Source organism: Rattus rattus, chromosome 6, assembly GCF_011064425.1.
Source record: "Rattus rattus isolate New Zealand chromosome 6, Rrattus_CSIRO_v1, whole genome shotgun sequence".
NCBI classification, from domain to species: domain Eukaryota; kingdom Metazoa; phylum Chordata; class Mammalia; order Rodentia; family Muridae; genus Rattus; species Rattus rattus.
The window spans coordinates 156,612,142-156,683,269 of record NC_046159.1 but is presented as its reverse complement, the minus strand read 5'-3'; the positions used below and the strand labels follow the sequence as shown (position 1 = coordinate 156,683,269).

Here is a 71,128-nt window from a genome sequence, read left to right as displayed (position 1 = left end):
AATCCAGGGCTGCAGTCTAGTGGGGAGAGAGTATTTGTAATGTGAGAGGGACACCGTAAAGAGGTGGGTGACAGAGAGTGACAAAAAATGACATGGTCTGGTTTCACTGTGTAACCCTGGCTGGCCTGGAACTTGTTATGTAGACCACAGTGGCCTCAAACACATCAAGTCTACTAGCTGTGGTTACAGGTGTATGCCATCAAGTCTGATAGAAGAGGATTCTTTTAGTAAAGGATTCTATGGTGTAAGGTTTCTTTGGCTCTAACTGAAGGGTGTGCTCTGTTGAAATCTGAATAGACAGGAACAATTGAGCCTCAATTTAAGTTTTACAGATGCCATGTTTCTAAACAAACAGGAAGCCACCTTTTTGGCTGCATCTGATTGCTCTCCTAAAATCCCCCCTCCCCGCCCCCATCCTAGGCAGGACATTCATACTAAAACAATAAATGTAAGATATGGTAATATTCCCTCTTGTCGTGAGATTTCCAATTATTGAAAATGAAGTAAATCCCTCCAGAGGCAAAATCATTAAATATATAGTAAATAATGAGGTTAATTAATTTAACCCTTCTAATTAGGAAACTAATTAAATCAGAAAATTAAAATTGACACCAGACAGGAAGTTTTTTTAGTTTAGTCCTGGCAATTTTCTCTCTCATCTCAACCAATTTTAAGAAAGGAGTCTCTGTCAGCTGCAATGGCACGATTGACTTCTCGAAGCCTAGAGAGGTTTATCTATCATAAAGATATTTTCCAAGCATTTGTTTTACTTCTACTTTTATGGAAATTAAAACCCTTTTTCCTTCTTAGGTTTCTCAAAAGAAAATGTTTGAATAATTCCAAGAAGAAAGGTTTAACTCAAACTCCTGGTTGCTGTGGCTATGGGCACATCACTTAAAATTCTCTGGGCCCCCCTCTAATCATTTGTCTATGATAGTGGACAAGATAAGAGATTTATTCCCTTGCCTAGGTGTAGTGAGTTGATTTGCCTCAAAGTACCAGTCCAGAGGCTGCAGTCGAAGGTGGGAACCAAAGTCCTGTGAAGAATCAAGCCTCTGCCTCAGCTCCTGCCAGGCAGAGCAACCAGTTAGAAGACCGGTGGTTGTGGAGTTGGAATGTGCAAAGCCAGAGTCAGATGTCCTGGGCCAGCTGTTCCTCTGTATTACCCTCCTCCATACCTGACCTAGGACAAACTGTAGAATGTGCAGACTCCTCACTCCCACCCAGCAAAGCTGAGAATGCCTCAGATAGCATGAGGCCAATGGCAGCATCCCCAGCTTCCTGTGACTGTCTACCTCAGTTGTCTACCAGGGCATTTAAAAGGTGGCTCATTTAAGTCTTTGTTCTGTTACTGTAGAAATTTCCTCAAACGGAGACCACATTAGAGCATGGAATACATGTTCCCATTCCCTAATGGTCTCAGTCTGTGTTCCCAGCTGTGCTCACTCGTATTTGACTCCTGCACCCACAGGGAAGTTGGGAATAGACTTAGCAACTAAGTCCATGCCTCTGTGTGATCCATCCTGCCCTGTATTGTACTAGCCTCTGAGGGAGTCTGAGAGCCACAACCCAGCTACAAGGTTGTCCTCTGTGTTGCCATTGAAACTGGTATTTCTAGGCTTGAATACGTCTAAGCAGCCATCCCCTTAGAAATTCTAGAGTTCTGTAGGCCTATTTATTTTATTTTAGCAGGGTCTTATCCCAGGCTGGCCTCAATATATAGGTGAGGATGACCCTGAACTCCTTATCCTGCCTCTGCTTCTTCCCAAGGGCTAGGATCCTATATCACCACCTCAGTTTCATGCAGTGTTGGGGCTTGACCCAGGACTGCCTACATGCTAGCCCAACGCTCTTCCAACTGACTGTACTTTAAGTCCTCTGTGCCTTGTAGATTAGTCTCATACTACATGAGACTTACATAGTATGGAGATGTACAAACACAGTTCTCTGAAGTCATCACCTGACCAGGTCTCCCTAGGGTCTGGAATCATCCACAGGACAGTGAGAAGCTCTTCCCAAGCACAGGGCTCTCTTGATTCAGCAGGTACTTCCTGTACCTGAAACTCATAAGCACTAGCATAAATTTTGTTGGGCTGAAGATACAGCAAACCTGGGCTATGTGAGACCTTGTCTCAAAACAGAAATTAAGTGTGGCCAATCTGCTAAGACTTACAAAGTTTGTGTGCCCAAATTTGAATGTTTAACTTAACCCTTTCTATTGTTGTTGTTGTTGTTATTTGTTGATTTTTCGAGACAGGGTTTCTTTGTATAGCTTTCCTTGGCTATTCTGGACCTAGCTCTGTAGACCAGGCTGGCCTTGAACTCACAGAGATCTGCCCATCTCTGCCTCTCAAATGCTGGGATTAAAGGTGTGCACCACCCCGCATGGGTCCATTCCAGTTATTTTAAACAAATGCTATCACTTGGCACACTAATTTTACCAGATGCTTTTGAGTACAGAAAAATGCAGTTCAGAGGAACAGTTTTATTCTCATTCACCTTCAAAGCTGCAAGTCTGCCCCCACCTCATCGAGTTTATTGGACGTTGCTGTAATATCAGAAGTTAGGATAATGAAGTCAGGAGCTAAGAATGCAGCTCAGCTGGGAGAATGCTTGCCTATCACAGAACTCCTTGGTTCAATTATCAGCAAACTGCCTAAACTAGGCATCATGGAACATGCCCATAATCTCAGCCCTGGAGAGGTAAAGGCAGGAGTATCATAAAATCAAGATTATTCTCAGCTAAATGGGAAGTTTGAGGCCAGTGTGGGCTACATGGAATTCTATACAAACAAACAAAATCTGTGTGCTTGTTTTATAAATCTTTAAAAACAAAAAGATAATGGAGACAACCATTCTAGAAAAGCAATGCCTTTGACAATGCCAAAGCCTGTGTAGTTTTTAAAGCGTGCTTTGAGTGTGTTCCCTTCAACCTAGGCTGTGTGTCAATCCTCTGAGTGACATCAGACTGCCTTCAGTTCTAATTCACCAGCATCCCTTTCCACTTCATGTTGCATTAAAAAGTTCTAGTTTTAGTGCTTATCTTCAGGTCAGGCATAATCTTCTCTAAGTTTTTCTGCTTATGTGGTTTGCTCTCTAATTATAACATCATCCAGATCACTACAAAATGAGGATCCTCCCAACTTCAAGATTGGACCTGAAAAGGAAACTTCTAATTCTTTGGAAAGTTGGTTATGTCAAATTATGGTTTGCTGGGGCACACAGGTGAAAGGATGTTTTGCTAAAGCAAACACATGAAACACTGTTTTCCTGAAGCAGACACAAGTAAAAGGATGTTTGGATATAGCCAACACGTGAAAGGATGCTTGATGAAGGAGTGTAAGTATGACCCCCACAGATAGTGGGAGATGAGCACTGAGCCTTGGTTTGAAAGAGCCAGAGTTGGGGTTAATCTAAGGCCAGTGGGAAAATTCCACCACAAACCTAGCAACACAAAGACCCCTCCCTTCATGGAAGGGTAGGACTAGTTTAGTTCCTGGGACAACTACAAGCCAAATTGCCAAACAAAGCCATCTGTGACTCCCAACCCACCCCTTGAAAAGTCCCAGACAGTCCACTGGCCATGAGTCAGTTTGAAGGTTGCTTCGCCCGACCAGTAGTGCCCTGCCTAGTTACTATTGTTTGGATTCTGCCCTTATTGTTTAAAATCTGCCTTTATCAAAGATATATACTCCCTGTTAGAGTCTGCTCACAGTTGTCTCCCTCTTGAAGTCGGGTGGCCCCAATGCACTGAAACAATAAAATTCCTCTTGCTTTTGCATTGATCACTGCCTCTGTGAGTCTCATTCAAAGGGTTCCAGTAGCTGTCCAATTTGAACCTCACATTTGGTGCATTGGCTGGGAAACTCACCCACTGTGGGAGACCCACAGGAGGTCAGTGAATAGAGGAAACAGCTTGAGCAGGTATGGTGGTTGTCTGTGTCTCCTCTGTATTGTCTTTGTGTTTGTGTGCTGGTTTTGCTTTTGGTTTGTGCTTGCAAGCATCAGGAAGGCTCAGAAAGCTGACTCTGGGTCTAGCTCGAGTTGGCCAAGTCACCAGGTTCTGCAGACTCTGGATCCAGTGTGAGATGACTGAATCACCAGGTAATCTGTCTGTTCTGTCCATGGAAGGAGCAAGTGGTCTGTCTCTGTGTTAATTGTTGTTCTTTGTGTTCTTGGATTTGGACTGATAAAATTTTTAGATGTGGGACAGAAACTTCTACCACCCCTCTGGACCTGGGACTGGAGCATTGGGATGAGGTCCAGAGACGCTCACACAACTTGTCAGTAGACATAACGAAAAAAAAACTCCAGACCCTGTGTATGTCTGAATGGTCAGCTTTTTGGGTTGATCGGCCCCAGGAAGAGACATTTGACTTCCCTATACCACAGCAGTCAAGCATAAGATCCCAGGGCTTGGGTCTGGATCTGCCAGTCACCTGGATCAGGTCCCCTATATAAATGTCTAGGAAAAGCTTATAACTAACGCCCCTGTGTGGGTCAGTCCTTTTCTCCCTAGTGGGATTCTGACTTTTAAGATTCAGCCTGAGCCACTGTATGGCTTGGGGAAGAAGACAGAAGTTCTCCAGGAATTGGGAAGTATAGATTTCCTCCTACTTGATCCCCCATCCCCTGTATCCACTCACTCTTGCCCTGAGTGTGCCTCAGGGGCCCCAAGCAGAAGCTGAGACTCTACAGATCCCAGCCCCTGTGCCCCATAGAGAAGGATGCAGGTCCTGTAATGGGGACATGGAGCTGTAGAGCTGACACCATTGTGGCCCTCCCCCTGAAGGCCTTTAGGCCTGCAGATGCAACAGGGAATCAGGCCATGCAATACTGGCCCTTTTCCACTTCTGACCTCTATAACTGGAAAGCTCAGCATCCACCCTTCTCAGGTAACCCCAAGGGCCTCACTAACCTAATACGGTCCATTCTTTTCAGATACCAGCCTACTTGGGATGACTGTCAGCAGCTTTTGAAGGTACTATTTACCACCAAGAAGAAGGAGCAGATACTCCTAGAGGTCAGGAAAAACATTCCAGTAAATAATGGGGCTCCCAATCCTGACCCCTGCTGACATAGACAAAGGATTCCCAATCAGGAGGAACTACAAAGAGGCAGTGGGTAAGGAGCGCTTGAAAGTCTATTGCCAGGCTCTTTTGGCAGTTCGCAAGCAAAACAACCCATTCATTTGACTAAAGTATGAGAGGTATGGCAGGACCCGGATGAGATGCCTCCTGCCTTCCTAGAACGACTTATGGAGGCTTCCCACCAATATACACCCTATGATCCTAGAGCTGAGGAACATAGATAACACTGACTATGGCATTTGTAGATTGGGTTGCGAAGGACATAAAGAGGAAGCTCCAGAAGCTAGACAGCTTACAAGATAAGTCTTTGAGGGAACTAGTACAGGTAGCTGAGAAAATTTACCACAATAGGGAAACAGAAGAAGAAAAGGAAGAGAGGAAACAGAAAGAGGCAGAGGAAAGGGAACTACAAGAGAAGAGTACTGAGATAGAAAATTAGAAAAGATTCTGACAGCGGTGGTTTGAGAAAACAGGAGAGTGCCACAAATGAGGAGACAGAGAGCTCCACTTAAGAAAGAGCAGTGCACCTATTGCAAAGAACATGGCTACTGAGCTAGAGATTGTCCCAACAAGAAAAAGCGGGGGGGTGGGGTCAGAAGGCAGGAAAATAGCTCACAGACCCAAAGAGTCTTAACTTTGGGAGAAGAGAATGACTAGGGGAGATGGGGTTCAGAGCCCCTCCCTGAACCCAGGGTAACTCTGAAAGTGGAGGGGAAACCCACCCAGTTTCTGGTGGACACGGGCACAATACTCTGTCATCCTCCAATCAGAGGGGCCCCTCTCCAAGAAAAATTCTTGGGTCTAAGGAGCCACAGGGACTAAACAATACTCATGGGCTACCCAAAGATCTGTTGATTTAGGTTTGGGTCAGGTATCCCACTTTTTTCATGGTCATACCTGAATGTCCTTACCCACTCCTTGGTTGAGACTTACTAAAATGGGTGCTCAGATCACTTCTTCCTGAAAAGCCCTACCATCACTGGCCCCAAGGGGGAACCTATACAGGTTCTGACCATAAGATTGGAAGATGAATACAAACTGTTTGAGATATCAAGGAGATACCCCAAAACATGGACTGGTGGCTCCAAAAGTATCCCCAGGCCACGACTGAAACAGCAGGCATGGGAAGGCTACCAACCAGCCCCCTACTCATGTAGAGATAAAGGCCATGGCTATCCCAATATCCGGGCACCAGTACCCCATGTCACAGGAGGCTTGGGAGGGGACCTGACCTCACATTAACAGGCTCCTAGACTTGGGGATCCTGAGGAGATGTCAGTCAGCATGGAATATGTCTCTCCTGCCCATCAAGAAAACTGGCACTCAATACTATTACCCTGTGCAGGACCTGTGTGAGGTAAACTGATGAACAGCCAACATACACCACACAGTACCTAATCCTTACATCCTGCTGAGCTCATTAATACCTACCAGGACCTGGTACACAGCTTTGGATCTCAAAAATGCCTTTTCTGTCGAACCTTGACTCCTCAAAGCCAAGAGTACTTAGCTTTTGAATGGAAAGATCCCAAGAAGGGGATCACAGGACAGCTCACCTGGACCAGGCTGCCCCATGGATTCAAGAACTCACCAACCCTCTGTGATGAGGCCCTACATTGTAAGCTTGCCATCTACCATGAGTCCAACCCATAGGTGACCCTTCTGCAATATGTGGATGACCTTTTAATTGCAGCAGAGACTGAGGAAGACTGTCTCAGGGGCACTAAAGTAGCTGCTGAAAGAGCTGAGCAAGTTGGGTTATTGAACCTTGGCCAAGAAAGCTCAAATCTGTCAGCAAAAGGTCCTGGCAGAGGACCAGAGGTGGCAGAAAGATCTCTCAGATCTCAGCCCAATGCTGAAGTTTCACTGATAGCAGCAGCTATCTCCTAGATGGGCAGCCTAGGGGCAGAGCAGCTGTGATAGATGGGCAACATGTGCTCTGGGCAGAACCATTGTCCCCCGGAATGTCAGCCCAGAAAGTAGAACTAATTGCAATAACCAAGGCCTTAGATCTAGGAGCTGGCAAAAAGATCAACATCTACACCCTTGGCAGATACCTTTTCTGGATGGGTGGAGGCCTGCCCCACCAAACAGAAGACCATCACAATGGTAGCAAAGAAGATACTAGAGAAGATTTTTCCCAGGTTTGGAGCACCTAAGGTACTAGGATCAGATAGATAATGGACCAGCCTTCATATCTCAGGTAAGTCAGGGGCTTGCTAAGGTCTTGAGGACTAATTGGAAACTCCATTGTGCATATCATCCCCAGAGTTCAGGACAGGTAGAAAAGATGAACTCTAAAAGAGACCTAGACGAAATTGACATTCTAGACTGCTGGTGACTGGGTAGTGCTCCTTCCCTTGACCCTGTTCCAAGCCGGGAACACCCCTTACCAGCTGAACTTGACCCCCTTTGAGATTCTCTATGGGGGCCTGCCATAGTTTGGGTTTTAATACTGTGAACAGACACCATGATCAATGTAAGTTTTATAAAGGACAACATTTAATTGGGGCTGCCTTACAGGTTCAGAGGTTCAGTCCATTGTCGTCAGGTAGGAGCAGGGCAGCATCCAGGCAGACATGGTGCAGGAGGAGCTGAGTTCTACATCTTCAGCCAAAGAAGCCAGGAACAGACTGAGCATCCCCAGGCAGCTAGGAGGAGGGTCTCCAAGCCCACCCCACAGTGACACACTTCCTTCAAACAAGGTCACACCTTCTAATAGTGCCACTCCCTGGGTCAAGCATATGCAAACCATCACAGGATCCTTCCCCATTGGTAGCTTCTGGACCTGTCCTTGAAATTACCAACTGAGGTGACCATGAACTCATAAAGAGGTTGGTAGCTCTTCAGACAATTGAGAGGGAGATCTGGTCTAATTTGTCTGCTCTTATGCCCCAGGGACTATGGAAGTACCCCATCAATTTCAAACCTGAGACGCTGTGTATGTCTGCCAGCACCAGTCCCAGTCTTCAGAACCTCCAGTGGAAGGGCCCCTACATAGTCCTCCTAACTATGCCAATGGCTGTAAAGATGGACGGAGTTGCAGCCTGGATATACACCTCTCATGTAAGGCCAGTTACCTGCCTGTTCCCAGTTGACCATCCATCCTGGAAAAGAGATTGGAACATTTTCTGCACAGAAAACCTTCTAAAGATCAAGCTCACTTGATGGCTTATGAAAAATGGAACTCCTTCTCCTGCCAAGAATCATCCTGATCCTAATCCTTCTCCCAGGTGAGGGCCTGATGGACAAGCCCCCATCAGCCAGCCAAGCTGACCTGGAGCATGACTTTGACTCTCATGGGAGATGAGGTGATCATAGTAATCAAGAATCACCCCCGCTTAACAGAATCCAAGAGCACATCAAAACAATCATCCACCATGATCAAGTAGGCTTCATCCACGGATGCAGGGATGGTTTAACATCTTTTTTTTTAACATCTTTTTTTTTTTATATTTATTTATTATGTATACAACATACAGCTTTCTGCCTGCATGTATGCCTGCAGGCCAGAAGAGGGCATCAGATCTCAATACGGATGGTTGTGAGCCACCATGTGGTTGCTGGGAATTGAACTCAGGACCTCTGGAAGAGCAGTCAATGCTCTTAACCATTGAGCCAACTCTCCAGCCCGCAGGGATGGTTTAATATACGGAAAACCATCAACGTAATCCACTATATAAACAAACTGAAAAATAAAAACCACATGATCATTTCATTAGATGCTGAGAAAGCATTTGACAAAATTCAACACCCCTTCATGATAAAAGTCCTGGAAAGAATAGGAATTCAAGGCCCATACCTAAACATAGTAAAAGCCATATACAGCAAACCAGTTGCTAACATTAAACTAAATGGAGAGAAACTTGAAGCAATCCCACTAAAATCAGGGACTAGACAAAGCTGCCCACTCTCTCCCTACTTATTCAATATAGTTCTTGAAGTTCTAGCCAGAGCAATCAGACAACAAAAGAAGATCAAAGGGATACAGATTGGAAAGGAAGAAGTCAAAATATCACTATTTGCAGATGATATGAGAGTATATTTAAGTGATCCCAAAAGTTCCACCAGAGAACTATTAAAGCTGATAAACACCTTCAGCAAAGTGGCTGGGTATAAAATTAACTCAAATAAATCAGTAGCCTTCCTCTACACAAAAGAGAAACAAGCTGAGAAAGAAATTAGGGAAACGACACCCTTCATAATAATCCCAAATAATATAAAATACCTCTGTGTGACTTTAACCAAGCAAGTGAAAGATGTGCATGAGAAGAACTTCAAGCCTCTGAAGAAAGAAATTGAAGATCTCAGAAGAGGGAAAGATCTCCCATGCTCATGGATTGACAGGATTAATATAGTAAAAATGGCCATTTTACCAAAAGCGATCTACAGATTCAATGCAATCCCCATCAAAATACCAATCCAATTCTTCAGGGAGTTAGACAAAAAAATTTGCAAATTCATCTGGAATAACAAAAAACCCAGGATAGCTAAAACTATCCTCAACAATAAAAGGACTTCAGGGGGAATCACCATCCCTGAACTCAAGAAATATTACAGAGCAATAGTGATAAAAACTGTGTGGTATGGGTACAGGGACAGACAGATAGACCAGTGGAATGGAGTCGAAGACCCAGAAATGAACCCACACACCTATGGTCACTTGATTTTTGACAAAGGAGTCAAAACCAACCAATGGAAAAAAGATAGCATTTTCAGCAAATGGTGCTGGAGGTCAGCATGTAGAAGAATGCAGATCAATCCATTCTTACAAAGCTTAAGTCCAAATGGATCAAGGACCTCCACATCAAACCAGAGACACTCAAACTAATAGAAGGAAAAGTGGGGAAGAGTCTCAAACACATGGGCACTGGAGAAAATTTCCTGAACAAAACACCAATGGCTTATGCTCTAAGATCAAGAATCAACAAATGGGATCTCATAAAACTACAAAGCTTCTGTAAGGCAAAGGACACTGTTGTTAGGACAAAATGGCAACCGGCAACCAACAGATTGGGAAAAGATCTTTACCAATCCTACAACTGATAGTGGGCTCATATCCAAAATATACAAAGAACTCATGAAGTTAGACAGCAGGGAGACAAATAACCCTATTAAAAAATGGGGTTCAGAGCTAAACAAAGAATTCACAGCTGAGGAATGCCGAATGGCCGAGAAACACCTAAAGAAATGTTCAACATCTTTAGTCATAAGGGAAATGCAAATCAAAACAACCCTGAGATTTCACCTCACACCAGTCAGAATGGCTAAGATCAAAAACTTCGGTGACAGTAAATGCAGGTGAGGATGTGGAGAAAGAGGAACACTCCTCCATTGTTGGTGGGATTGCAGACTGGTACAACCATTCTGGAAATCAGTCTGGAGGTTCCTCAGAAAATTGGACATTGCACTACCTGAGGACCCAGCTATACCTCTCTTGGGCATATATCCAAAAGATGCTCCAACATATATCAAAGACACATGCTCCACTATGTTCATAGCAGCCTTATTTATAATAGCCAGAAGCTGGAAAGAACCCAGATGCCCTTCAATAGAGGAATGGATACAGAAAATGTGGTACATCTACACAATGGAATACTACTCCACTATCAAAAACAATGACTTTATGAAATTCATAGGCAAATGGATGGAATTGGAAAACATCATCCTGAGTGAGGTAACCCAATCACAGAAAGACATACATGGTATGCACTCATTGATAAGTGGGTATTAGCCCAAAAGCTCGAATTACCCTAGATGCACAGAACACATGAAACTCAAGAAGGATGACCAAAATGGGAATGCTTCACTCCTTCTTTAAAAGGGGAACAAGACTACCCTTGGGAAGGAATAGGGAGGCCAAGTTTAGAACTGAGGCTGAAGGAACACCCATTCAGAGCCTGCCCCACATGTGGCCCATACATATACAGCCACCAAACTAGATAAGATGGATGAAGCAAAGAAGTACAGGTTGACAGGAACCAGATGTAGATCTCTCCTGAGAGACATACCCAGAATACAGCAAATACATAGGCGAATGTCAGCAGCAAACCACTGAACTGAGAATGGGACCCCCGTTGAAGGAATCAGAGAAAGAACTGGAAGAGCTTGAAGGGGCTTGAGACCTCACATGAACAACAATGCCAACCAACCAGAGCTTCCAGGGATTAAGCCATTACCCAAAGACTATACATGGACTGACCCTGGACTCTGACCTCATAGGTTGCAATGAACAGCCTAGTAAGAGCACCAGTGGAAGGGGAAGCCCTTGATCCTGCCAAGACTGAACACCCAGTGAATGTGATTGTCGCGGGGAGGATGGTAATGGGGGAAGGATAGGGAGGGGAACACCCGTACAGAAGGGGAGGTGGAGGGGTTAGGGGGATGTTGGCCCGGAAACCGGGAAGGGGAATAACAATCGAGATGTAAATAAGAAATACCCAATTTAATAAAGTTGGAGAAAAAAACAGGTACAAATGCAAATATTTATATTTAAGTTTCTGAATGAGTTTTTTACTTTGAGTCAGAATGGGTATAAGTCTCTATAAATGTTCTCCAACATTCATTAAACAACAACCTTCTACTTTGTGACAAATTATATGTGTGTAGTATGCCTATTTGTGTGTGTGTGTGTGTGTGTGTGTGTGTGTGTGTGTGTGTGTGTGTGTGTTATACACTCCTTCTACTGCAGGAATTGGGGATTCGAGACTGCTGGAGATACTTACTGGGCCCTATCCTCCTCCTGGGACCTGATTACACTCAGGAGGAACGTAACCAAAGCCACAACTGCAACTCAGGTTTAACAACCTCTCCCTGCCAATTTGGGGCCTGCAACCAAGCTCAGTAGACTACTTGCAGACTTCACCAAACCAGGTAAGCGGGCTAATAGGAGCTGGTTCAAGGGAAAAATCTGGGGGCTTAGACTCTATAAAGCTGGTATGATGACAGGCTCCTTTTAATTGTCCAGCTCAGGATAGAAGTTCCCACTGCTCCAATGGGACCCAACAACGAAATATCCATCATGCCACCAAAACCATTGGAGTGTCTTCCCTTCTGAAGATCCAGTCAGCTAATACAGTTACACCTCCCAATACTTTAGAGAATCCAACTCTATATCCACCTAACACAGGCCCCCTGACTGATCTCATCAGGAAAACCTTTCATGTGTTAAATGAATCTAACCTGGGGGCCACTAATTCTTCTGTAAGATATAGCACCCCCTTTCATGAGGGCATTGCTTTTACCTCCTCAAATATCACACTGTCCAATGCATCATCTTCCTGCAGGTGGGCTCAAAAATTGAGAATAGGTCTTACCTTACAGGCAGTGTAGGGGCCTGGACTCTGCCTGGGGCAGGTCCCACTGTCCTACTGGTCTTTGTGCAACTCTACCTATTCCCCAGGTTACTGAGCTTCATACATTATACCACCCCAGAATGGATGGTGGGCTTGTTCCACGGGTTTTGTGCCCTGTGTTCACACAAAAGTACTGAACTGGACAAAAGATTTCTGTGTCCTGGTACTGCTAGTCCCAACACAAGTAAACTACCCTTTTAAAGAAATGCTAGATAGATGGGATGGAGACCACCAAGTCAAAAGAGAGCTTGTAGCTATAACCATGTCTTTACTGCTAGGGCTGTGTCTTGGCCAGCAGGTGTGGCCATTGGGACCACCTCCTTACTCCAGGGACAGAGGTATCAAGAACTCAGGATAGCTATAGACAAAGATACTGAAAGAATTGAGACGTCCATTTCCCATTTACAAGAGTCATTGACCTCTGTCTTTGAGGTGGTCTTGGAGAACCAACATGGTCTAAACCTCTTGTTCTTCCAGCAAGGAGGTCTCTGTGCAGCCCTCCACGAAGAATGTTGTTTTTACATAGATCACTCAGTAGTTAAAGATTCCATGGCCAAAATTAGAGAAGGAATTGCTAAGAGAAAAAGAAAAAGAGAACAGGTCCAAAGATGGTTTGAGTCCTAGTTTAATAGCTCCCCCTGGTTTACCATCTTGATTTCCACCTCGCTTGGACCCTTGATAATCTTACTTTTACTTCTGACTTTTGGCCCCTGCATTTTAAACCGCTTAGCAGCTTTTGTAAGAGAATGAATAAATACAGTTCAGTTAATGATCTTGAGGCAACAATATATGCAGCTGGAAGCAGAGAATCAAGAGGTCAAGCTAGAGGACTGTAAGCTTCAGGATTGAAGCTATGCTAAAAGGGGGGAATGGAAGAGCCAGAGTTGGGGTCAATTGAAGGCCAGTGGGAAAATTCCACCACACACCTAGGAGCACAAAGACCCCTCCTTCATGGAAGGGTAGGACTAGTTTAGTTCCTGGGACAACTACAAGCCAAATTGCCAAACAAAGCCATCTTTGACTCCCAACCCACCCCTTTGGAAAGTCCCAGACAGCCCACTGGCCATGAGTCAGTTTGAAGGTTGCTTTGCCCTACCAATAGCATCCTGCCTGGTTATTATTGCTTGAATTCTGTCCTTACTGTTTGAAATCTGCCTTTATCAAAGGTATATAACTCCCTGTTAGAGTCTGCTCAGGGTCTTCTCCCTCTTGAAGCGGGGCAGCCCCAACACGTTGGAACAATAAAACTCCTCTTGTTTTTGCATTGATCACTGCCTCTGTGAGTCTCATTCAAGAGTATGGGTCCTGGTAGAGGTCCAACTCAGACCTCACAGGTTTGCTCTTCCTCACTATTGTTCACTAATAACATGTATGTTTGGTTCTCCTTACATAGCATTGTTGAGCTCGACTTGTGGTAATACTGCCATTGAGAGAAATTTGCACAAGAATTGCTTGTGAGGTTCCTGCAGCAGTTTGTTCCTTCTACAACTTTGTTTCAGGCCAGTTGGTGACCCTGTCGGTTTCCTCAGGATTGAACTACAGTTGCCTGGTGTCTGCCTACCTAGAGGACTGGTCTGCAGCTGCTTAGTATTTGATGTTTGTTACAGGACTGAAGTGCTGCCAAAGATCAAGCTCCCCCCAACCCCCAATTCCCCAATGAACCATGGCTGAACAGGTCCACTTCCCTCATATCCTAATAACTTTTCTCTTCCACTACCTCTGCTGGGTGGTGGGCTAGAGGAGAGGTTGAATCCTTATTAAAAGTAGGCTGCAAAAAATTTATGCCTACATGGACCTTTCCTATCTGAATTCGATCAGGCAGGTGGAGACTTTTAGTTTGAATAGGTAGACCCTATGTTCCTATTCAACAGAAGGAACCCCCAGGAAATAGAACTTCAGTCATTGATAATAACCCTTAAGACTGAGTGGTCAAAGTCTTAGAGGGGGAACCTGAGGCAGGATAGGAAGACAGAGGAAAGTAAGAAATGGCAAGCAAAGGGGTTCTCTTATCCCTGATGGCTAAGAACCAAGAGTTCTCACAAAAAGAGCCAGGCAGATGGCTCAGAGGATAAAGATGCTCACTGTACAACCCTGATCTTTGAGTTTGATCCATGGAGCTTACATATAAAGGTGGAAGGAGAGAACAACACAGAGTCATCTCTGACCTCTACACACATACTGTGCTATGTGTGCTCTGGCATGGCCCCCATGATGCTGTTTAGGGAGGTTATGGAACCTTCAGGAGCAAGAGTGTCACTCTGGCAGGCTTTAAGACTTCATACCCTGATTGCATTGAGCTCCATAGAGAGAGAGCCCGGGTGAGAGCCGGACAGGCACTGGGCAACTCTGTGCCTCACCAAGGAAAACCAATTAAACATGGGCAAAGGAGATCCTCAGAACCCAAAAGGCAAAGTGTCCTCATATACATTCTTTGTGCAAACCTGGGAGGAGCACAAGAAACAGCATCTGGATGCTTCTGTCAACTTCTCAGAGTTCTCCAAGAAGTGCTCAGAGAGGTGGAAGACCATGTGTGCTAAAGAAAATGGAAAATATGAAGACATGGCAAAGGCTGACAAGGCTCGTCATGAAAGAGAAATGAAAACCTACATCCTCCCCAAAGGGGAGACCAAAAAGAGGTTCAAGGACCCCAATGCACTCAAGAGGCCTCCTTCGGCCTTCTTCTTGTTCTGTTCTGACCACTGCCCAAAAATCAAAGGTGAGCATCCTGGCTTATCCATTGGTGATGTTGCAAAGAATCTAGGAGAGATGTAGAACAACACTGTCATGGATGACAAACAGCCCTCTGAGAAGAAGGCGACCAAGCTGAAGGAGAAATATGAGAAGGATATTGCTGCCTACAGAGCTAAAGGAAAACCTGATGCAGTGAAAAAGGGGGTGGTCAAGGCTGAAAAAAGTGAGAAAAAGGAAGAGGAAGATAAGGAAGAAGAAGATGATGATTGATGATAAGTGCAGTTTTTTTTCTTATTTATAAAGCATTTAACGCCCCTGTACACAACTCACTCCTTTCAAAGAAAAAAATGAAATGTAAAAAAAAATTTAAAAAGAGTTTATAGTCCTATTTCCCTTCTTCTTTACTCTCTCTGCTTTGGCTTGTGCTTAGAGATGTGAGCAAGGCTGTGCCTCTCCGCCATTTTGGATTCTCTCTAAAACCATAAGCCCAAAGAGATTCTCCCTCCTATAGATTCTTTTCGGTTATGGCATTTTATCACAGCAAAAGAAAGGGGCCCCAATCCCTCACACAGCAAACATGCACGTACACTTTATAAATAAATAAAATTAAAATTTAAAAAGGAAACCTCACAAAGATTAGGAGTCCCTGTCCCAACTTGTCCCCCAACACTGAGCATCTTCCTCACAATTTACATCCCAGACCCCCATAACAAGAGGGGCTTAGGGAGTCATCCCTACTCTCTTGAATACCATCAATAAAGTTCAGGTCAGACAAAAAAAAAACAATGTCAGGAGTGGTGGGGGCCTGGAGGGGTGGCTCAATACTTTGCATAGCTTCCTGCTCTTGCAGACGACCTCAGTATGGTTTCTAGCAGCTACATATATACCACTTATAACTCCACCAGATTTTATATATTTATAAAATTACACACTGTATGTGTGTATAGATATATATATATACATATATATATATATATATTTTTTTTTTTAAAGCTGACAGTAGGCAACATGACACAGCTCAGGGCTCCCAATTATTGTTTGGGTCTTCCTGAGTACAAGAGGAGGCGTTTGGTTGTTGGTATTGACAGGCATGGATTACTTAGGAAAATAAGTGTTTCCTGAAATTAAGCCACTGTGTTTGTGTACAAGCAGAGAATTCTGTATGTAAGTACACACATTGGAATTCACAGGGGACAGCATGAATCTGAGCTGAGGTGTTCTGACAGCATTTGCTGGCCCTGCATCACAGGATCACTGAATATACAGTGCAGAGTGAGCGTGTTGTATGTTCAGAACTGAAGCTGCAGTGACAGCTCATGGTACAACACCCGGCATAGCCAGAAACACCCTGGATTTACCACACATTTTAAAAATAGCCTTTGACCCTTGCATGTTTGGAAACCTTCTACTGCTGCCAATTCTTTTCCTATCCCCTAATGGAGTCATGATATAAAGTATAAGAAGTGAGGCTACAGCCTATAAATTAAATTGAACTTAATAATACCTAACTTTATGGGGTATGTAGTCAGCTAAACAGAACAACAAAATGAAAACACTGTACACAATATCAAAATGTAATTTTAGTCTGTTAAAGATTTTTACTTTATGTGAGTCACCTGCGTGCCTGGTGATCTTGGTTGCCAGAAGAGGGCCTCAGAACTCCTGGAAGTGGAGGTACAGACAGTTGGAAGCTCTCATGCATTCATGGACATACATCATTCATATATAGAGCACACATGCGTACACACACTACTGACTTCCAAAGAGCCATTGGAAAATACTGTCTCAATACTCTGCTTTCTCATGGTAGAAGGGATTGAATGTTTCCAGTACTACCTTTATTTTGTTTCTAGTTTCATGTTCACTTTTTGCCTGTATGTCTGTGCACCCAGTGCTTGTAGTATTCTCAGAGACCAGAGGGATATTGGAGCTCCTGGAACTGATGTTACATGTGGCTGTGAGTCCGCCGGGATTCAAATCTGGGTCCTCTGCTAGAGCAACAAGTGATCCTAACTGCCAAGCCATTTTTTTTTTTTTAAACTGAACTCAAATTTATCAAACTTTTTGAGAGAGAAAAATCACTATTTACTCAAATAGTATGAGCTTAAGCAAGGTGCTTATTTTCTGATGGCTGTAAAACAAAGTGGCTCTGCTCTGGGTTCGTTTGAGATTATAAGAACATCAACACTCAATCTGCATGAAGGTCACAGAAAACACAAAGCCTGATTAAAGAGCAGTGTCAAGAGTGCAGGACTTGTCATTCTGCGAGGGCACCACAGCAGTTTCAGCTGTCATTGTCATTCCTGTAACTTTATACATCCATACTTAATTACAGTTATCTGTGAAGACAATTTCTTATGAATTTTGCTGTTTACCTTTAAGAACTATGTTGACGGAGGCTTGGAGCGCTCAGGAGTTCAGAACACTTAGTTCTCTTGCAGCATCTCCAAAAGTTTGGTGCCCAACACCCACGTGCTGTGTCACTTCAGTTCCAGAGGATCCTGAAGCCATCTTCTGACCGCTGTGGGCACCAGATACTCACCGGGTACAGATACATACATGTAGGGAAAATCCAATACACGTAAAGATTCTACATTTATTTAGAGTGTGTGTGTAAGTGTGTACGTGTGTGAGCGGAGAGGTCAGAAAACAACTTGCTGGAGCCGGTTTATGCTTGTCACCACGTGTGTTCTAGGGATCGAACTCAGATTGGTGGTAGGTGTCTTTGCCTGCTAAGCCAAGTCGCCGGCTCCTACTTTGCTCTTAAGCTGCATCACCGAAGATCAGTTCCCCGCCGACTGCCGCAGTAGGTGTGAAAGGGGCGGATGAAGGAAACTGACCATTAGCCAGGGTCTGCCTGACTCTAGGCTGGACCGTGGACAGCACAACAGCCGTAGCAGCGACAGCTGAATTCAGAACGCTCGATTGTGCGGATCGCCTTCCGCACCGAGGCTCCGCCCCTTCGCGCATGCGCAGCCAGGTGGCCGCGCGGGGTGACGGGAGTCCCGCCCAGGCCCCGCCCTCTGGCTGGTCCACCGCAGCTGTGCGGGGGATTTAGTGTCTCTGTGACTTCGGTTCTCGGTCGCGGAAACTCGGCGGGGGCAAGGCTGCCAGATGCGGTGTGAACTGTTTTAGAAAATCATCTCTGATGCCAGACGCGATGGTGTAAGGAGCGCTGTGCGGCGCTCAAGGTGGAATAGTCCCACATGCTCCCCTGCCGGTCCGGTCCGGTGGTACGTGCCTCAGGGCGCGCGCGGCTCCCGCGCTCCGGGCCTCGGACGGGCGGGGGCGCGGGTCGGAGTGCGGCTGCGGCTGCGGGCCGGGCTGTGCGGCCGGGCAGTTGGCATAGCTGCGACGCTGGGCGCGGCGGGCCGGGTGACGCGGGGCCGGGCGCCGCCGCGCCGCCGCGATCATGTCGGAGCCGGCGCCCGAAGTTCCGGAGGAGCTGTTCCGCGAGGTCAAGTACTACGCGGTGGGCGACATCGACCCGCAGGTACCGCCCGCGCGGGGCCCCTCCGCCGGGCCGTCCCCCTCCCCGCTTCGTCGCGCGCGCGCCCTGCAGGACCCCAGGCCCGAGCCGCGGGGCACGCCGGGCCGCGCAGGGCCGCGCAGGGCCGCGGGAAGGGTCTCGCGAGCACCGACCCGGCGCGTTCGCCGGCCGAGCATCTTGCGGGGCCCTGCTGAGCGTGTCCCTTGCCTAGGGGCCTGCCCTCCCGGTCCCTGATTTTTCCCTAAGGGTGGACTGTACGGTAGGTATGGAAGGTACCCTGCTTACACGGTCACAGTAATAAGTGCGTGTGACCGTGAATCTGGATCCATCCACAGGACAGTGGATATCTTCAGGACTGTGGTATCTTCAGGACAGTATCCCAAACATTTCTTTTCCTAAACTATGCTTGCAGTTGTGTCGCCTTCGGTGTCTCATAATGTAAGCTAAACGGGTCCTAAGGAAGGAATTGTCCAAGAGTCACTGAGCATGGCCTTCCAGAGACTCATACTTGTATCCTAGTAACCGAGGTCCGTTGGGTCTTCCGTCGCGTGCTTATAGCAGACTTTTTCTAGTACTGATCACCCCATTACCACCACCACCTTTCTTCTTCTTACCCTTTCTTGTACTTCATTTTAGGATTTGGGCTCTTAGAAGGGTCCTGGACTAAGTGTCACTTGAAACCAAGTACACACTGAACTGAGCTGTTTGCCCAATTATGTGTGAAATCTGAGTGCTTTAAAGAGAATCCCCCTTGTAAAGCTTTCTATTCTGAAATAGTGTGTATTTCAGAAAGGTTTAGAGCCAGGGCACCTATTCTTTGAGTTTTGTAATACAAATTGAGGAAGCTCACAGGTGGTGAGCACCCCAGTACAGACTGGGCATCGGGCCTGGTACACGGAGTGCTGCAGAAGAGTGCACTTGAATGCTGAGTCCTACAAATAGAACAGGTGTAGGTGCTGGAGGTGTTGAGTCTTAAATAAGCGGATATTGAGTACAAGAAGTTGTATGGACTGTGTGTTCTAGGCGTTAAAGGCATATGTATACTTGGCATGTGTCCTGATGGTCACTGCGCATAGTTACAAGGTGGCTCCCGTGAGGTGGAATTAGTAATGTCCAGTTTGGGAAGGTTTGGGTGTCCTTGCTGTGTGAGACCTGAGTTTTCACAGTTTGATGGCCACTCCAGGGAGCTGGAGCGTGAATGTGGATAGAAGGTGTTGAGCACAGTGAGACTTGTTTCTGGAAATTTGTCATGAAAAGAAAGCTCTGGGACCCGAGAAGGGGAGGCTGGGGAGAGCTTGCTGTGTACGTGTTGCTGAGTAGTGTGAGGCTGAAGCAAGTGGATGGCGTCTGTGGGTGAAGGGAAAGATACTTGGTGCAGGGAAGCTGGCTTGTGCTGGCGACTGTTGGCTTTCCGTGCATCAGGTACAGGCTTCCCGGGCTGCTCCAGTTCTTAGTGATGCTTAGCAGACCATCCTAGACTGCATTGCTTTTGGCTCTGCTTTGACTCCGGCCCGCATACCACTGTCCAGTCGTTCTCCTCTGGTGCTACTCCGTGTGTTCCTGACAAGACCTCAGCATTTGACATCCTAGTGGCTGCCATGTTGACTCTCAGAACTTTGACTGCCACCTCTAATAGGTTATCTCTGGAGAGCCAGAGTCCTCTCTCCATGTGACTGATAGTCTCTCACCCGCTCACACAGGACCAAAGAGTAGTATACCCACACTGAAACCCAGCAATGCCCCTTCCTCTCTGCTTCCAGTCAGTCCCTCTGGGAGATGCCAGCATTTCCTGCTCGGCTTTTCTGCCGTGCCTACACCCTGTCTAGTTACTGTGTGGGTAAGTGTTCTGTTTGCTGCTGATGTTTCTTAGTGACCTGCCTCTTAAAGTTGTCAGAGTGGTCACAGTTGTGTCTTAACAAGTGTTCTTATGTTGCTGTCCATCTGTAAGATCTGGTGGTGCTATCTTCCTTTGTGATATCCTTCCATGATTTAAGGAAGGATTGTTATGCAGAGCATCCAAGAAAACATTGACCATGGTTGAATCTGAGTTTTCCTGCCAGGCCCTCCCTTGCCTGGTGGGCATCTACAAGTTAGGCTTCTCCTGGTGGGTCTCTGCGTCCAGAAACTTCCTATCTGTAGTGGAACCAGTCGTCAGCCTTTAGATTGGATACCTGAAACAGGTACTCTGTAGAGTTCAGCAGGTGCTGGTGTATGCTGTCTGTCTGGAGGGCCACCAGCAGGGGTAGCTGGCCACCCCATCTCTGTAACTTGGACTGTGAATCAGGGTTGCTACTTTTTATTGTCAAGAAAAGGCTTCTCTGTAGAGGACAGGGTATGTTTTTATTGTGTTTCTATTGTAGTTAATCATGACTTGTTTGAATTAGGAAGGCAGTATAGTACTTTGTTGTTATTGATTGTGCTGTTGTTTCTTTCCTTAGGTTATTCAGCTTCTTAAAGCTGGGAAAGCCAAGGAAGTCTCCTACAACGCTCTGGCCTCTCACATCATTTCGGAGGATGGCGACAACCCAGAGGTGGGAGAAGCCCGTGAGGTCTTTGACTTGCCCGTTGTAAAGGTAAGTAGAAGCCTGAGCCTCTGCACTGGGCTTTCTGCTAAACATCATCAGGTAAACAAAGCCCATAAACTTCAGTCACCTGCCTTAACTTTGGGACTTTCCGTCCTATGGCTATACTGTAAGTATCCCTGGACATTGTGGGAATGCTCCCTTGCTGTCACTTCCTGCCAACTCTCCAGCCCAGAAAACAGTTGTAGGCTTTGTTGCCTTGTCAGATACATGGCTTGCATGTTTGGTTCCAGAAACCTCTTATAGGTCACTGTCCTGTCCTGGTGGCCAGGGTCCTGATCTCCAGCTCTAGAGCTGAAGGGAGGAAGCCCTTGCTCTGCTAACTGCCTCGTCTCCCATGGTAAGGGTCCCTGTGCTAGCTGTCTTCCTGCTGGCCATCTGCCTTGTGGGTACGGCTTCCGCTAGCGAACAGTTTGTTCAGCTTTTGTGGCCCTGTGAACTGTACTATGGGACTTTATAGAACATGTTACTGTTGCTGTGGCCCTAGCTGCCGCCGCCACTGCCACCACCCTCTCCATACTGTTCAGTGCTGTACCATAAGAAGCCAAGATTCTACAGTAGCAGTTAGAAGTGAGGTGACCGGGTGAGAGTAGGTGTTGAGACGTGGCTGGCTGTTGGACATGGTGTTGTCCCAGCTTCTGGGGTCTGAAAAACTCTGCCGTCTTATAGACTTGACCTTTAACAATGAACCTGACAGGTGGTCAGCCTCAGGAGTCATAGAAGAGGCTCTTGACCCATACTGTCAGTAAACTACCATCAGAGGACAGTTCCTTTGTAGCAGTAAATATGGTGGTCACATTGCTTACGAGTACATGTGTTTTGAGCTGGGCTGCCAGCTCAGGCCCCTTATGTCTCTGAAGACACTTCACTTATGGCTCCTGGGCACTTCACCTACTGCTGCATGCTAAAGCTGAAGCTGGCTGTGCGCCAGCAAAGGCCTTTCCTTCCGTTTGCGTCTCAGCCTGCTCTTTCTGTGAGCTTGCTTTCTGTTAGCCATTGTATGTTAAAGTGATTACACGGCTCTGAAAGATTTACCTTAAAAGTGTGTTTTGGGGCCTAGGTCACTGTTGCCACACTAAGTATAATGATGGATTTTAATCACATTTGACCCTAAGATTGTCTTGCAATAAATTGTATATCTTTGTGGCTTTTCTATGCCTGCCCTTGCTCTGAAATAATGACATAGACATCTGGTATTTTTATTAAAAGGCTTCTGACACTATAGCTAGGCAGATAACTCATCTATTACAATCTAAGGCAACCTACTACCCAGCCGCGTGCCCATGACCTGCCATCTGGCTTCTCTTATCCCATTTGTGATCTTGGTGATCTCATGGTGATCTCTTAGGGCCAAATCAATCAATCTCTGTCTGTCTGTCTGTCTCTCTCTCTCTTTCTCTGTGTGTGTGTGTGTGTGTGTGTGTGTGTGTGTGTGTGTGTGTGTGTGTGTGTGTTGGCGGGGGGTCCTGGTCTCCCCGCACCAAGCTGACTGGGATTGGAAGTCATACCCTGTTCTCTTCTCCTGCCCAGCTATTGGTTGATCAGTACTGTATTAAAACCAATCGGTCTTTCCACATCACTGAGACAGCAGATGCTCCAATGATCATGCCAGTATCAGCGTCCAGACTGCACCAGATGTCAGCACAGCAATCTGTGCCTGAGTATGTAGTGCACAAACCACCCCAGCACTAAACATTTGTGCACCCCTTTAGTGTCTGGGGTAAAATTCGTATGGAAGATAGCTTATCCCATGGTTTAATAATTGGAGCTGGAGGGATAGATGGCTCAGTGGGTAACAGAACATGCTTTCATGAGTACCTGAGTTTTGATCCCCAGCACACATGGGAAACTGTGGCCATGTATGTCTCACTACTAAGAGAGATTGGAGACAGGAGGATTGCTGAGTCTGGCTGACCACCAGCTACTTCAAGTTTCCTAAGAGACTGTTTCAGGGAACTAGAGTGGAGACTGGAGTAGGATACCTGATGTCCTTCTCTGGCCTCTGAATGCGCACCCCCCCCCCCCACACACACACACACACACACACACACACACACACACACACACACACACACACCATACATACACCATACTACAGCACATCACACACACTACATACACATTTGTTCATAAGGCTAAGGGTGTAGTTTGGAGGCAGGGTAGTGTTTCAACATACATGAGGCCCCAGGTTCTATCCTTGGCACCAAGACAAAAGACAAATACAAGTTGCTGAAACTGCTTATATGTGAAGAAAAATGAACAGAAGGAAGAAACTTGGGTGCACCTGAGAAGATGGGAGAAGTTGCCAGATGTCACTGTCTATAGGATCAGTGAGTTATGGCCAGCAGTGCAGGCAGCTTCATCCTGTGACTACAAAGTTCTAGGTTGAGTGGAGCAGCCTGCTTTTGTCTTGCATGTGTGCAGTATCTGCTGCATCTCTAAGACCTGCCGTGGTAGGGCTGTGGCAGACTGGGCCCTATCCCACTCTACGTACTCTGGCTCTAGTTCTTAAACAGGAGATCCATGTCAGCATTCCTCTCTTCTTGTTATGTGTGGCAGTGCCTCGTTAGTTAGTCAGCAGCTGTTGTGTTTTGTCACAGGGCAATGGAGCTTCTCAGAGCTGACCTGTTTCTGAGTCTTTGCGGGCACTTCCTACCTTACCCCGTGAGTCTGAGCTGAGGCCTGTCTTTGTTCCCATGCAGATGCTGGAATGTGGATTTAGCTGACAGGGGCTGAGGTCTGTTTCCCAGGGGCAGGCACATTCTTTGGCCTATACTTCTGTCTTAGTCACTGTTCTATTGCTCTGAAGAGACACCATGAGAAAGGCAAGCATGTAATTGGGGGCTTACAGTTTCAGAGAGTTAGTCCATCGTCATCGTCATCGTGGACAGGAGCATGGTGGCAGTAGCTGAGAGCTACATCCTGCTCTGTAGGAAGAAAGGGGCTCAGGGAAGGGGTGGGGAGAGAGAGAGAGAGAGAGAGAGAGAGAGAGAGAGAGAGAGAGAGAGAGAGAGCGCGAGCAGAGTGCACGCTCACTCACCTGGCTTGGTGAGGTTTTAAAACCTCAAAGCTTGCAGAACTGGTAGCACACACTTTTACTTCCAGCACCTGGGAGGTAGAGGCAGGCAGATTTCTGATTTTTGAGGCCAGCCTGGTCTACAGAGTGAGTTCCAGCCAGGGCTACACAGAGAAACTCTGTCTCAAAACAACTACCAAAAAACCCCAGCAAAACCTCAAAGCCACACATTTTCTCCAACAAGGCCACTCCTGCAATCCTTCTCAAATTGGGCCACTTCCTGATGACTAAACATTGAAATATATGAGTCTATGAGGGCCATTCTTAATTCAAACCACCAAGCCTTGATATTAACTGTAGGCTTAGATTTTTCAAAACCTACTTTAGTTATGGTTCTTTAACCCTTCAACCTCTCTTAGTAGCCCACCAGCCAAAATAGGGGAGGAAGATGGCTAATAGGACAAGAGGGACGTGGACCTGTTTAGAAGTAGTTCTTTGGGTGGATTCCAATCTTTGCTGTTAGCAGTCCAATCTACAAGGAAAACACACACACAAATCAGCAGCTGCGGCTGGATCTGGAAGAAACTGCATGGTTTTGCCAATTGGCAAGAAGCAGCCAGAATATCACCAGAAGTTCTTTGGTGCGCTTCTCTATGTGAAGATCAGAGAAAAAAGCAAGGCAAACCAATGCCAGAATGTCCGCTGTCTGTCTGTTATACTTAATTCTTTCTGAAGTCACATGTCCTCTCAAGCGTCTAGCAAAGCATCATATGCCCTTCATCAGACAGATTCTAGAAAAACACCACATGCCTGTTCTTAGCAAAACATTCTCTCAGGTGTCTGCTTTAGCAAAGCATCCTCTCATATGACATGGCACAACTGAGTCTCGTAAAACCAGATTCCCACTTTAATGTTTTTAAAAATTATTTTGCTATGTATGTGAGAGTTTTGCCTATTTTAAACCAAAACAAAAACAGTTACACACAGGTAACTTGAAAGATGCCATATAGGACACACTCTGGGTCTGAAGGCAGTAAGGCAGACCTGACCATGGTTTCTTTCTTACTGATCAGCATGAGAGCAGAGACTGCACTCTCCCTGTTCACTGCCCATTGTCTTGCACCATCTCTGCATAGATGTGAAATGTATCTTGCTGACTACATTGCTGCCTCAGTAGTGAGACATTGAGTATAGATGTTTTCATTGTCCAGGCTTCCAGATGTAAGCTGGCTAACAGGGGCCATTAATAAACTTTCAGATTGTTGTTTCTTGAAATAAGAGTTAGAATAGTAACAGATGAACTAATTTTTTTATTTATTTTTTTATATTTTTTAAACGTGCAGTAATGTTTTGTTTGCATGTTTGTGTGAGGGTGTCAGATCCCCTGGAACTGGAATTAAAGAGAGTTATGAGCTGCCAAGTAGGTGTTGGAAATTGTATCTGAGTTCTCTGGAAGAACAGCCAGTGGTCTTAGTAGCTGAGCCATCTCTCCAGCTCCAGTTGTTCTAAGTTTTAAAATTGGATTAGAACTATAAGGTGAACTAATTCTCCAAGAATATAAAGTACACACAGGTAGCTCTCAGTCTACCTTGTAATGAACGCAAAGATTAGAATTTGTAAGATTAGAAGAGGTTTTGTTGTTGTTTTGTTTTTAAGGTTTTTTTGCACATATTGTATATTCTTGGTTTTAAATCAACCCAGAATCTTGTGAATTTTGTTTATTTCTTTTCTGGGTGGGTGGGGTGAAAAGCAGTAAAACTGTGGACCTAAACGTACGTGTCTGTCACAATCCTAAGGAATGCGGTGGCCGCTTCACTCTGGGCCTGGGGTCTGTGGCTTGGGCACATGATCTTTGGTTGCTGCTACCTGGCCACCATGCTTACAGGTGGGTGTCTGTAGTAGGTCACAGGGGAGCCTCGTAATTTCCAAAAGCAACTACTAGCGAAGTCATGTCATTTTGGTCACAGATTGTGAATGTTTTTTGATTTGTATAATTCTTTTCTTTTTCAGCCTTCCTGGGTGACTCTGTCCGTGCAATGTGGCACTCTCCTGCCGTATCCTTTTGTGCAATAAGGTCGGGGATAGCTGTGGGTTTAAGAGACAGTGAAGTAGTGGGCTCATGAGTGGGGTTCTGGGGGATAGCTGTGGGTTTAAGAAACAGTGAGTTGGTGGGCTCATGATTGAGGCCAGCCCTTTCCTCTGCCCCTCTGCCCCTACTCTTTCCTATCCTGTATGAAATGGTATGTACCTGGTCCTCGTCATTACCTGCGTCAAAAAGCTGTGACTAGCAGTTGTGGCGAGGACCTCGAGTTGCAGCTCTTCTTAGTCTTATGATGTCTATTTAGACAAAGATTAGACTCAGAATTCTAAATCAGGTGAGAATATGAATGACTCAGACACGAGGAGGAAGTTCCAAGTTTGAAGGCCCGTGTTCATCTTTTCAGTTAGATCCATGGGAAGTTTATTATCCTACACTTTCTACCCAGCACTTGCTCTGGGGTGAAAATTAGAATGGTGAAGACCTTATTCTGGGGTCACGGGGTGCAGCTCAGTTATAGAGGGCTATCTTAATTTTAGGTCCTGGCCTCAGTCCCCAGCGCTGTATGAATTGTGCATGCCCATAATCCCAGCACTTGGGAGGTAGAGGCAAGAGGATCAATAGTTGAAGCTTATCCTTGGCATCGTAAGAGAATTCAAGGCTAGCCTAGGCTGTATGAGACCCTGTCTCAAAACCAAACCAAAAGCAAACTCACTCTACCCTGTGCAGCCTCCTCCCTCCCTGTGTCAGCTGTGTCATATTTTCACGCTCAGGGTCCTGTATTGTGTCCCAAGTGGGACACTTTTCTCCATTGCTGTTTCTTGCTGGAGGCTTACTGGCTTCTGCTTCACTGTTGGATGAAGCTTCACTGCGAGGCGGTCGGAGCAGAGCCTGACTTAGGAAATCACTTCTGCCATCCAGTACTGATGCTGAGTTGAGGCCAGGGGCTGGGATGGACACCGTCCATCATTCACCTGCTTCGTTCCACAGCTGGGCCTGGCAGCTCTTGAATGCACATTCTCCTTTCAAGACCAAGCAGAGGGACTCAACTCAGATAAAAGTGAGATACTACCGAGGGCCTTAGATGCTTAAGCCTTCCAATCAGCGGTTTTTCTTAGAGGATGCAGTTCTGACTCAGAGATTCTAATTTATTCATTCTTTCTTTATAATCATAGGTTTCAGACAGACAAACCAACCCTGGAAAGGTGGACCTTTCTGAGATGGAGTCAAGGGTTCTGTCCTTGGTATCTTTTCTGGACCCTTTGTACTAGTCGTCCTTAGGAAGCTGTAGGTTAATTGAGCTCTTACCTGTCTGGCATAAAGAAGCCTAAGCAACAGAACACAGGCCCAGCGGAGACTGGGTGGTAGTCAGCCTGAGGTTTGTTGGTGTCTTCCCCCATCTTTCAGAGAGTAGCCTTGAAGTTATGTGTCACCGTGGAAAGGCCTTGGGTAATAGAGCCTAGGGCTGTGTGCCGGAGTGAGTCTCCATTGATTCTGGGCAGGGATAACCCATGTTAGGATCTGTCAGTGGACCTGCCAGGAGAGGCTAACGCAGCAATTACAGTCGAGTCTGTTCATTGCCCATTTATCTGAGTAGGTCCTTTCCACTCGTTTTGAACCCTGGACACTCCAGTGTGTTGAAGACTCCCCGTCTCTGGAGACCTGCTCTATCAGCTTGAAGCACAGAAGATCCCAGAGGAACTCAGATGCATGTTCTAGTCAACCTTCAAACTGGGAAGGTCTAGGGATTGATAGTCTAGGGATTCTGGGGCCCTGAGTTGTCCTGCCTGAGTTCAGAGCCCACAGGTTCTTCTGGCTAGGAAGAAGCCCTTTGTAGGAATAGCACAGCCTTGGTGCTGCATTCTGACGTCCTCTGCGCATTGCTCTAGGTTGTGTGTCCATGTGTCTCTGTCCCTGTATATCTATCTGTCTGTGGTGCGTAGTTAGGTGGCTGCTGGGAGTCAGGAAGTTTCCCTGTGAACACACGGTGTCCATCTTAGTTAGGATGTAAGTAGAGGTTGGATTTTGCGCTGCCCTTTGCTGAAACTTACTACCTTTCATACTTTACTCCCACTTGCTCTGCAGTCTCTGGTCATCTTCAGCCTGTCTCACTTTCTAATGAACGAGCGGGAGGGAGTGGCAGAGCCTGCCCTAGTGGACAAGGCAGGGCTTGTGGTAGCGAAGGTCCAGTGTGCTCACCTTACTTCATTGCAATCTTAATAACTGTCCGACAGAGTCAATGGTTTCTCTCCAGAGTCCTGTCAGATTTTTTTTGGACTCACTGCCTGCCTTTCTCAGGTAAGCATGATTATTGTCTATGATGGTTCTGAGCACTCATGCGCTTGGACCTATGGCCTATTTGTTAACAAGTTCCCTAGAATCCTTGTCTAACTATAAAATATACAGACATACATAATGTAAAGAAATAGCAGATATTTAAACCTTGAATATGAATAATACTTTACATTAGAAGATGAGAAGCTTCACTCAGACTTGTAGGCTAAGGATTTAATAAGGATGAATAAGAGAGAGATAACTCCAAGGAGTGTGTTAGTCTGTATTAGCTCATCAAGTCAGGTGGACATTTTATAGAAGAGCAGCGCTTTGCTTATTATGCTGGTAACAGTGCGTTCAGTCCTGGTGAGATGCAGGCAAAGTCAGTGTAACTGAAAGGGTTAGCAGTGTGGGGACTGCAGTGCTCCATGTGTGGAGAAGTGTGGAATGAGGATGGCCGTGCCCACGTTATCTACAAGAGGGCAGGTCAGAAACAGATGGGGATAGGGAGGAGCTGAAGGACCCCGTCGTATGCACACACTAGTTAGAGACTTAGGATTTACAGACGCATGTAGCGGTGAGGCATGGTGTTAACTGCATGTGACAGGGATGCACAGCATCACATGAACCAGGGCAAATGGGAAACGGAGGACTGAATGGTGATGGTGCTAAATTTGGGGTCCTGAGAAAGTGGGTTTTGCTTTAAAGTACACCCTTGTAGCTGTGTCCTGTTCTGACAAGAGCCCAAGCTGTAACACGGCTGTCACAAATAAGGGTGGCACTCCTTAAACAGTGCTAAAAGGAGGGAGTTAGGGAGAAGGTGCAGTGGTGAGGGCCCCTACCCCGCCCCCTGGTTCCCAGTGACTAGGGAGGAAAAGGTGCAATGGTGACTGTGCCCTGCCCTCACCTGGAGGGTCCTGTCAGTAGTTCCCACTGCTCAGCCTTGGGACCTGTGATGGCAGGTCTGAGGGACTGCCCTTCTTCCCTCTCTTCAGGCCTCTGAGAGAGGAGCAGAGCAGGGTGCTTGCGAGCTGCAGAGGCCTTGGCCTTTGCCTCCCTCTCCCCTCAGCCTTGCCCAGGTTGGGAATCAGGGTTGTCGGGTTGCCACTGTTAGGTTGTTGGCTAGACTTAACCTTTACCACATGACGTTGCCAGTCTGAGGGACCCCTCCTTTGTCCAGGCAATGAGTAAGTAAGTCTATCTGGAGTTACTTCATCTTCTCTGTCTTGTAAATTCTAGAAATCTGTGGAATTATAAAGGCTTCATTTTTGTTCTGCTGCATCAGTTTGATGCAGATTATTAAAGTTGCCACATTCTTATTATTTTTTTAATAGGAATTTGTCGAGATTTGTAAAATTTTCTTTAAGCTTTATTTTCTCCTTATTTTTCTTTTAATTTCACTTTTTAGTGTTGTGGGTCCCTCCCCCTTATATAAATGTATATTTCCATGAGGACAGTCGTTAAGGTTTGGTCGATGTGCAAGGTTATAATGCTGGTGATTCTGGGTACAGGCAGCCTCTACTGTTTTCCATGCAGCTGTCTCTGCTTTATAACCAACACCAGAGAAGTGGCCATGTCTCCATCTCTGCATAGCACCACGTGGCTATGGCCAGAGAGCCTGTCCAGGCACTGAGAGGTGGGTGGTGTCGTTTTGGGGGCTCCAGAGGCAGATTGTTTTTCTGGGAAGTAACCTGCATTCTCAAGATCATGGCAGGATCATATATCCTCAAGCAAGTCGAGTAGGAAAAAAACAGATTTATAAGCAGCAGACCTTGACGGATCTTGGTATCTGTCACACTAGTCACTTCCTGAGCATTGTTGAAGACCCCAGTGTGCACTGGGAGGTGAAACTCTGAGAGATGCCACCACCACTCCTGACAAGAGAACTTTTTTAAGAAAGGAAGACTGTCTATGTCTAGCAAGTGTCAGCTTACTATATACACTGATAGTTTATGGTTGCTAAAAAATGTTAATGTGCTTTAAGCTATGTTAACACATATGCAGTGTGCAGCTCATGCTAATTGTAGTATAACTTGTCCCTCAGGAAATGAACAGGCTGCATGCAGGCAGGCACATGGAGGAATTTGGTGTGCTACAACACAAAGTGCAGGGCTGGGGAACAACACAGTGAACTGCCCTCAGGGTCAGACTCTGCCTTTCGTGGAGATGGCCACGTGGCTCAGCATCCTTTCAGCAAGAATTGTAGGAGTCCATGCACCACACCCAGGCACGACCACCTGAGCTGAGGCCTGCTCGGTTCCAGAGGCCGCTCCCTTTTCTTATGGGAGCGTTGAGAAGAGCTAACAGCCCCTCTGGAGTCTTCAGGGAGAGGTGGGGAGGAGGGCTAGGAAGACCTTGGAGAGGAAGTTAGGAGCCTGGTGGAGAATCTGCTCAGCTGCAGCTCAGGGTGAGAAGGCTGCAGTTGCACGTCAGCCACATTTCATGGCTGCACTGGGTCCTCATGTGGCTCCTAACTTGTGGGGACCTTAGTCTCTAGTGAGGATGGTGGCTGGCTGGGCTGCCTTTCTTGTGGGTGGAGACTAGACGAGAGGGTTCTCTTTGTTGTTTGTTTGTTTAGACAGGGTCTCATGTAGTCCAGGCTAACCTCAGGTTTGCTGTGTAGGTAAGGGTGGGGCTTTGAGAAGGAATAACCTCCAAGGGCTCATATATTGGAATGTTGGTCCTTGGTTGGTGGAATTGTTAGGGAAGGATTAAGAGATGAGGTGTGTCTTTTTTGGAGTTGTGTCTCTGGGGATGGGTGTTGAGGTTTCACAAACCCACGCCAGGTGCCCACACCAGTCTTTCTACCTTGTGCTTCTGGAGCAGATTTGAGCTCCTCAGCTTGCCCGCCTGCTGCCCTGCTGCCCCCGTGATGCTCATGGACTCACCCTGGAAGTGACCTGATCATGTTATCGCTTCATAGCAGTAGGAAGGCAGCAGAGACTGAAGATAGCATTGCATTTTTGTCCCCATTCTCAGATGTTGGGGCTACAGGCGTGTACCACCATGCCTAGCTGCAAGCAGTTAGTTGATAGCGAGGGAGCAAGTTTTTTTGGGAGGACAGTGGGACAAGAAAGCAGATTGTCAGCTTGTGGGCAGTACACACGGCTGGCTTGCCGGGGTTCTGTGAAGTGACAACAGGCGGAAAGCTGACATGTATAGGTGGTTTAGTGTGTTGACAGTGGCATTTACGTGTGTCTAGGACAGGAGCCAGGCAGGATAGGCTGCCTTGGCTCAGCTGGAGAGCTGGGGCTAGCCTGATCCTGGAAGGGGGCTGGGAAGCATGAGAGCCAACGTGATTTTGGAAAGAGGCTTTTTAAAAAGTGTTTTCTCCCATTTAAAGAAATGGCTTTTGAAAACCTGGAAATTACAGAAAAGTGTAAAAATGAAAATAGAAATACCCCCATATCCCTTGACCGACCAGGAGGTTCCAGTAGCTGGTGTGTGGGTGTGGAGGCCGGTCTCTCTCACCGCTACAAAGATCTGAGCTGCTGTGGGTGTGTGCAGTACCTCATGCTCTGAGCTGACAGGAGGTGGTTATCAGAGACAGTGCTTCCCCTGCCTGGTGAGGTGTGTGTCGGACGTGGCCATTCAAGTGCTAAGACTACATCTGGATTAGGTTTTCCATTGGTTTTAAGCGAAGATTGTATGTGAGTCACTGGAGTGCTCTTGTCAGATAATTAAACCTCCTTCTCCAAACGCTGCAGGAGGCTGCGAATAGAGTAGGGTCTGACTTGAGAATGACTTCAGAAAGCTCCTGAGTAGTCAGAGCAGTGTGGAATGTACAACAGCCCCTAGGAGTGGTTGCACAAGGTTGGATCCTCGGGGGCCACATGCTGGCATGAAGAAGTCATCTGTTTATTAGTACTTGAAGCAAATATAGAGACAAACTCCAGGCTTCTTCAGTATCCATAAACCTCAACCTAAAATACATTTAGCCAGAAGAGACTCATGTACCCGTGTAATTCATCGTAAAGTGATGACTGCATTACATTTCTTTCTTTTTTTACTCATTTTATTCACTTATGTTTCAAATGATATTCCCCTTCTTGGTATCGCCCCCCCCCATCCTCCCATCTCATCCCCTCCCCTTTGCCTCTCTGAATGTGCTCTTCTACTCACTTCACCCTCTCTTGCCTCACCACCCTAGCCTCCCCCCGCGATACTGCATCAAGCCTCCACAGGACCAAGGGCCTCCTTCCCATTGATGCCAGATAAGATTAAGTGTTTCTTTTGCCTTTCAGAATAAATTTTATCCTTTAAAAGTTAGTTTGGCCTTTCCCTTGCCTTAGGCCAGTGTCTGACAGTGGGTGGATTTGGACCTTGGCTGATACACTAGGGTGTCAGGTGCCAGTGTTTACAGTTTTATGAGTGTCACTGGGGTTGGTGGCAAGTTGTGTGTGTCACCGTCATGGTCGGTTAGTGTGGGAGACCTGTGACACAACTTCTGGTACATAGTAGGCAGGTAGGCAGGCAACACTGGCAGCGGGCCGCAGTGCTGGAGCCTTACATCTCCGTGAACCACAAGGCCTGTGACTTCCCGTGCTTCAGGCTTCACCATGGGATGTGTGTGTTTGGCTCTCCACTCACTGGGTTTTTAGCTTGGAACTTTATCCATGTCATAATTAAGATTTGCTACCAGTTTGAGGGAGTTCTTTGTAATTATGACATAAAAATTTTATGATTTTTTTTTCTTTTTTTTTTTTTGTGGGGGGGGGAAGGAGGTCAGGTATCAAAGCTCTCATGGAAGCCAAAGAGCAGTTGTGTGAAGTGGACTCTCCTGCCTTCATGTGGGCAGGAATTGAACTTGGGCCATCTGGCTTGCATAACACGTGCTTTACCCATTGAACCATTTCACCAGCCCCTATAAATATTATTTTGATGTTTGAACATTTTCAGAAATGATGGAAAGTGGAATATCTTTCTGCCCTTTTTAGAATTTTGTGTTATTTTTTTTATAGACCATAATCCTCTATTGCCTTTGATGTGCAGTTGGAATTTAAAAAGAATTATTTTTATTTTATGTTTGGGTGTTTTGTCTGCATGTATCTCTGTATCTGTACCACATGTGTGCGGGGCCCATGGAGACCAGAAGAGGGTATTGGATCCCCTGGTATTAGTTACAGATGGTTGTGAGCAGCCATGTGGGTGCTGGGAATTGAACTGGGTCTCTAGAAGAGCAACCTGTGCTCTGATTGCTGCGCATCTTCTCTGACCATGGATGGGAATTTTTAAATATTATTTTGTTGTGCTTGGGATCTTGTTTATGTCCAAGGTCTTGTATCAGCAAGGCAAGCTTGTCCCCAGTCCTGGGAGGTGCTTATGCTCAGGTGGTGACGTGGCAAATGGCTTCTGTTGTGAAGCTGCTGTGAGCAACAGGGTGGCTACAAGCTGCTCTTATGTTTCTTATGAGCATCTTCCAGCCAATTAACGGCAGGAGCCCAGCAATAAGCGTGTTGTGTGGACACCACCATGTAATAAAGTGGAAATGGAGACACAGTAGCATGTGTGGTGATGCCTTTGTCTCTCGCTCCACCAGGTGTCGTCTGAAGACAGAAGTGCCCTGTGGGCCTTGGTTACGTTCCACGGGGGCAGCTGCCAGCTAAACCTTAACAAGAAGTGCACACACCTGATTGTCCCAGAGCCGAAGGGGGTAAGCACTGCAAATGCACCGTCCTCCTAGGTCACCCAGGCGCAGGAGTCAGGGGAGCTCTTTGCAGTGACTGGAGTCTGTGTACAGAAGCTGCTTATTTTAGTTTCTGCAATAACAGATGGGAGATTATAAATTACAATTAAATTTCACAAGGAAATATGTGGATATGATGGGTATATTTGTCAGGGTTGTGCAGAATGGCAGAACTTATAGAATGAATCATTCTGGATGGATGGATGGATGGATAGATAGACAGGAAAATGGATAGATGGATGATGGAAATAAATGGATGGATGGATACATAGACAGGCAGGAAGCTGGATAGATAAATGATAGGTAGACAGGTAAATAGATACATAGAACTTAATACATCACTCACAGGATCCAACAGTGGTAGGCTATGAGCAAAGGTCCAGGTATCCAGAAGTTTCTCTGACTGGATGTCTCAGCTGGTCTTTTGTAGACTCTGATTCCAAAGATAGAGGCTCTAACGACAGTGAAAGAATAGTCTCACTAGCAAGGCAGGGCAAACAAGTAAAAAGCAAAAACTTCTTTCCATGTCCTTATATAGGTTTCCAGTAGAAGGTGTAGCCCAGATTAAAGGTGTGTCTTCCAGACCAAAGGCATGTGTCTTCTACCTCAAAGTTCCAGACTAGAAGTAGATTTGCCCACTCAAACCAAGCAAAAATAATCTCACAAGTGTGCCCCTTGGTTTTTGGATTGTACTTCATTCCAGATGTAGTCAAGTTGACAGTCAAGATAGCCATCACAGTGGGTTTGTGATTATTAAGTCTTTGAATTTCAGCCCAACGTATTTACTTAACTTAAGAATTTCAGCCCAACGTATTTACTTAACTTAAGAATTTCAGCCCAATGTATTTACTTAATTTAAGAATTACCTGGAGGCTGGAGAGACATCTCAGTGGTTAGGCACTGGCTAGAGAGACAGGTCTGTGGTTAGGCACTGGGTAGAGACAGCTCAGTGGTTAGGGACATTTGCAGTTCTTCCAGGGAACCTGGGTTTTCACAGCACCTTGGGCAGTCAACAGGAGATGGGCAGGTTTGTACCCTCTGCTGTGGCTGTTGATGAAGCATGGACTGCTCTGGGCTGTGGTGAGTGCTCGCCTCACATGCTTGAGGCCCTAGGTTCCATCCTCAGCACTGTGGAGGGAAGAAGTCAAAACAGAGGCACTAACTCGCATTCTATTGTGAATATCAGAACAGAGGACATTCATGGGCGGGCGAGGAAGGAAGGCATTTGGCGTCTGTTTCTGGGCACTGCAGTGCAGTTTGCTCTCCAGATGTGTACATACATATGTTTAGAGCAAAGCAGTTGGAACCAACTCACTCGTTAGCCGTAGGCTTTTGTCATTGCGATCCCAGCCCTGCTCATTTTCCTTTGCTTAGTTGTTACTTTGCCTGAGACAGTGTCTCACTGTGTGGCCTTGGCTGGCCTAAACCTCATTACTGCAAGAAACTTTTTCTATGAAAGGTAATTGACCCACCAAGGACCCATACTGCATCCCCACCTCCTAAAAGTTGTATGCAAAGGAATTCAAATCTTTTTGTTTTGCTTTTTCATTGTATAGCCCTGGCTGTCCTGGAACTTACTTTGTAGACTATGCTAGCCTTGAACTCAGATATCTGCCTGCATCTACCTCCCAAGCGCTGGGTTTAAAGGTGTGTATATCACTCATACCTGGCTAGGAATTTAGATCTTTTAACCCCATCCCCACCCTTCCACCCTCCACCCCGACCCCGGTAAAATACCTGCTGAATTTCTAGTATTTGATGCTATGGAGGGACCCATCCTGTCCTCTTTCCTTCATTTTCCACTTTGCAAAGTAGCCAGTTGGGAGTGGACTCTGGGGTTAAATCTCCACCAGTAAGGAATAACTGTTTTCAGAGCCCTGCCTTCCAGAGGCATGGAAGCATCTTCCAGCCTACCGTCTCTGCCCGGCTGCTGCAGTCCTTACCCCAGCATAAACTGCAGCCTGCTGCTCTGACCTGGTGCTCTGTGAAGGGTATGGACACTAGTGTAGGCCCTGTGCATTGGCCAGGGAGAAGCAAAGGGGTGTGACTTGACTGCACAGTACTTACATACTGTTTTTTTTAAAAAGACACTTTTATTCGTTTTGATTGTTCAAGAAGCTTTCCAGGAGGCAGGCCTCTACCTCTTTTCTTGGCCCTCACTAACTGCTGTGTTTGTCTGCCCTCCTCACTAGGCAGATGCTACAGTCACATCCTACCTGGGAGGCATTCCCAGATCCTGCTCCTGTCAGGATCGCTAACCTTTTTTGTAGCTATACGAAAAGACTGGCAAAAGCAGTTTAAGGGAGAAACTCCAGCATGGGAGGGAAGTCACAGCATCAGGAGCATGAGGGAGCCAGTCACGTTGTGAGCACAGGCAGATGGGAGCGGTCGAGTGCATGCATGCCAGCACTCAGCTTGTCCTCCCATCATACTGTCGAGCACCCTCTGTGTGGACCATCCTGTCCACAATCAATAAACTTCTCATATGGGTTAATTATACTTGATAATCTCTCACAGAGGTGCCCAGATGCCTGCCTCCTAGGAGCCAGGTTGGCAGTTAATGCCGACATCATATCCTGTCCCCTCGTGTTGGTTTTAAGTTGTATTCTTACTGTATGTTTAACTTCTTGGGGGTAGGAGGGCTTTCCCACCCCTGCGACCATTCCTATTGCATTGACATGAAGGCACTTGCCCACAGTTCTTTACTGAGTGTCAGACTGTCCGTCCGGGACTGCCAGCTCAGCAAAAGCATGAGTGTGAATAAACAGATTTCAGCTCTTCACTTTATTACTTCCCATAAGAGTTGTAGTTCTCTGTGTGCTCTTCAAATGTCACCTATAAAAGTTCATTTAAACCAAGTCTCGTACACTTCCCACCACAGTCAAGACTCCTTCTTGTGCCTCTTAGAGCTGTCACTCACAGCAGGCATGGGTTTTGCCCCTCTGGGTAGCGTGGCAAGCGTCATTAGTATGTTATGCTTCACTCCTAGGAGAAGTACGAGCGTGCTGTCAAGAGAACAAGCATTAAGATTGTCACCCCTGACTGGGTCCTGGACTGTGTGTCTGAGAAGAGGAGGAAGGATGAAGCTTTTTACCATCCACGTCTGATCATCTATGAGGAGGAGGAGGAGGAGGAGGAAGAGGGAGACAACGAGGAGCAGGACTCTCAGAACGAGGGTAGCACTGAGAAGTCCAGTGCAGCCAGCTCTGCAGAGGCCTCCCCTGCTGACCAGCCGTGCTCTCCCAAGGCCAGGGCTGAGGTATCCAAAGGGGAGTTGATGTTTGATGACTCTTCTGACTCATCCCCTGAAAAGCAGGAGCGCAGCTTGAACTGGGCCCCCGCTGAAGCCCCGCCACTCAGCACAGCCCAGCACAGGCTGCCTCAGGGAAAAGGACCGGGACTCATTAACCTGTGTGCCAATGTCCCACCTGTCCCAGGGGACATTCTGCCTCCTGACATGCGGGGTAACTTGATGGCCGCTGGACAAAACCTCCAGAGTTCTGAGCGGCCGGAAATGTTAGGGACCTGGAGCCCAGCTGTCCGGACGTTGCGAAACATTACAAACAACGCTGATATCCAGCAGATCAGCCGGCCATCCAATGTTGCACATGTAAGTCTTGGGACTCTGAAAGCTGCCTTCATGTGTGGGATTATGTGACCCTTCAGATCAGGTTACTTATGAGTCCCATTTTGTGGGAATTTCTTTACAGTCATGTTAAACAGGTATAAATCACCTGGTGACATTTGGGCAAGCAGGGAACCAAATACCTGCTAGCCGCTCCATGAGGCCTTATGGCTTGGCAGGGTAACTGTGTTCTCTTAGGAGTGAACTTAGTGAGTTTCCTAAAGACCCACGTCTGTGTATGTTGTCTCTGTTGGTGCATGTTATTATGTATTTCAGTGTCAAAGTCACACTGATAGCAGGAAAAAATCTTATAAGGGAGGTGATATCAGTCAGGCTTGAATGTCAGGTGTAGAGAGGACCATGGTCAGAGTTCTAGATGGCAGCCCAAAATGGGTACAGATTGGCTGTCCTCTGAGAATTTGAGACACTGCCTGGGTGGTATGAGAGTTCCGGGAGACAGACAGGGGCTCTGTTAGACGGTTACAGGGAGGGGTGTGCACTTCCTTCCTGAGAAGCGTCCTGGGTTCGAGCAGCAGTGAACTGGTCTGGCAGGTGTTGTGTGAAGACCTAGGAAGATGAAAGGGGAAGGAAAAGGGAAAGGTGCATAGAGGCCAGAACATATGCTAGAGTGGATCCTGATGAGCGGGCAGACATTGCTCTGCAGTAGAGACTTGAGAGAGCTGCTGGTGTGAGGACTAGAGACCCTTAGAGGTGGTGCAAGGGAAGATGATGTGGACAGGGAGGTGAGTGGGCCCAAGGGCACACACTGCTCTCTAGTGTTAGAGATCAGAGTATGCATGAGGTAGGACGGAACAAGAGAAGAGCCCAGGGTCATGCTGGGAGCAGCCAGGCATAGGCAGTCAATTCTTCCCATTCAAGAACTGTCTGTGGTGGCTTCTCTGCTCTGGAATGTTTGGGTTTTTGTTTTTTACCCTTTAATGTTTTTCAACTGTGGTAAAAACCTGAGGTAGGACCCAGTGCCATTTAAAGTGAATATAGGGAACTATGAATGGCCTGGGTGGAAGGTGATGATGAGGATCATTTTGCCAGGCTGGAGAGATGGCTCAACGGTTGAGAACACTGACTGCTCTTCTAGAAGTCCTAAGTTCAATTCCCAGCAACCACATGGTGGCTCACAACCATCTGTAATGGGATCTGATGCCCTATTCTGGTGTGTTTGAAGACAGTGTACTTATGTGTAAAATAAACCTATGTACAGGGTTTGATTATGGCAAGAGCTTTAAGAAAGCCCCTGTTTGTTTGTTAGAGATGCTGAAAACCTTGTCTGTAAAGTTAACGTGAATGAGACAGTGGAGGGAACAGATCCAGGCGACTGCAGGCATTCTTACGTGTTGGGAAGAAAGCAGCTAGCTGCCGAGGCAGGGTAGAGAGAAGAGGGCTATCCAGGTCTGAGGAGAATGGGGGAAGGCAGTACTATTGGTGTGGCCAGTACTAGGTTAGGTTGGCAACCACAGCTTTGGCGTGACATGGGAAGTAAGAGAGCTCACGCTGGAGAGAGGGAAGGTGAGGGGCCAGCTAGAGCCCTGCGGAGAGTGGTGGACAGGGAAGTGGTCCAGACAGAGTCTAGACCATGCCCTTAGGAGGTGTCAAGTGTATAGTTAACTGACGGGCATTGGTCAAAATAAAATTTGGTACATTTGCCCAGATTCCAAGGTTCACCTTACCGGCTGTACCTTAGGGGTTTTGCTGGTGATTATATGGTGAAAACTGGCCATGTTGGGGATGGAGATGGCTGTGTGGTCAAGAGTACTGCATGCTCTTGCAGAGTTCCTGCCTTTGATTCCCAGCACTCATGTAGTCCCTTACAGCCACTGTAACACCAGTCTCATGATATGTACCACCCTCTTGTGGTGTCAGCAGTCCCTGCGTGCACGTGTTGTGTAGACATGCACGCGTGTTCTGGTCTCAGCAGTCCCTGCATGCGTGTGTTGTGTAGACATGCACGCGTGTTCTGGTCTCAGCAGTCCCTGCGTGCGCGTGTTCTGTAGACCTGCACGCGTGTTCTGGTCTCAGCAGTCCCTGCGTGCGCGTGTTGTGTAGACATGCATGCGGGGCTTGGGAGGCACATTCTCATGAAATAAATAACCAAACAAAAAACTGGCCTAGTGCTCAGAAACTGCAGCACCTTTAGGAGTGGAACCTCTGGTAGCTCAAGGTCCCACTACTGCCTATTTGACTACCTCTGTCCCCTGCCAGAGGTCAAGTGACTGTTCACAAGCCAGGTACATGCCTTTGTGACTGACCACAGCATTTTAGTGTCTGAGAAGCTGTGGAGTTGAGGGGCCTCAGAGCTGACACAGCAGGCATTGTCTGCTTGTGGGGAGCATGCTTGGGGGCAGGGGCTCCTGGACAGAAGGTGCGCTTCCAGCCGGAGTCTGAAGTGTGTATCACCCTGCCTTCCTGCACGTTAGTGTCCAGGAGGCAGGAGCCACGTGGCCCCACAGCCACAGAGAGGATGGGGCTTAGGAGAGCAGTGGAGGACAGACAGCAGGAAGGCTGTTGGAAAGTTAGTGGGCCTAGGGACAGTGGGAAGGAAGGGATATGTTAGTAGGCTAGAGGCAGAGAGGACTGGCATTTCTGATCTCAGGTCTTGAGAGAGGGCAGCACCACCTGGAGGAGAGATTAGAAGGTGAGCAAGCTCTGGTGAGCAGACCTGGGCTGCACAGTGGATTTGCCCTGTGAGCACTTGGAACTATTGATTAAACAGATCCGCTGGTGTGAGACTAGGTGAAAGTGTGCGGCCTTCCTCTCCATACTTCCCTCCCTCCCATGAGAAGTCGTGGGGGGCAGCCATGCATTCAACATTGAAAGCATGGGCTTTGCCCTTCCCCCATTCTCACGGTAGGCGCAGGCTTGCTCAGTCACTAGTCTCCTGCTGGTGTTCACAGAGATGCAGGTTTAAGTGTGGGATTCCTAAGTCTGTTTGGACCTAGTCACACCCTGATGTCTGAAGAGGTCTGAGGGGTAGGAGTCTCTCTGACACTCTTCTCTCTGACACTGGCTCAGCCAGTGACAGCAAAGGTCGGGTCAGGGAACCATGTGGGGCTTTCTGAGAGCCTTTACCACTGTGTGCAGGAGATGAATGTAATAGTGTTAAACAAGGGACACTGAGTTTGAGTTTTGATCCAGGTGGAGGGAAGTGACCGACTCCTGTTTGATGGCAAGTGGGTCCTAGCTAGGGCTTGTGTGGTGTACACCGAAATGCTTCTTATACTCCGGCAGAAACGTGGGTGGTGCTGTTTAAAGGAGGGGAGTGGCTTTAGGTAGCATGGCTACATGGCCAGTTCTTGGGACTTTTACTGTCCCTTGGGTGCCACAGGTTGCTGTGCTCTCTGCTTGGGGCAGAGGAGATGGGAGGGAGGGTGATTGTCTCCACCACTGATGCTAATGGCTGTCCTCCCCTGGCCAGGCCCTCCTGACTCCCCATTGCTGCTGCTTGTGCAGACTGCCCAGGGCAGAATCATGTCTGCCCTTCTCCCTTTTGTTTTTTCGAGGCAGAGTTTCTCCTGCAGCACTTGCTGTACAGGAGCACACTCTGTAGACCAGGATGGCCTTGAACGTGGGGGTGCACCTGCCTCTGCCCCCCAGGTGCACCACCACACTGGCTTCCTTCCTCCATTTTACCACACGACTTCCCACATAGATACCAAAGTCTGCTGTATTCTACTGATCTCTTAGAACCAGAAGTTGGATTAGAGGGCCTGCCTGGCTGCAGATTCCCATGCCTGTCCTGGCAGCGGCTCTTGTGTTGCGAGGCCTCTCTTCAGGGTCCTTGTGGATGGGTTGTCAGTGCAGAGGACATCAGTGTAGCAGATGGCTGCTTTGCCTATTCATGTGGCGTCCATCTCTGTGTCTGTCCCATCTGTTGCCTCGCCTTGTTTGAGGAAGGAGAGTCAACAGCTGTAATGATTTCTCAGGAAGCCACCCATTCTAGTCCTGTTTTCGGTGCTGCCTATGAATTTGTACAAAACAAAGGCAAAGAAAGATTGCTCTCATGAGCCTTATTCTTATTTTTTGAGATTTTAATATAATTACATCATTTTCCTTCTTCCAAACCCTCTCACCCTTCCTTGCTATCTTTCAGATTCATGACTTCTTTTCCATTCATTGTTGTTACGTATCTTTGTGTGTGTACACCTAAGTAGATGAAGAGAACCCGCTTAGTCTGTATGCTGTTATATGTGTGCATGTTTGGTATGGGATAACCATGGCTCTCAGCTGTAGTTCTTTGTGTAGGCTGGAGACTGCGTGAGCTTGAGGATATTTTCTGTTTCACTCCAGTTTTAATATACTGCTACTAAAGGGAGCATGTTTATCCTTGCGTGTGGATGTGCTTGTGCTACTGCTCATGGGGAGGTCAGAGCAAGACGTTAAGTGTCAGGTCCTATTTGGGACTGAGTCTCTCTTGTTCACTGCTGTGTAGCTAGTCTGTGTGACCTACGAGCTTCCTTATTTCTCTAGTCTTAGGTAGGTGGATCTCCAAGTCGGAGGCTGTCCTGGTTCCTTCTCCCTGTAGGTGCATTAAGATCGCAGGTACATGCGCTCCTCCTGTGCCTGGCTCTTATGTGGGTTCTGGAGACAGAGCTCTGGTTTGTCAGGCTGGCATGCCTACTGTCTAGCCCCCCCGCATCCCCCCCCCACACACAACAATATTAACAATTCAATTTGAGGATACTATCTTGTGTAGTTCAGGCTAGCCTTGAACTCGCTGTATAGCCAGGGCTGACCTTGAATGCCTGATGATCTTTCCTCCATTTTGCAAGTGTTGGAATTACAGGTCTGTACCATCAAGCCCAGCTAACATTTGCCTTTAAGAACACCTCCATCTCTTTTCTGTGTCACATCCACTGCCTGGGGGCAAGGTGCAGTGTGGGAGGAACAGGAGCTATGCTGGGTATAGCTGCGGCCTGAGTTGTTTTGGTGGTAATAGTGGATCCCCCGCCTGAGTAGAGGTAACTCCTAGAAGCAGGAGGGGTAGAACATGGCTCCGCCGTGGAGAGACTTGAGCCAAAGCTGCCACTCTCCACAGCACCCTAGTCAGAAGCAGGCCAGGCTACCAGTAGAGGGGGGCTGCTGGGGACATTGCCCAGGCTGCTCAGGCCTGTAAAACACCAAATACTGCCACTTGTTTGTTTTGCCATCCTGTCCCCGTTCTTTAAGGTGCAGCAGCTCTGTGAATCAGTGCCCCCAGTGTGTGTGTGTGTGTGTGTGTGTGTGTGTGTGTGTGTGTGTGTGTGTGTGTGTGTGTGTGTGTGTGTGTGTGTGTGTGTGGGTGGGGGCAGAGGGTGGGGGAGGGATTGGGTTTGTCTTTTCTACAGTGGATTCAGTACTTGAACTCAGGCTGCTAGGTTTAGGTAGCAAACACTTCAGCTGCAGAGCATCTCCTGTGTTTGTTAGTCCATTTTCTCCTTTATAATTCAGTGTCCTGCTCTCTGGATGTTGAATACAAAGTGTACGTGTGAGATCAGTATGTTGTCTGGTCCCCATTTTGTAGCAGTTGGGCATATCAGCTGCATGAATGCACTGTTACTCACTCGCCTAGGAGCAGGTAGTGCCTCTCAGCAATTATCAGTAGCAACTTGACCCTCTTTTGTTTTCTAGATCTTACAATCCCTTTCAGCACCCACAAAAAACCTAGAGCAGCAGGTGGCACATGGCCAGCAGGGACACCCCAGTGCCAGTGCTGTGCTCTTTGGCCAGGCTAAAGGTGCTCCCGAGACACACACGTTGCAGCAGCACCATCCTCCCCAGCAGCCTCAGCAGCAGCACCCAGCCCTGCACCTCCAGCCCCAAATCATGCAGCTCCAGCAGCAACAGCAGCAGCAGCAGCAGCAGCCCCAGCCTTACCCCCAGCCGCCATCACATCAGTTCCCGCAGCAAGTCCATCAGCATCAGTTCTCTCAGCAGCAGCTCCAGTTTCCACAGCAACCATTACACCCTCAGCAGCAGTTGCATCGCCCTCAACAGCAGCTGCAGCCATTTCAGCAGCAGCATGCCCTGCAGCAGCAGCTCCATCAGTTGCAGCAGCAACAGCTCCAGCAGCACCAGTTAGCACAGCTCCAGCAGCAGCAACAGCAGCAGCAGCAGCAGCAGCAGCACAACCTCCTCCAGCAGCAGCAGCAACAGCAGCAGCAGCTCCAGCGCTTGCACCAGCAGCAGCAGATGCAGAATCAAGCAGCACACTTGAGCCAAACGTCCCAGGCACTACAGCACCAGGTTCTACCCCAGCAGCCCCTGCAGCTGCCCCTGCAGCCCCCACCTCAGCAGCAGCCGCAGCCGCAGCAGCAGCAGCAGCAGCAGCTTTTTGGACATGACCCAGCAGTGGAGAGTTAGTACTGGTTCCTATTTTCCCACAAGTTACAAGCTTGCATAGGAGCATGGGGCCTGTCAGATAATTAGCACGTGGAGTGTGAGTCTCATACCTGTCGAGCAGGCATTACAGTGAGACAGTTAGGGTTCTTTACATTTGCACATACTGCAGTGAGGAGCAGTGGTCAGAGCATCAAGGATGCCTCAGGAGCAATGCTGAGATTTAGTGCTTAGACCTAAACTATGTCTTGTTTCTGATGATCTAGTTTTTAGATAGTATATTTGTAGCAACATTCCAGAGGTAGTTAGATTATGGATTCAAACTAGACTCGTCAAAATGCACTTTTAATTTGTGTTCATGTCTGTTCCTCTAGTTCCAGAAGAAAGCTTCTTGCTGGGCTGTGTGTTTGCCATTGCGGACTATCCCGAGCAGATGTCGGACAAGCAGCTGCTGGCCACCTGGAAGAGGGTGAGCTGTGGGAGCCGGCTGGCTGGGGGCTGTGTGCTTGACTGGGTTGGATGGCCGCCTGCTTGGCTGGCCTCATGTAACAGCGTCCATGTGTGCACTTTGGTGGGCGGGGACGGGTGCCCTCATCAGTGCTGCCTCCATGGGAGGTGCCCATCATGTTGTGTACTTCTGATACTGAGGTACCACGTAGAGTGTTGGGCTTCCTGGTTCTTAAAATTCCTTCAGGGGTAATGGTTACGTGTAACTGTCTTCTGGTATAATTGTGAAATGGTAGTTCATATATTTTTCTTTTTAATTCGTTCTTTTTTATGGATGAAAAAGAAAACTTCAAAAAGTCTTTCTTGCAGTCATGCTACAAATCAAAACGGAGCAGTCCTTCCCTCTCCCCTTTTAGATAAAAACCAAGTTTAGGATAGAAGCATAGCTGAAGTGTTGTTTGCTATAAGCATTGCTGGTGCTTAAGCCTCTGCCAGATGCCAAGCATACAGCAAGACAGCAATGTTGAGTTGGGAGAGGCTGGGCAAGCCGACAGCACAGAAGCAAGCTGGGCGTTAGTGTCCATAGAGCAGCACTGGACAGGGCTTGTTTAAGCTGGTAGAGGTGATCTATGTGTTCACAGGAGGACTTACAGCAAGGATAGGAGGGGACGATCCAGCCAGAGCAGCCTGAAAAAGGTGCCCCTGCGGCACTAATGGGGACTTTCATCAAGTCTTGTCCTGGGCAGTTGTTGAGTCAGGGAGAGCAAAAGACAAAGGCTGTCTGTCTTCTAATACCATTTTAGATGCAATAGTAGAGGGATTTGGATTTTCCTAACAAGCAGTGTAGAAAGGGGTGAATGGAGTAGTTAGATCTGAGGTGTGTGGTAAGGCATAGACTTGGCTCCCCAGGTGGATAGGGTTGGAGAGCTAGAGGGTGTTGGGGCTGTAGGGGCAGAAAAGTGGGGAAGAATTGGGAGCTTTGGAATGGGGCATTGAGAGGCTTCATGAATCTGAAGTCATGAAACAGTGAAGTTCGGGGTTTCATTGGCTTGAGGCAGAGGCTCTAGAACTTGAACTCCAGAGATAGGACACTTCCTTCAGCCACTTGGTTAAAACATGCTACACAGCCCGTTTGTGGGGTGTGGCGGACTAGGCCCAGGGCCTCTTGTGTGTCGCACAAGCTTTTTTGCACTCCCAGTCAGTTGGCTTCCTAAAGTCGGCTTGCAGCCTCCAAAGGATGACAGGGGCAGCCGCCTTGCCTTTTGGTCTTTCTCTGATTTTTGCCTTCTCTTCCTCTCAAGAAATAAGAGGTCCACCTCTGTGCTAAGCCTCCAGCCCTGCAACACCACGTGATGGAGTTGGGACAGAGAAGGGAAGAGAGCTGTCCAGAATAGCTCCCCTGATGGACACACTGTCGTACTGAGAGGGGAGAGCAGTGCTGGAGCAGGAACGATTCAGGGCTTGGTGAAAGGAGGCTGTGGTCAAGGCCAGGACACGGTCTCGGGCTCAGCACAGCTCATAGAGCCAGGACCAGTGAGGGTGGTGCTCTGAGTGCTCTGCGGCCTGCCCAGCGAGGAGTGTGGGAGCTGAGCGAGAATGAGTACAGGGGTCTAGCTCAGAGTGCGCGCCTCCCCCACACCTCATTTAGAAGCCACTAATGCAGCGGGGGTACACGGCAGCCAGGAAGTTCTTGGGTGAAACAGAACCAGAGTTGGCAGGTCAGACAAGGAAGGCGTGGAGATTGTTTCCTCTGGCTAAGGAAGCCAGGGACAGCTCTGCTTCCCTCCTGGGTAACTCTCCTAAAAGGGCTTGAGGGAGGGAGGGCTTGCTGTGCCCTGGGCTAGCCAGGGCCTCACACAGTTGGGGCCTTCCAGCTGTGCAAGTGGCCATGGTACGGCAGTGACCCTTCCCTTCTTCTTTGAGTGACAAGACTAAGAGCAGGGTGTGGAGGAAGCCCTGAGAGTATGTGTTTTGAAGACACACTTTAAAACACATTTCTGTGGAGAGTTTAGGAATGAGGTGCAGTGAGATACTTTCAAGACAGCAGATGTGGAGGGTGGGGTGAGGTCATGGTCAGCACCAGGAAACAAAACCCACACTAGGAAGAACATCTGTCTTAGGGTGCCGTGGGAGTTGTTGGCCACCTGGCTGCCTTGGCCTTCACACAGGAACATCAGTGGATAATGTTTAAGACCGGAAAGCAGTGAAGTAGCATTTGTGAATTAGAATATCTTCACAAATATATTCCTATTGTCAGGACACCACGCAGGCAGTGGGAAGCAGGTGAAGGCAGGAGCTGCTGGCTTCTGTGAAGTGGCTGACGGGCACAGTGGTACTCGAGAGTGCGGGGGAGAGTGAGTGCGGAGTGACATCTGCCTTCTGTTCATAGCAGGCTGGATTGAGATCACACGTGGTAGTGGCCTGAGTAACTGAGTGATGACAATTTGCTGGGTCTTCTGTGTAGATAATCCAGGCACATGGTGGCACTGTGGACCCCACCTTCACTAGCCGATGCACACATCTGCTCTGCGAGAGTCAAGTCAGCAGTATGTACGCACAGGTAAGGACACGGCCACCCTGGCTGGGGGATGCCAGCCACATTGTTATGTGCGGCCCTAGAAGCACGTGTTTACTTGGGAACAGTGTCATGTGGTCCCAGCAGCCGGGAATGAAGCGTGTAGCAGAGTCAAGACTTCAGCTTGTGGACCCATTATCTTTACCAAGTATGGAGCCATGTATCATTGTGCCAGGATTTTTGTGGTATAGGGAGTCAAACCGAAGATCATGCATGCTAGACAAATGAGCTACATCCAGACATCTCAAAGTTCTTAGACTCTTCTAGAGAAGTTTCCTGCTTCCAAAATTTAAAAGCCACCTTGAGAGTTCGTGGGCAGCTTAGGGCAGTAGAGAGGGGCTGGGAAGTTCCAAGCAGAGGCAGAGAAAGTGGGGACTTGGTACCATCTGGGGCTTTACGTACAAGGGTCTTGAGGCGAAGACCCAAGAGAGCAAACAGTAAGCCCTGGGCTGTAAGCTCCCAGCATCGCCTCCTTACCTCCGAAGTTTTCATTTCTTCTCTTGGTCAAACTCTTCTTGTGAGTTGACGGATGAATGCTGACGTATATGTACACCAACTTTAGGAGCACCCTGTTAGGTCCCGTTGCCTTCTCTGTACTGCACACCTCATCTGTGGTTCATTTTAAGAGGGTGTTATGTGTTTGTAAGCAGGCGATTGGGTGTCTCTTTGGGGAGGGGGTTGTGTTGTGTCGTTTCTGACTATGGTAGGCTTAATTTTAATCTTGTGTGTGTTTCTTTGTGGGTGCATGAAACGTGTAGGTGCCCTGGGAGTCTTAGATCCCCTGGAGAGGTGGAATCTTCAATTCATTTGCTCTGGGAAGGCAGCCCTGAATGTGAAAGCCAACTGTCTTCTGCCTAGGCCCACAGCAAAGAGCTAGAGACAACACAATTGTTGTTCTGTTTGCCAGGCGCTACGGGAGAGAAAGCGGTGTGTCACTGCGCACTGGCTCAACACGGTGCTGAAGAAGAAGAAGCTGATGCCGCCTCATCGAGCCCTGCATTTCCCTGTGGCATTCCCACCCGGGGGCAAACCCTGTTCACAGCATGTGAGGCCATCCCCTCTCCTGCTTGACTTTCCACAGTTCTGACCCAACCCCTGGGTTGCCTTTTACTCCTGCATGCCATGGCTATGATAGAGCCTGGCACAAGACATGTCACATGTCATTTTACTTCGCTGACACTTCAGAACCTAGGGCGAGTCACCCACTCTTGGATAGAACTTAGTCGGCACTTGTGGGTACTTGGTGCCGTAGGCCCCAGAGCCTGGGTCAGTGAGGAAGGTGAAGAGCTGCCCTGAGTGTGTGCTTAGCACAGTCACCTGAAGTCACTGGGCAGTGTTGCACAGATGAGAGGCCAGAAGTACTGCCCTGAGTGGAGCCCTGGCTCTTCTTGCCTCGAGGATGCTGTGTGCTTCATGGTCCATCCATGAAGTTATTCTCGAGATGCTTTAAGAGATGACAGTGCCGGGCTGATTTGAGAGATGGCTCAGCGGTTAAGAGCACCGACTGCTCTTCCAGAGGTCCTGAGTTCAATTCCCAGCAACCACATGGTGGCTCACAACCATCTGTAAAGAGATCCGATGCCCTCTTCTGGTGTGTCTGAAGACAGCTACAGTGTACTTATATATAATAAATAAATAAATCTAAAAAAAAAAAAAAGAGAGAGAGAGGGAGATGACAGTGCCAGTACATCCCCCTGATGCTGTAGGGTCGTGACAGGGTAGTCAGAGCCATTTGTGTTGTATCTCATTTGTTCTTTTCTCCCCAGATTATCTCTGTGACTGGATTTGTTGACAATGACAGAGATGACCTGAAGTTAATGGCATACCTGGCGGGTGCCAAGTACACGGGGTACCTGTGCCGGAGCAACACAGTCCTCATCTGTAAAGAGTAAGCTGGGCTTGGAAGCCGTCTCAATCCTGCTTGCCCAAAGGAGAGGGAGGTAGAGATAGTGGGTGGTTTGGCTTGTTTGGGGAGGCATGGCCCCTTATAAGCCCAGCTTGTACAATGTCCTGCCCGCAGCCCCATTGCTGGGATCCCAGGCATGTACCACCACACTCAGCAGCACAGCAATCCTTCCTTAATGCATCATGGTCAAGTGTGCAAGTCCAGAAAAGAAGGCCACCAAGGCTCTTGAGTGGCTGCCTTCCCAGCTTCCTACCGCCCTCTGCTCCTCAGTGCCTTGAGTCTTTCTTGGGTGGTTGTTGTTTGAGGTTGGGTCTCTAAGTAGTCCTGGTTGTCCTGGAAATCTCATGTAAATCATCGTGGTCTTGAAATGACAGAACTTGATCTGCCTCTGTCTGGAATGCTGGGATTAAAGGGGTGCACCACCACCCCTGCCTCTGTCTGTGGTTCTAAAGGCATTGCTATTCACGGTGCTGCAGCACAGCACCTGTACAGACTTCACAGGTGAACGGGTGCAATCACAGAACTTGCGTTGATGAGTTTGGATACCAGGAATAGAGTCAAATCAAAGTCTGACCCGGTTGGAGCCCAGGGTTAAGTCCCCTTGGCCTCCAGCTTGGGTTACTGGCAGTTTTGCTGAAACATGCCTGCTACTTTTAGTAGTTTTATTAGCTCTTTTGGAAATAGACAAAAATTCATAGTAAGATGACACTAACATTGAATAAATGTGATGTCTCACAAAAAAGACCAAGCGGCTTGAAGTACGAGAAGGCCAAAGAGTGGAGGATCCCGTGTGTGAATGCACAGTGGCTGGGGGACATTCTGCTGGGGAACTTCGAGGCCCTGCGGCAAGTCCAGTACAGCCGGTACACTGCCTTCAACCTGCCGGACCCCTTCGTGCCCACTCCACACTTGGTCTTGAGTCTTCTAGGTTAGTGACGGTGGATGTGCCCTTGAACCTGCGCACACCCTTGCTTCCTTTAGTCCCTGGCAGAGCTGCTCTTCCTCCCACGCTGCCCAAGTTCCAAACAGTGTGGTTGTGGGTTTGTCTGAGAGGCTCTTTTTCTCACTGTCAGTACCTGCCAGTGGCCTGCCCCGTGTGCTGTCAGCCCTTTGATACTATACAACTCCTCAGTGGGAGACTGTCCCACAGAAAACAGGGGCATAAGATGCAGCACAGCTTCTTTTTTTTTTTTTAATTTTATGTATATGAATACACTGTAGCTTCAGACACACCAGAAGAGGGCATCAGATCCCATTACAGATGGTTGTGAGCCACCATGTGGTTACTGGGAATTGAACTCAGGACCTCTGGAAGAGCAGTCAGTGCTCTTAACTGCTGAGCCATCTCTCCAGCGCAGCACAGTTTTTTAAAGACATTTTAAATTTATCTTTAAAATTGATGTTTGTGTAAATATACAATGCTAGGTTTTAATTCTGCCTTTCAAAATTGAACATCTCTCTGGTAGTGTTTTGCCTTTCCCCTGTGAAGCCCACTTTGCTTTATAAAGGTTTGATCATGGGAAACCTTGCTCAGTGTCCTAACGGACACCTGGCACCATGTAGCTGTTTGTCATGAGGAACTGCCTTGGACTTCAGTGCATATCTAGCTTCAGATCCATTTTGTTGCACGGGGCAAACTGTCCCCCGTGGCCAGCACCTGTGTATTGGTCCTTGTGGGTCTTACTGGCCACACGGTGCATACCCTTGATGAGTCACCTGTCCTAGAAACCTGAGCTGCAGTACCATAGCTACACTGCCCGGGAAGGTATTGTAGACAGGCCTGGTGTATTTAGGTGCCCTGCCTAAGAAGGGCGTACAGCATGGTTTTGTGTACATTCAGTGTAGAAGATGACATCTTTCTCTTTCAGATGCTTGGAGGACCCCAGTGAAGGTGACTGCAGAGCTATTGATGGTACGGCAGCCCCATACCACACAGGGGCCACTCCTGTATGTCACCCCCACACCCCACAGGGGTCACTCCTGTGTGTAACCCCCCACACCACACAGGGGCCACTCCTGTGTGTCATTTCCCACACCCCACTGTGGCCACACCCAGGGCAGGTCAAAGTTCCCTAGTGTTGGGGAATGTTCCTGAGGGTTCTTGGGTAGGGCCATATCATACTGGATATTCTGATGAGCTCCTTCGGGATATAGAGTATTCTGGAAATTGTTAGTTACTGATTCTCTGTTAGGGGCTCTCTATGGTTCTCACCTTTAAGGCTTGAAGACCTGGGCTTTGTTGTATTAGTGTTTACTCATTGAAGACCCTTCGTTTCCTGCTGGAGAGATGACTCAGAGGTTGTCTTAGGGTTTACTGCTATGAGCAGACACCATGACCAAGGGAAGTCTTATAAAGACAACATTTAACTGGGGCTGGCTTACAGGTTCAGAGGTTCAGTCCATTATCATCAAGGCAGGAGCATGGCAGCATGCAGGCAGGCATGGTGCAGGAGGAGCTGAGAGTTCTACATCTTCATCTGAAGACCACTAGTGGAAGACTGACTTCCAGGCAGCTACAATAAGAAACTTAAAACTGATAACCAAAGTGTCACACCTACTCCAACAGGGCCACATCTTCTAATCCTGCCATTCCCTGAGCCAAGCATACACAAATGTCACAGGTAGAGAGCACCGACTGCTCTTCCAGAGGTCCTGAGATCAATCCCAGCAACCACATGGTGACTCACAACCATCCATAAAGGGATCCAATGCCCTCTTCTGGTGTGTCTGAAGACAGCTACGGAGTGTGTGTGTGTGTGTGTGTGTGTGTGTGTGTGTGTGTGTGTGTAAATAATTCATTGAGTCTAATTAGCACTGCCCATATCTGCATGGCTATGGCATGGTCAGTCTACCAGAGAAGAAAACTTGGTCTCCCTCCATAAGAAACCATCAACTGTCAATAGCTTCTTAGCTAGAAGTACCCCTCTCCCCATGCTGGAGTATTGACTGAATTGAACTTGTGTAGACAGCTCTTATGCCTGCAGTTGCAGTTACTGTGAGTTCATGGGTGCAGTGGCCCTGTCATGCCTAGAAGACTAGCCCAAGTTCTTCCTGACCTGATTCTTACAGGCCCTCCTCCCGTCCTCCCCTCCATACACACTTCCTGAGTGTTTGTTTTAACTTGTTATTGATTCTTTGCACGTTTCACATCATGCACCCCAGTCCTGCTCATCTCTCTGTCCCTTCATATCTGCCCTTCAGTGTTGAAACCTTGCCCTCCCAAATAAAAGACACACACACAAACAACTAAGCATAGACATCATCTCATAGAAACTAGTGTGCCCCACAGTGTACCCTCTGTCCACAAATCTTCACATGCAGATGTTCACTGCAGTGAGTCATTGGTCTGGTTCTAGATCTCTGGCCTCTGTGGCACCATCATTATTGGATCCTCACCAGGACTCCTGTGGGACATCCTTTTTCTGCCCTTTGTCATCAGCAGGACTGGCCATTTCCCAGGGCCCAACTAATCCCAGATGACAGCTTTTGGGATGGGACAACTCAAGAGTCTAGGATCAGGGCCTGGGTGGCAGCTGAGTTGGTCAGCTTGCCAGCCCTCCCATGAACAGCCAGGACCATGTCTCTACCGCTTAGCCACCCTATGAAGCCGAGAGGCAGGGTAACTCACCCACACTCATGCCTCCAGAGTAAGCTCCACTGTGCTGCCCAGCCGAAGTGTGGGTCCACTTTCCCAACTGCTGCAGTCTGTGAGGGGCTGGGCCAGCTCTCCCAACCACCAAAGGTGACAAAGAACAAGGTGGAGAGAGGCATCACGCTATTCCACCCCCAACTCTGGTTGCTTTTTGAGACAGGTCCCATATAGAGCCCAGACTGGTCTTGAATTTGATGTATACCTGGAGATAACTACAGTGCTAGGATTTTAAGTGTGAGCTACCAGGTTGAGGATTTAGCTCAGTGGTAGAGCGCTTGCCTAGCAAGCCCAAGGCCCTGGGTTTGGTCCCCAGCTCCGGAAAAAAAGAAAAAAAAAAGTGTGAGCTACCATGTGGTGCTTTTAAAATGGAGAGTGAGCCAGTGTTATGTGCTGGGCAGTGGTTCTGCACCCACCCTTTATGTATTCAAAAGGTCTTACTAATTGTGGAGGCTGGCCTTGAACCTTGCCGAAGGAGCTTGGGCTAGTTCTGGTTCTTGAGGCTCTTGCTAAGAAGGTTAGCACCTCGCCTTGCTCATAACAGCACTGTTGATCAGATTGTCACCTGGTATCTGCTGTGCCTCAGGTGACTTCTGGTTAAGGCTAGTCTTGTTTTAGGGAGATGTGTTGGTGCTGAGAATGTTTGTCATGTTCCAGGGTGGCACAGAGTACTTAAATAAAGATGGGGAATTGATGTTGAGGGTTCTGAGAAGTGAAGGGAATGGCAGGCATGTTTAAGTATCCAAAGATTTGGTGACTAGAGGGGGAGAGAAAGGAAAGGGCAGGGTCTCGGCCTGGCCCACCCAGGCGTTTTGATTGAGTACTTTTTCTAGCAGTGAGGGCAGTGGCTTTCCGTTGATTGGGGCAGAGGGTGTTGCAGATGTTATGTCTTTGGAGGCCTTTGTTCTTAGAGATTGTCTGACTGGAGTACATAACATGTCAATTACAGAGTATAAGATTACCTCCTAAGCTGAAGCCGAATGAGGTCGCCAACATCCAGCCTTCTAAAAGAGCCAGGTATGTGTAGCAGGGCGGGTCCCTCACACTCTATTTGTCCTTTCCAGGTTGGCTTGGGAACATTGCTGCCAACTGTCATGTTTCTGAGAGTTTGCATAATAACTTGTATTCAAGGGGCTGGAGAGATGTGATTAAAAGCACTGACTACTCTTGCAGAGGACCTGGGTTTAGTTCCCAGCACCCACATGACAGCTCACAGTTGCCTGTAACTTCAGTCCTCTGCAGACACTGGGCCATGCACATGGTACACAGACACACATGCAGGCAAAACATGCTTAAACATAACCGTATGGTGGGTTTAAAAAGGATTTATTTTTGCCACATGACATACCACAGTTGTCTCATTTGACTCAGTGATTAAACATGTTTCTTACTTATTAGAAATGAAAACCAGGACCTTTTTCTCAAGCTGAACTTTGCCCAAACCACGTGTGAAACAGCAGCCGCTGTGGGGAGTCAGTCTGCCCCTGTGTAGTGCTCCAAGTGCACTGTGCTGGACCACACTGGGTTCTCCAGTTCTCAGGGAGGCCACCCAGGAAAGAGCAGACTTCTGAGTGACTTCTGTGCTTGGCACTCTGTGCTGATTGGCTGTTATTACATGTCTGCTCTTCGGTCATCTGGAGGTAGCGTAGCTGGTGAGCAGCCCTGTCTTCCTCAGAGAAAAGCAACACTGAACGGAAGCAAGCTAGGAGGCTCTGTTCTCAGGATGCTCAAGACCTCTTGGCTCCACACTGTGCTTGCTGAGAGGGGACTGTTGAGGGGCTGGCCGTTTGCCATCAGCATTTTCTCCTCCTTCCCTCACTCCCCACACCCACACACAAGCTGAAGAAAAGTCGGGTTTATGGATAAAGTTGAAAGTTTTCCAGACCATCATGTTTACATAGAAACTGACTGGGAAATAAGATCTGAGAACATTGAAGGTGAATGTCCAAGACTTGTAGTTAACCTTGTCTTGCAGTGTGCCTTGGTGAAGACAGGGCTAGAACTTAACTGTACAGAAGTATTAGGACACCCTCTCAGGGTGTTACTGTGCATCTAAGAACAGCCACAGAGTCGTTTGATGTTTTTAAAAGCTTGACATAGGGGAATTGGGAGGTGGCCACTTGTAGAGCCCTTACATGGTATGGCAAAGCTCCGGGTTCCATCAGCCCTACTACAAAATATTAAAAGTATATGTTAACATGAAGAATGGCCACTGTGCTAGGCACATGCATGTTAACGTGAAGAGTGAACACTGCTGGGCACATACATGCATATTAGCGTGAACAGTGGACACTGGGGCAAGTTGGTAGCTCAGGACTTAGACACTGGGTCTAATGCTGCTTCCCAAAGTACTGCTGGACCACAGTGACTGGGAGTGTAGGCAGGCTTCTTAATTTTTTGGAAAGGTCTCATGTATCCCAGCTGGCCTCAGACTCACTGTGTACCTGAGCTTGGCTTTGAATTCATCTTGCTGGCTGTACCTGTGCTGGCATTGGAGGTGTGTACACTGTCTACCTGAGAGCATGGTTCTTACCAAGAATGACCTGGGGGGTTGGTTCTCCAGGATGTCTCAGATGGCATCGGTTCTTGTGGAGCTCTGTTAATTAGTGGGAGAGAAAGGACCGTTACCCACCACAGGAGCGCCCCCCTCTACCCCGACACTCAAACTCCTAAAGCTTGTTAAGTCCCAGTTCCCTGAAGAGTGTCTGTTTGAAGTCACCACTGTCCTGTGTGTTTGCATCACAGAATTGAAGACCTGCCTCCCCCCACTAAGAAGCTGACTCCGGAGCTGACGCCGTACGTGCTCTTTACCGGGTTTGAGCCTGTTCAAGTTCAGCAGTACATTAAGGTGAAGATGTGTTTAAAGGTTTTCAGCAGTGTCCTCTCTGCCTCACTTGACTTTACACTAGCCATTTATTAGCATAGTGATAGCTGGGGGATGCGACTGCTTGGCTAGCTTGCATGAGGGACCCTCTTTGCTGAGGTGGCACTGGCAGTGATGGTTGTTCAGGAGCAGCCTGTCACAGCCCCACTGATAGTGTTTATAAAGTATTAGAGGTCACCTTGTTCAATGCCATTATTTTATAGTTCATTACTAGGTTTTTTGTTAACATAAAAGTCTGGACCATGAGAATGTTTTTTATTTTTTTTTATTATTTATTATTAATTGGTCATTTATTTACATTTCCTATGTTGTCCCCTTTCCCAGTCTTCCCTCTGCAAACCCTCCATCCCATTCCCCTTCCCCTTGGCCTCTAAGGGGATGCTCACCTACCTAGCCACTCCTGCCTCACCCTTCTAGCATCCCCCTACCCTGGGGCAACAAGCTTCCACAGGACCAAAGACCTCCCCTCCCATTGATGCCAGACAAGGCCATCCTCTGCTACATATGCAGCAGGAGCCATGGCTCCCTCCATGTGTACTCTTTGGTCAGTGGCTTAGTCCCTGGGAGCCTTGGGGGGTTGGTGCAGGTACAGTTCGTTGATACTGTCGTTCTTCCTCTAACTCTTCTTTGGAGTTCTTGTGCTCAGTCCAATGGTTGGCTGTGAGTATCTGCATCTGTTTTAGTCAGATGCTGTTGGAGCCTCTCAGAGAGCCATACTAGGCTTCTGTCTGCAAGCAAACCTTGGCATCAACAATACTGTCTGTGTTTGGTGTCTGCATGGGATGGATCATGGGTGGGGCAGTCTATGGATGGCCTTTCCTTTAGTCTCTGCTCCATTTTTTGTCTCTGCGTTTCCTTTAGACAGGAACAACTCTAGGTTAAAATTTTTGAGATTGGTGGGTGGCCCCATCCCTCCATTGGAGGTCATGCCTATCTATTGAAGGTGGTTTCTTCAGGTTCTGTCTCCCCTCTGTTCGGTATTTCGGCTAATGTCATCCCTGTTGGGTCCTGGGAACCTTGCTTCCCTAGCATCCGGGACTTTCTAGTGGTTCCCTCTCCCCTCACCCCCAGACCCCGAGTTCCCTACCCCTCACTGCTACATATTTCTGTTCCTTCTGACCCTCTGGACTTTTTTCCTGTCTCTTCCCATACCTGACCCTCCCCCTCCCTTTTTCCCCTCTCCCACCCAGGGCCCTCCCTCCCTCTATCTCCCGGGATTATTTTGTTCCCTTTTCTAAGTAGGACTGAAGCATCCATATTTTGGTCTTCCTTATTTCTAAGCTTCATATGATCTGTGAGTTGTATCATGGATATTCTGAGCTTTGGGGCTAATATCCACTTATCAGTGAGTGCATACCATGTGTGTTCTTTTGTGACTGGGTTACCTCACTCAGGGTGATATTTCTTAGTTCCATCCATTTGCCTGCCAAATTCATGAAGTCATTGTTTTTAATAGCTGAGTGTAGAGAGGCTTGAAGGGCACTGGGCCTCTAGGTTCTCTGAGAACATGGTCTTCCCATGGTTAAGTCTCTGGTGAAGAAAGAGGCTACCCTGAGATAGGATGAGGTAGATGGTTATAATAGAACATTTGTAAATCCACATTTTGAGAGAACATGGGGGGATTGATGGAATCTGGTAATGGTAGTTTTGGTGGAAGAAGGTCAGAAATTCACCATGTGGTTAGATTCATACACTTTTTATGTACAATGTAATTATTTCTTCTGTGTACTTTCTATGTGTTGTGCTGGGAGCAGGGTGTTGTATGTGTACCACAGCGTACATCTGGAGATCACAGGACAACTTGTGTGGTTTGGCTCTCTCCTTCACCCATGAGGGTACCAGGAATGGGGCTTTTGCTGTTGTCATCGGGCTTGATGGCAACTGTCCTTACCCACTGAGCCATTTTGCCAGCACCCACTTTTTTTTTGTTTGTTTGTTTAAAGGAAGCAATTGCTACCACTGCTGTTATCTGAGCAGGACTGTTGCAGGTGTGCAGGCCTCAGTCGCCCATTGCACCACCGTTAGCTGGAGATGGGGCCCATGTGCTTCCATGGGTCCTTTTCAGTGCAGAGTATCTAATGTGGGGAGCCCAGTTACTGATGTCTGAGGACTTGTTTGTGACACAGGCACCTGCGGGGTGACTACTGAGAGGCCACTGGAGGTGCTTTGTGCTTTGCTTTTTCCATCATCAAGTGCAGCTGAGGAAGGTGACCGTCCCATAGATCACACTCTGCTGACATGTGGTTCCCTTTCTGGTGTGTTTGTGGCTCCAGAAGCTGTACATTCTTGGTGGGGAAGTTGCCGAGTCCACGAAGAAGTGTACTCACCTCATTGCCAGCAAGGTGACACGCACGGTGAAGTTCCTGACGGCCATTTCTGTGGTGAAGCACATCGTGACTCCGGACTGGCTGGAGGAGTGCTTCAAGCGCCAGATGTTTATCGGTGCGTGCTGGGCAGGGCCGGGGTCCTCTCCCTTCCTCCCTGCCTCCCAATCCCCCCCATTTCTCTCTCTCTCTCTCTCTCTCTCTCTCTCTCTCTCTCTCTCTCTCCTGTTGGTTGGTTGGTGGCTGTTTTAAGACAGGATTTCTCTGTGTATCCCTGGCTACTGCTGGGCTAAGGGTGCTCGTTCTCACTGGTGAAGCTGTGGCTTTTTCTTGGATTCATCCCAGTATATGTCTACTTTGTTCTCTAACTGCTTGCTATTATTCATTTAATTAAGCTCATAAGTTTCCCCTATCATAGGGATTCCTTTGATTGACAACTTTGTATTCTTTGACAAGACGTAAAGGTTTAGTCTTTGAATGGCATCAAGGGAAAAGGCAGACTGCAGGCTTTGCTCTTAGTACATTTCATTTGGAAATTCACCTGTGATATGAATTCCCATTGCACCGTAAAGTCTTAGTAGACAAGAGCACCTAGTAGACAAGAATGGCCACATCCTCATTTAGCTCATTGATGAGCAGCTTGTGGACGCTCTGTACACAGGACAGCCCTTCCTGTTAGCTACACTGGGAGCTGCAGTGTGGCTCTGTGGTAGAGCATTTGTCTGTCTTATAGTCTGACTGTTTTCCAGGGAAGTGAGGGAAACAAAGTGAGACATAATCTGTCTTAGTCAACATTACTGTTGCTACAAGGACCATGACCAAACGTAACCTGGGGAGGAAGGGGTTTAGTTTACATACATTTCAGTATCACTGTTCGTCACCCAAGGGAGACAGGACAGAAGCCCAAGCAGGGTGGGAACTTGAAGGCTAGAGCTGATACAGAAGCCATGGAGGGTGCTGCTTGCGGCTTGTTCCACATGACTTGCTCAGCCTGCTTTCTTGTAGCACCCCAGACTCAGGGGTGGCATCACCCACAAAACACTGAGCCCTTCCCCATCAAACACTAATGAAGAAAATGTCCTACAGATTTACATACGGCTCCATCTTCTAGGAACAATTTGCCAATTGTCCTTCCTCTCAGATGAGTCTAGTGAGAGTCAAGTCACATGTTGAGTGTAGCTGTGGCCTTTATGTCCTGGCTGGGTGTAGACCTGGCTCTCCACAGGGTGCACCTTTCAGAGCACGCACTGTTCTGTTTTCCAGATGAGCAGAACTACATCCTGCGAGATGCTGAGGCAGAAGTGCTCTTCTCTTTCAGTCTGGAGGAGTCCTTGAAGCGAGCCCACGTCTCTCCCCTCTTTAAGGTATGCTGGTAAAGAGAGCCCCACAGAGCCAAGTAGACATGACAGTGGTGATGGACAGGGTCACCCAACTGTCCTTTCTATTTCATGGCCACTCTTTCTGCAAGGGCATGTAGTGTATCTAATAGATATTGATGGGTTCTCAGTGTGTAGATCAGACTGGCTGGAACTTGCTATGTAAACCAGGCTGGCCTCCAGCTTACTGAGGTCCTCTTGTCTTTTGAGTACTGGGATTAAAGTCATGTGCCACCATACTTGGTCTCAGAAACACTCTTGAAAAAAATTGTTGATGAATAATTGAACTGGTAAAAGACGTTTCAGGTTTTTTGATTGTTTTATGGGTAGCCCAAGCTGGCCTCTAAATCTCCATCCTCCTGCCTCTGCCTCCTTCAGCAAATCCTACTGGCATTGGCCACCATAACCAGCTTGTTGGTTGTTGGTATTTGACCTTTTTTTTGTTGTTGTTGTTGTTCTTTTTTTTTTTTTCGGAGCTGGGGACCGAACCCAGGGCCTTGCGCTTCCTAGGCAAGCGCTCTACCACTGAGCTAAATCCCCAACCCCGGTGTTTGACTTTTAACAAACCTTAGAAGGCCTCTGCTTGTGTTCTCACTAAATGTGCATTCCACTAGAGATGGGCCTTGGGAGGATTCTCACTGAATGTTCAATTGAAAATTTAGGCGTGTATACTTTTAATATTTGATAGATAAAAGACTTGGGGGAGTTGGGAAGTAAATTTTCTTTTTTAATCAGAGAACTAAGTAGTCAGTAAGAATCATCTGGTCTTTGAACTTCTTAGGAATGATTTGGAAGCCAACATTCTATTTTACCTCCAGGGTCTGAGTTTTCTAAATGTTACCTTTTCCTGTGAGAGTTTTGTAATAAGCCTAGGAAAGTGTGGTTTCCTTTTCTGTGTATAGTAGCTGAATTGGGACTGCTGTTCCGCTGCTGGGCAGGCTGCTGTGGCCAAATGCTGTGCTGCATTAGAGTTTGTTTTCTGTAGTGGCTGTAAAGTTTACACCCTGGTTCTTCCTCCCCTAGCCCAATGCTATGAGAAATAAGACTCAGACTCAAAATATATTTACAAATAGCTTAGCCATATCAGCTAGGCTCTTCTCTGACTGGATCTACTTGAAGTATCCCATGTATCTTAACCTGCATCCTGACATGTGGCTGGGCTATGCTCAGGTGCCATGCGTTCATCTCCTCACATTTTTTTGGGCAAATCTCCGGTGCTCGGTGCTGTCCCAGAATTCTTTCTGCCTCCTGGATGTCCCTCCTATTTCCTGCCTAAGCCATAGGCCATAGTCTTTAATTGAGAGGTGTTGCATCTATACAATACACAAGATACTCTTCTACAATTTCCCTTTTTAGTACAATAAAAGGCTCTTTTTCTTTCAATATGAATGGAATACAATTATAACAATTGTGAAATTATAAGGTATGATATACATTAACAGTGTCCAGTCAATAGTATTTGGCAATTAAGGAAAATTTTCTATTATCTATTCTACCTTGGATTATCAACCTAAAAACATCTTCTTGGACTTATAACATTATCTTAAATCCTAAACAATTTAAGCTTATAGTGAGATTCTGACTATCTAGTCTCCAACCCCATCAGAGACCTGAGAAGGAGTAAATATTACCTGAATATCAGGGACACAGCTTGCAAAAATTATAGAAATGACAGAGGTAACAGACTGCCTGGACAGAGTCCAGTATTGTCCCTATAACATTGGAGCATCCATCTTCGGCCTTCAGACTGAAGCAGGAGTTATGAAGGACTTACTTAGGTGTCTTAGCAGAGCTTGCTAGTCGACTTCCTGTGTCCACTTGTCCTTTCTGGACAGAGTTCTCTACAGTTGAAACCTGGACATGTTCTTTGCTTAGCGCACCACGATTGAAGCAGCTCCACATGTAGGTTATTGATGCACATCTTTTTCTTTGACATGCAATGGGAGTGCCGTCGGGAGCAGGCCGGTCTTACAGTGAAAAGATCTTTTAATAATGAAATAATTATAAATGTCATATTCTGTGTATGTCCAAAAATTTTGAAGACATTATCTACAGTATATCTGAATTGTCAAACATTGTTTATTCTCAGCTGTTAATTATCTGAATGTCTTAGTTAGGGTTTCCATTGCTATGAACAGACACCCTGTGACCAGTGCAACTCTTGTAAGGACAACATTTAATTGTGGCTGGCTTACAGGTTCAGAGGTCCAGTCCGTTGTCATCAAGGTGGAAGCATGGTGACATGCAGGCAGGCATGGTGCAGGAGGAACTGAGAGTTCCACTTCTTGTTCCGAAGTCAAACAGGAGAAGACTGGCTCCTCAGGCAACTAGGAGGAGGATCTCAAAGCCCACCCCCACAGCGACACACTTCTTCCAATAAAGCCACACCTCCTAATAGTGCCACTCCCTGGGCGAAGCATATTGAAACCACCCCATGAATAACCTTGAAAACATTTTATTGTAGTTAACTAAACTAGTACTTGATATGACCATGAGTTTGACTAGTAACTTGCCTTTCTTAATCATCTCTAACAGTTGAGGACTCAAGATCCATAGGTTGTGTATATGTAGCTGAAGTTCTGGCTGAAGACATTTTGTGTCTCAGCCAGTTTCAGGGCTGTTCCCATGTAGAGGAAATCATCCGCAAATGATGTCCTCTTGGTCTGCTTGATCTCTTCTCCCTCTCTATAGCTATGATCTTGGGGGGGAGTCCCTCTGTCAAATCTGATTTTTATTAATTTGGATAGAATCCATAGTTTTTCTTTTCCTGTAGAAACAAGAATATATTCTCTCCAATGTAACATTTTTTATCTGTCTCTGGGAGATTTCTTAGGCTTTTTTTGTTTATTAAGCATCTCTTACATTTGCTCCTGTACTCATTAAGCTTTTGTTCTCTTGGTTTTCTGCTTTATCTATTGAAACTGCTCTGACTTTGATGTCTGGGTTATTAATGTTTATAGCCAGAGCAGTATTGTTTAGTTGTTCTGTAGATGAGTTTTTCCAGGTTGACCTGACATGGCTGATTTGAATTTGATGTTGAGGCCTCTTGGCCTCATTCAGTCATTTCTTGCCAAGGGGTTCCCTTGTTTGACCCTTGTTGATCCACATTCATTAGTCCAATACAGGTCTTGGCCACATCTTCTGCACATTCCAGAAGGCCAGGGCCTTCTTTTTGGATTTTCTCTAGAATAAAACATTGTTTCTAGGAATGCCTTGCCTAATCTCTTTTTAAATGACCTTGCTTGTCATAATTAAGATTTCTCTTAAAGCCTTTAGGAATTATTTCTTGTATTAAAGTTGCATTCTTACAGTTTTTTTTAGTTCAGCCTTTCTATTGGATGCCATCTAAATTCTTCCTGAGGTGGCCACTGTCTGCTGGCATTTGTTGTATGGCAGCTGGATAAGTTGCCGTTGGTTCTCTAACAACCTGTGGCGGACGTCCCTGATTTTCACTAGATGGTGGTGCAGTAAGCTTTAACCTTATTTTATCTTTCTTAATTTTACTTATAATCTTTTCTAATCTCTCTTCTAAGCCTGTAAGGCCTGTATCTGTTCTTCATATTTTTCCTTTTCTTGTGTCTGTATCATCTTAGTATTTTCCTCATTTTTAATTATAAAGTTTCTAAATTTTCCTCTAAGGTCTATATCTGTGTTTCATATTTTTTCTTTTCTTTTGTCTCTATTATCTTAGTATTTTGTTCAACCTGGTCTATAAAACTTTGCACCTGTTGTTCTATTTCTTGCTTCCATATTTTATTATTTTGTATCTCTAACATTTTAATAACTTCTTTTTTGATTTATTTTAGCAAAGTTTCTTCTAGGCTTCATAATATTTTTTTCTTTTTTTCTTTAAGCTATTTATTTATTTCATGTATGTGAGCACACTGTAGCTGTCTTCAGACACACCAGAAGAGGGCATCAGATCCCATTACAGATGCTTGTGAGCCACCACGTGGTTGCTGGGAATTGAACTCAGGACCTCTGGAAGAGCATTCGGTTCTCTTAACTGCTGAGCCATCTCTCCAGCCCAGTGAATTTTTTTCTAAGGTCCTGTTTTTTAAAAAGATATAGCAAACTAAAATGCTTTTTAGGATAAGAATAAAGCTCATTATTACCATAACTATAAATGGCCATGTTTTAATTTCTTCCATAGCTCCCATCTCCCTTTAACCATTATAGAATATTATTATATGGAGCCCAAATTGTCTTTATTGTGTTTTTTTATCTTTTTTAAAAAAGATTTATTTATTTGTATGAGTACACTGTACTCAGACACCAGAAGAGGGCATCAGATCTCATTATAGATGGTAATTCCCATGTGGTTGCTGGGAATTGAACTCAGGACCTCTGGAAGAAGAGTCAGTGTTCCTAACCACTGAGCCATCTCTCCAGCCTGTAATTTTTTATCATTTTGTGTTTTATTTCTTCAACATTATCAATTCCAATGTATCTATATCTAACTATGATGTTTGCTAATTAGCTCCTTTTGTTTTCAGCATAAAACTGTAATTTTTAAACCATTTTTATCTGCTCGGGAGGTCTGTTCTTTGTCTGAGCTTGGGTTCCGCCTCCGTGCTATCAGCTGTTCCGCCCCTTACTATCAGCTCACAGAGAAGAGGCATGTTTCTGCCTTTTACCTGTAACGTGGAAAACCTTACCAAATCCCAATTCCTCTCCCACTCTGGGAAGTTGTGGGGTTAAAAACATTGGCTCCTTAGGTCAGCATGTGTCTGGCCAAGCTCTCTTAGTAGACCCTTTGGTTAGGTCTAGTAAGTTAGCTGTGCTGCCCTTAGGTAGACTTTTGGCCTGAGAGAGCAGCTCCATGAGCCTCCCACGGCTTTTGCAGCTGGCCTTGTTTTACCACGGGAGGTCTGAATTATATGTCCCAGGCAGTGGTCTGAAAAGCTAGAGTACTACTCTACTGCTCAGTTCTACCCTTGGGAGAAGTCCCAACTTCTGTGTTCCGTTTTTAAATTCAGTGTGGGCTTTTAAAAAACAAAAAAACAAAACAAAACAAAATCCTCAGGGCTAGAGGCTCAGTGGTTAAGAGCACTGTCTGCTCTTCCAGAGGACCTGAGTTCAATTCCCAGCAACCACATGGTGGCTCACAACCATCTGTAATGGGATCTGATGCCCTCTTCTGGTGTGTCTGAAGACAACCACAGTGTACTCATATACATAAAGTAAATAAATAAATCTTTAAAAGGAAAAAGGCTATCTTTCATACTATTTCTCTGGAGGCTCCTGCTCCTTGGCTAGGAAACCTCCTTCCTGACCCTCGTCTTGTGCTGTTCTGGGAAGCTTTGGCTTTAGTCTGTGTTCATTCTTTTTTCTTTCTTTAAAGACACCAGACCTCTTACCCCACTAGCCTGACTTTAACCCTGCTTTTACCCTGCACATCTTGCAGCTGTAAGTTTGGGTTCTAATTACTGTTAAGTTTGGGAGGAGGGGGGTGATCTGTAAGTGAAATTTCTTTTAATATAAATGTAACAGTAATTAATCCAGTAGCTACATTTCTTTACCTTGTGTTAGCCCAGTAACCACACAGAGAAACAATATTTATTTCAAGTTGCCCCGCAATAGCTGAGCCGTTAAATGATCTACCTTCGCCTTCTATGGTCATCTGGCTGGCTACCTCAGCCCCATCCCACGGTACTTGCGTATTACTATCGATCTGGCTCTTTGGTGTGTTTCCATGATCTCTCTCCAGACCCCTTCTTCGTGGTTCAAATCTCCATCCTCTTGGTCCCTCTCAATCTCCCTCTCTTGCTCTGGTTGGCAGACAACCCGTCCTTTTCTTTGTCCTATCCAGTCTTTGAGTGATCAGCATTTATGGGCAAGGCAGAGAATAATAACTGGTAAGAACTGTTTACGCAAACTTGAGGTCGGAGATTCTTGGATAAGCATTACAATGCTATGTCCTGATTGAAACAAGATCCAGAGGCAGGGAAATCAGCGTTGGAATAACAAAAAGATGAACTATACACAGTATATAAAAAACAGTATGGCTATAGGTGGCATCTGTGGCCGTGTCAGGTGATAAAATATACTCTCTTTGAATGTAACTTTTACTAGACTTCACAGTGATGCTAATAATATACCCAAGCTGGCTTGAGACTTAAAACTGCTGTCCTACTGTGTACTTTGTTTAGCCTTCTTTTAAGAAGCAATGTATCATCAACCTCACTTGCCTTGGATTTCCTAAGCTAACCCAAGCTAATATATGGCTGATTTAAATCATGTACTCTCCTGTGTCCCTGGCCTAAGAGTGTGATAAATGTGTGTTCTGATCATCTTCACTGGAAATAGCAGATGGGCTGAAAGCTATCGTAGAAACAAATATCCATCCTGAATGTTGAACATACCATTTGGATACTGACTGCTTGATCAACAGTCGTGTTGGTAATACTGTTACCTGGATCATTGGGCGTTAGTTGGAGTCTGTGACTTACTCCTTTGTAGAACTCAGCTAAAGATTTCTGTGAAGGATCCTTTGTTCCTCCCGTAGGTGATGGTTTTCCATGCTGTTCAGTAAAGGGGAGAGGAAAGCCCTTTGTGAGGGATAGAAGCAGACTCAGGGACGGGGGCAGATTTCCAAGATAGCCTTCAGGTGGGCACAGATTCAGGTTCATGCAGTAGAAAGGATGGAAGACACAGGGAAGAGCTGAAATTCTGGTCTTGCTTTTGGCTAAATGACATCAAGGGTGCAACACCAATGTCTTACCAGACTCTTGAGTTATAAATGTTTAGGGGCTAGAGAGATGGCTCAGTGGTTAAGAGCACTGATTGCTCTTCCAGAGATCCTGAGTTCAAATCCCAGCAACCACATGGTGGCTCACAACCATCTGTAATGAGATTGGATGCCCTCTTCTGGTGTGTCTGAGGACAACTACTGTGTACTTATATATAATAAATAAATAAACACATTTTTAAAAATGTGTTCAGAATGACCACAGCAGCTAAATGTAGTAACTTTTCCTGACCATAGGCCACATTCCATGTGGGAAGTGTTCAGCTAACCCCAGGGAGCTAGTGGGGAACGTAACCTTCATAGTTTCTAGAAAAGTATATATCTTGTCACATATCTTTAAATTGGAGACAGAGTCAGACAGATCTTGGAGTTCATGGCCAGCCTGATCTATATAGAAAATTCTAGGACAGTCAGAGCTACACGGATGCCCTGTTATAAAAAAAAAAAAAAAGCACAAAAAAGCTTCATGAAAAGTTACACACAGTTACAAACATTTAAAAGACCTGTTTCTGTTTCCTTGTAGACAAAGTATTTTTACATCACCCCTGGCATCTGCCCAAGCCTTGCCACTATGAAGGCAATTGTGGAGTGTGCAGGGGGGAAGGTGTTAGCCAAGCAGCCGTCCTTTCGGAAGCTCATGGAGCACAAGCAGAATAAGGTGAGAGAGCAGAGCTCCAGGAAGCCAGGGCTGTTCTACGTGGGTGCTTCTCTCCCTCACTCATGAGCTCCCTCTCTCTTCCTAGAGTCTGTCGGAGATCATTTTAATATCCTGTGAGAATGACCTGCACTTATGTCGAGAGTACTTTGCCAGGGGGATAGGTAGGTATGGCTCCCTGCACCTACACTGACCCGAGTGTCCGCAGTGGCCTTTCCTAACAGTTTTGGTTTGTCCCCTGCAGATGTTCACAATGCGGAGTTTGTTCTGACTGGAGTGCTCACACAGACACTGGACTACGAATCATATCCTTTACAAGGGCAGGGTGCACAGGGGACGGGGGAAGCTGGAGACACATTTGCAAGCTGAAAACAGACATGATGGTTCTGGTCTGCAGACCTTTCTCTTGCTGTTACAGGTGACCAACTAAGGACCTGTTTGGCTTATGTAGGTGTTGAAGGATTTGACCATTTGACTCCATAGAAACTAATGGGAGTCATGGCCAGGGCTGTTCCACACTCCGCAGTCATGAGTTAGGAAGTGACACAGCTTGATAGGCATTGTAGTTAAGGCACAGGTGTGCTGGGTATGGCACTGTAGTTAAGGCACAGGTGTGCTGGGTATGGCATTGTAGTTAAGGCACAGGTGTGCTGGGCATGGCATTGTAGTTGAGGCACAGGTGTGCTGGGTATGGCATTGTAGTTAAGGCACAGGTGTGCTGGGCCCAGCATTGTAGTTAAGGCACAGGTGTGCTGGGCCCAGCATTGTAGTTAAGGCACAGGTGTGCTGGGTATGGCATTGTAGTTAAGGCACAGGTGTGCTGGGCCCGGCATTGTAGTTAAGGCACAGGTGTGCTGGGCCCGGCATTGTAGTTAAGGCACAGGTGTGCTGGGCATGGCATTGTAGTTGAGGCACAGGTGTGCTGGGTATGGCATTGTAGTTAAGGCACAGGTGTGCTGGGTATGGCATTGTAGTTAAGGCACAGGTGTGCTGGGTATGGCATTGTAGTTAAGGCACAGGTGTGCTGGGTATGGCAATGTAGTTAAGGCACAGGTGTGCTGGGCATGGCATTGTAGTTGAGGCACAGGTGTGCTGGGTATGGCATTGTAGTTAAGACACAGGTGTGCTGGGCACGGCACAGGTGTGCTGTGTACCTGTTAGACAGCTAAGGCTCGGGCTCCCAGGAAAGAAGTCTGCCAGTTTACAGTTCCTATCAGAAAATCTCAGGCATTAGTTTTAGAACGACACGGATTCTAGAAAGGAGGTTTTACTTTATTACACAACTGGCCTGGCACCCTGTGGCCCAGGCTGGCTTCACAGGAATCCTCTTGCTTTCACCTTGAGTGCCAGGATTGCAGGCATGAGCCACCGTGCCCAGCTGGGGTGGTTACTTTAAAGTGTGAACAGCCCCCAGGTCAGAGTGATATTGTCCCTGGCCCTTCATCTGTGTGGTCTCACCCAGCTGAGTGCATTTACCAAACACTTCCTCTTAGCACCGAGAGCTCAGTAAATTGAGCTAGAAGACCCAACTTTGTGGCCAGGAGGAGTGTCTGCAGGGACCCTCCTCGAAGCAGACTGAGCTGGGGAGCGACAGGAGGCCGGTGTGCTGTAACATCTGGTCTTTACGCAGCACGTTCTGTGGGATCTTTCCCAGACTTTTCCTTGCACTGCTTATACTCAGAACATCTGGCCCACACTTTTCCCATTGGTAGGGCTGCTTTTCCGGTTTCATCGGTCAGCTGAAGGCCCATCCCCACTCCTGTAGCCCAGTGGTTCCCAACCTGTGGGTCTCAACTCCTTTGGGGTCAAATGAACCTTTCACAGGAGTTGCGTATCAGATACTTACATTACAATTCATAACAGTAGTAAAGTTACAGTTATGAAGTAGCAATGAAAACACTTTTATGGTTGGGGCTCACCACAGCAGGAGGTATTAAAGGATTGCAGCGTTAAGAAAGTGTTGAGCACCACTGCTGCCCTCAGTGTTGCCCTCGTAAGACACTTAGATTACAGCTCTCTTAAGGACATGTTTTTGTGGTGGCTTTGGGGATAAGAAACCAGGAATGTGCCTTGGATTAGGCTTTAGCTATGACCTAAGAAGGGTGCCTTCACCCGTGTGTCCAGTAGAGAGCCTGTGCCTTGGGTGTCGGAGTTTGCAGCAGGACAAGGTAACTTGGATGCAGGAAGAGGTGATCTCTAGAACTCTCTCCCAACGGGGCTCTGCTTAATGTGACCCCACTGCCTTGTGTGTAAAAACCATTTTCCTCAACAAGGCCACATATAAATTTAACTGATGGCCTCTTGGTGCTGCTAGCCTGGAGCCTGGAGCACAAGGGCAGCTGCTGGCAGCGCGAACCAGGACTCCTCCCTGCAGAGGGCTGTTTTCCAGCTCTGCCTTAGGGAGACGTGAGATACTAACTGCATCGTGTTAAGATGTGTGACCTTATTCTAGGAAACATAAATTATGTTTGTATTATATGCCTAAGAGCCCACATTAAGTCTTCTGATTAATTTGCCAGGTTTTTAATGTGTTTTCAGAAAGCTGTATGAAATTTCATCTACAAATAAAAATGATGTAAATAAAGACTTTGCTGTCTAAATTATGGATGTTAAAGATATGAGATGTTTTGTACTTTGATTATTTTTATTTCTTACTTTTCTTTTATATTGATAACTTGCTCACATTTAAATAAATGTACTTTTGAACTTAGTAGAATTGAGTGATTATTTAAATTTCCTATTCTTTGCATGACATAAATGATTTTCAACAAACTGAGAAATTCTACAGCAGAATAATTTTGAAGTAACTCTTCTCCTGGAGAAATAAGTTTTGATGTTATTTCTTCATAAGGAGTCACCCTTACTTACCCAGCCTGGGCAGAGCCCCCAAAGCACAGTCTCAGTGTCCTCTACCCACGTGTCTCCCAGTTAGCCCTGATCTCTGGGGACTTCCCATTGGACTGTTTTGTATAGTTCTTATCTGCACACCCATTCTTCTGTTAAACTGAGACGTTCCTAGTGGCCAGAGAGCTGCACCGGCAGGCGGAGTGTCTGTCTGAGCAACCTGAGACACTCCCTGCAGAGCTGGCCTTTGTCTGCTGGAAGTTGTCACTATGAAATAGCCAGCTCCAAGTGTGGAAATGGGTGGGGATCGGGGTGAGCAGAAGAGCTCTGTGTACGTGCACAGCGGGTTTGCCAGCACGCCATGTGCTGTGTCCCAGGCCCTGGAAGAAGGTGGATGTAAGTTCAACAGCATCTCTGGAGTGTCACACATCTGTCACCTGTGCAGGGGACAAGATGTTTCTTTAACAGAAATATGACCAGTTTGATTGACCTTTCAATTGCCATCTTTTGAAAGTTGCCAAGGATACGACTCAAGGAGCTGTTCAGAGCCCCAGGCTCACACAGCTGCTGAGCCTGAGCTTGGCTGGGAGGCGCAGGATGTGCAACAGATGCTTGCTCTGAAGTGGATCAGAAAGGTGTGCAACAGATGCTTGCTCTGAAGTGGATCAGAAAGGTGTGCAACAGATGCTTGCTCTGAAGTGGATTAGAAAGGTGGGGTTTTCTAAAGTGGTGCACATCTGTGGTGCCAGCCGTCAGCAGAGACGCAGTGTTCTACACAGCAGGTCCTGGGCTGTCCAGGGCCATGTGGGTAAGGTCCTGTCTCAAAGGTAAATACAAATTGTATTTTGCCCACCTTTAAAATACAGTTAAGTATTTTCTGTTCTATTAAAGTTTCAGCCTCTTACCCAGGCACATTTTAATGCTCAGCTGGCTACATTTGAAGATGAGGTGAACAGTCATCATGGGTGTGCGATGTTACTTGTAATCCTGTGTTTTACAACACTGGCCAGAGGTGGTAGGTAGAAGGTGAGTGACAGGGCTCAGGGTGTCTGTTCTAACCTTTACTGAATGGCTTCACTGTGCTAGAGCTAAGGGGGAGTGGCCTATTCGGGTTTGCTTTGGGTTTTGAGGAAAGCTTGGCTCTCCAGGAGTCGGGAGTGTATGTCAGGAACCGTCACCACACGTGTAAACTAGGTGCTTAATCGCATAGCAAGGTTCCTAGTAGAAGCTGCATGGCTCGTTTCCTTCAAACATTTTTCCTGGAAATTGGGACACAGTTCATCAGAAGCTCTCTGTCCCAGGCACCTCCCGTGAGTGCTGTTCCACCACAAAGGATTTGTGTATAGTGAAATAATGATTTAAGTCTAAAGTGAGCCTGTTCGCAGTTTCTGCCCCACCCCCACCCCAGGCTCTCAGACCCCCTCCTCGTGCTTCACAATGGCTGCTGGGTCCCTGGTGCCATAGACACAAGCAGCTTTAACTTCGACTCTTGCTTCAAAAACACTTAGTCAAAGAGTGAGCATTAGCATGTGCCAGCGCA

At 47.0% G+C, this 71,128-nt stretch overlaps 1 protein-coding gene and 1 pseudogene across 1 annotated transcript; both read left to right on the top strand.

Moving 5' to 3' along the window:
- The first annotated feature begins 14,818 nt into the window (after window positions 1–14,818).
- LOC116903025 lies at window positions 14,819–15,406 on the top strand (annotated as a pseudogene).
- A 2,985-nt stretch (window positions 15,407–18,391) lies between these two features.
- Window positions 18,392–69,454, top strand: Paxip1 (PAX interacting protein 1). Its single transcript, XM_032907173.1, has 21 exons — window positions 18,392–18,629; window positions 21,065–21,199; window positions 26,235–26,278; window positions 28,497–28,560; window positions 34,076–34,189; window positions 37,212–37,832; window positions 43,470–44,196; window positions 44,552–44,646; window positions 47,089–47,184; window positions 48,107–48,244; window positions 48,966–49,087; window positions 49,849–50,033; window positions 50,974–51,017; window positions 53,704–53,771; window positions 55,500–55,602; window positions 57,912–58,080; window positions 59,226–59,326; window positions 66,613–66,747; window positions 66,833–66,908; window positions 66,989–67,049; window positions 69,023–69,454. Exons 1-21 carry the CDS (start codon window positions 18,549–18,551, stop codon window positions 69,036–69,038), a joined length of 3,195 nt encoding a protein of 1,064 aa, XP_032763064.1. The 5' UTR covers window positions 18,392–18,548; the 3' UTR covers window positions 69,039–69,454.
- The last annotated feature ends 1,674 nt before the right edge of the window (window positions 69,455–71,128 follow it).

What these genes read in the sequence shown, in the direction of transcription:
- Paxip1 (XM_032907173.1), top strand. Translation starts at nt 18,549, where the DNA reads ATGTCGGAGCCGGCGCCCGAAGTTCCGGAGGAGCTGTTCCGCGAGGTC. An exon ending in ACATGACCCAGCAGTGGAGA is followed by an intron (nt 44,197 to 44,551) that starts GTTAGTACTGGT and finishes CTGTTCCTCTAG; the next exon opens with TTCCAGAAGAAAGCTTCTTG. An exon ending in TCAGCAGTATGTACGCACAG is followed by an intron (nt 47,185 to 48,106) that starts GTAAGGACACGG and finishes TCTGTTTGCCAG; the next exon opens with GCGCTACGGGAGAGAAAGCG.